We start from the raw sequence: 72,089 nt of genomic DNA on the forward strand, positions 1-72,089 counted from the left end.
AGATGTTGTTTTGGGTTTTTTGTGACCTTATGGATGAGTTCTCCATGTCCTTTTTTGGAGTTATTTCAGTAGGCCAAGATTGAATCAATATTAAAATAAAAATGTAAAATAGCTTCTACAATGTAGAAGCAATTTAACTGTAAAAAACATATTCTACTAGTATTTTGTAGTCCAGTTCACCTTGGTACAAATGTTGTAAAAAATAAGCTTGATCCCTGCCTGGGAAACTGCCCCTTAATGTACCAAAACACAGTTAATATCAATTTATTTTAATGATGGACATTGCACAGATCGAATTAAGCTAGATTTGTCTCTGTGCCTTTAAGACTACATATACTTTTACCATTACCATTGATATTTGGTACATTGGATCCTATTCATAAATAAAAATAGAACACATAAATTAGGAGGAACTTACTGGAGAAATATAAAATAACATGCTGAGTAGATGTTCAGTACATAAAAATATAAAATATATGTAAATACTATTAATAGGTACAGATACCATTTAAAGTGACAGATCCTTGATACAAAACATGAAAATGAAGCTAAAATAGTTATAAAAATTTCAACAAATTCAATTTGATTATATTTAGTATTTTGTATACTTTTGTAAAAAAAAAAAAAATTGATGGCACAGGAAGCAGAACAGCAGCAGCAGGAAGTGGGAGAGATTTTATTGGAATGGAAAACAGGTGTGTGGATGTGGGTTGTGGGCGCGAGAGCATCTGTCTGACTATAGTCTGATTATACAGTAACAACATTTAAGAATCCAGAACTAATTTATCCAGTACTATTAAATTATTTTACATGCATTAAACCATTATACATTTTCCCCCAGTCATTAATCATTAAAACTGACCTGAACTAAAGCAAGTGAGACATGTAGTTTTTTTTATATATATATTGTTCTGGGTTCTTTTGTGACCTCTTAGATGAGTTGTCTATGCCCTTTTGGAGTAATGTTGGTATGCTGGTCACTGTTGGGAAAGTTCACCGCTGTAAAAAGTGATTTTTGTATTTACTCAGGTTATCTTTGTCTGATATTAAAGTTTGTTTGATAATCTGAGAATGCCAGATGTAACGAGACACATACTTACCAAAAAGTTCAAGTTTTTTTTTCACATCAGTCAACAGAATATATTTTGGCAAATGTGAGATGGGCTGGTGTAGGTATACTTAGTAAACTTTCCACATACTGCAGACTAGTGGGTGAATGACATATTTTGAAACTTTAACAATGTTTCCATTTTACATCAACATCTTTAGTTGCAAAAAAAATGAGTTACTTCAGTTTTTTTATTATCTCAGTATATTTAAGTAAATAACTATAAATAAACTGATCACAGATGTTCCATCATCATTGTTATGTGTGATATTAAATGCATGTATTGATACAGATGTGCACGAGTGATCTGCGGCTGTAGGAAATGAAAGTTACCACAGGAAGTGTAAACATCTGCTTCAGTAAAGAAGCTTCTGCTGATAAACATGTTCATCCTCCTGCTAGAACGAGGGGTCAGGTCTACGTTACCAAACCTCACCAAAACCCATGTGGAGTCAGCAGGTGAAGAGCTGTGGTGTAATTCACTTTATCAGAAGCGGTTTCTGGGTTCGAGCAGCTGCACAGGAAGAACAGCGTGAACAGCTGCTGATCTGGACATGAAGTGTTACATCTGCACGGATTCAGAAAGGTTGATCTAAATGTTTAGTTTAAATATGTGGAACATACTTTTAATTAAATTTCATAATGTTTAGTAGTTACATTTTTACAGTACAGTACTTTAAGTGTTTAATTTTTTGTGTATTAACTGTAAGCAAAGCCTCCAAAATTCAGTTCCATGACTAAATCACACTTTCGCGTCACATATTTAGGTAGGAAAGTCAATGTAATGAAATGTATGAAATACACAGTACATATGAAGCTGTCAGGTAAAACAAAAAAAAAAGCAGTAGACATCTAAAGAGATGTAGATTTAATCTAAATCAGGGCATGGCAATAAGAGACCTATGGGCCAGATGTGGCCAGCAAGCATAAAACATCTGGCCCGTGAGGTTGTTTGAACCGTAATGAGGGATAATGGAAAAAATACAATTCTTCTCTGGTGAGCTTTTGTTTATATTCCTCCCCTGAATCTCTCTGTCACGCTCAACATGAATTTAGTTTCTGCCTGTTATCGTTTTTCGACCCGTTCTCCTAATAAGGGCATTTTATCTGGTTGTGTCCCAATTTATCTGGTTGTGTCCCTGATGATACAGGTTCAATCCCGCGTGAGGAGCGGTGTGTTTATTTATTTATTTATTTATTCTTAGGTTTACCTGCTTTCTGTTCAACAACCCTCTGGGCTGGAGAGCTACTAGTCTGTAGCACCCCATCCCATTACACTTCATTTTCACACAGAATTTATTTGCCGCGTAATGACTTGGAAAATATCTGGCCCTCGGCCAAACTAACCTGCCGACCCCTGGTCTAAATGTTTAACTGAAGTACGTTGAAAACACAATATATTAGATGACAATGATTTTTTGTAACAGTTTTAAACTACACTAGCTTTAGTTTTCAGTATTAACTGGTGGAAGTGTGGTGTAAACCCTAAAGCACTACAAAGTCAGTTCCTAGAAAGGCTTTCTATAATAATAATAATAATAATAATAATAATAATAATATTATTACATTTTATTTATATGGCGTTTTTCAAGATTCTCAAAGACGCTTTTACACACATCTATATGAATTAACTGGGCAAGTATAAGTGTTGTGTAATTATTTGCAGTAAAATGAAATTTAATACTCTGATAGTCCAGCAACATTACACTGTAGTGCCACAGATTGAGTAAATAAAAATAATTATTTTGTTTCTAAACTGAAAGCAGAAGCATTTCTGAGTGGAGAAGAGATAAAATATTGTGTTTAATGGTAGCAGTGTGCTGAAACAACCATCCTTGCTAATCCTAATATATTCATTCTAAAAACTGGGGTGTCCGGTTGCTTTTCGCAGGAGTTCTTCCAGCCTCTAAAAGAGTATCTGAATCAGTTTTACTGAATGCAAGCAGCTGGTGGAGCAATGGAGACTTCAGAAGAGGAAACTCAGAGCTCAGTAGATCATTCACTCATAGTAAAACCAAAGTGTGTAGTTGAAGTGAAGTTTCTGAATGAGTGAGCTCTCTCTCTCTCTCTCTCTCTCTCTCTCTCTCTCTCTCTTTCTCTCTGACTGAACATAACCTGGAATCGGATTCATCCGCTCTGAAAGGAGACCGCATCACACCCGCACAGTTTAAAATGATTCTTCCACATGCTCTGTGCAATTACCCATTCTCACCAGAGAAGGCCCTAAATCCTAAAACTTACGGACATCAGCTTTAAGTAAACAAATGCACCCCCACACACACACACTCAAAAAAAAAAAAACGTTCTATTCTATTCAAATGAACAGGATGCAGTGAGGTCATGTTGCAATTGGACATGTACTGTGAAAGTAAAACATCCATCTTAAAATTTTGCTGATGTTGACTGTCGACTGTCTTTAGTTTTTGCTTTTTTATATCATACTTATTTTTTTCATGCAAATGTGAGTTAGGCCTTTATGTTAATTTTGGTCAGTAGTGATTTTTGCCTTGGAACTCTCCCATGGATATAATTTTCTTCCAGTTATTAATCATCAACACTGACCTTAACTGAGGCAAGTGAGACCTGCCGTTCTTTAGATGCTCTTTTGGGTTCTTTTGTGACCTCCTGGATGAGATGTCTATGCCCTTTTAGAGTAATTTAGTAAATAAAGGAATCCCCCAAATGATGCAACAAAAACATCTCTATTTAAATGAACAGGATGCAGTGAGGTCAAGTTGCAATTGGACATGTACTGTGAAAGTGAAACTTTCATCTACAAATTTTGCTGATGTTGACTGTAGATAGGTTGCAAGATAGCAATGAGCATCGTAACACGTCTTGTTCAGAGTGTAAGATCCTGATTGTTGTGTAATTATTTGCATAAGTCTGAGTATTACAAAGACATTTGCTCAAGAAAGTAACTGGGGAAATTTACCCAAGTACATATTAAGCTGTGGGCTAAGATAAAGACAATTAAACATTCACTGAGTGGAATTCCCCACATGATGCATCGAAAATCTCAACAGAATAGAAAATAATGCTGTGAGGTCAAGTTTGCAACTGGATATGTACTGTGAAAATCATTCATCTCCAAATTTCACTGAAACCAGTAAAATACAAATGTTCTCAAACTGTTCTCAATATTTATGGTGGTCTGCATTTTTTTGGACATGACTTGAATTTACACAGTTGTTAAACTGTACAAATTACCACAAATTACAAATATAACTATAAATACATTTTCAGCAGATATCCCAGCATTTAGTCTAATTCTGGGAGTAAATGCAGTGTATAGTGATACAAGCCCTAAAGAAATCAAAAGTTATTTCCAAGTCTGCCCAGATAATAACTGGGCATGTGTGAGTGTTGAGTAATTATTTAAAGCAAATACTCAGACAGTCTTACTGAATTACATCGTAGCTCTATGCATTTAGGTAAGACAGTAAATGGGGGATTTAACCAAGTAATTATCAAACTGTGAGGTAAAAAAGGCAACATTAAGACATTTAAATATAATTTTACATCATGTTATGTTTTTGAAAAAAAAAAAAAAAACAATTTCTTTGGTTGATAAATTTATTTGATTTTACCAAATTAAAACCTCTGGAATATAATTAAAAAGAAAATAGATGATCACAAACCATCAAACCAAACTGAACTGCTTGAATGTTTGCACCAGGAGTAAAGGCATAAAGTTATCCAAAAGCAGTGTGTAAGACTGGTGGAGGAGAACATTCCAAGATGCATGAAAACTCAAAACTGTGATTAAAAATCAGGGCTATTCAACCAAATATTGATTTCTGAACTATTAAATCTTTATGAATATGAACTTGTTTTCTTGTTTTCTATGCATTTTTTGAGGTCTGAAAGCTCTGCATATTTTGTGTTATTTCAGCCATTTCTCATTGTTTGTAAATAAATGCTCTAAATGCCGATATTTTTATTTGAAATTTGGGAGAAATGTTGTCTGTAGTTTATAGAATAAAACAACAATATTAATTTTACTCAAATACATAACTATAAACAACAAAATCAGATAAACTGATTCAGAAACTGAAGTGCTCTCTTTTTTTCCAGAGCTGTATAAGTGGAAACTATTGGTGTCCAAAAACGTTATTATAAAGCCAGTAGAACATAAATGTTTTTAGACTGGCCTTTTTTATTATGCAGTGGAAATCTTTGGACATTATCTGAATTGGCATAGTTGCTGAATTCAATTAAACAAATACTTGTCCCACTTTATAATAAGTGCCCCCTTAGTACTATGTAGTTACATTGTAACAATCCATGTAACTACAGTGTAACTACTGATGAAGTACACATTGTTACAGATTAACTACAGGTGTAAGGGTTATGTAATTACACATGTGTATTAAGGTTATTTTTGTGTAACAACGTGTGTGTACTTACACATGTAATGTGTGTGTGTGTGTGATAAGTTGAGCATAAACTTATCCAACAGCTATTGTCTAGTATGTAATTTGGGCTGACTGAGTACACACACATTGTTACACATGTGTAAGTACACTCCCCCTGGTACACATGTGTAATTACATAACCTATACCTCTGTAGTTAATCTGTAACAGTGGCTGTGACCGAAATGGTTCCTTATTTACTAGTTAGGGCACTATTGAGTATGTCAGCCATTTTTCTTTGAGTGTGCGAATCTTAAGGGGGAATTTGAACATCATTTTGAGGGTACTAAAAACTCCCATAATGCATCATGATTTATAGTAAACTTCGCTGCTTACTAAACGAGCTGAATGTGTCCCAAAATGCTTTGCGGGTTTCGCTACTAAGCGAAACAGACAGCCGAAGAAACGGAGCGGACAGCGAGCCACCAGGGTTGCCAGATTGTTACAGTGGGATTCAGAACAAACCAATTCACAGGGTAAAACGTGTTTCATATCCGCCAAAATACTGAGAAAACCACCCAAACAGCTGATGTTCGTCATATTAGCAATATTACAGAGTTTAACATGACCTTAACTAAAATACCATAAATATCTTAAATATCACTGATTACAAAAAAACGATATTTAAATGAGTTTATCTGCATGTTTGTATTCTGTGTTTTGTGCCTTGTATCATTGGACACACGAACCAAAAAAGTAAAAACAGTACATAAAAACAACCTTGCAAGCAATGAAAGAAAGAAGTAACTTACTCACATATAATAACGAACATAAACACAACTTCAAATGTCCATCAGCAGGACTAAAAGCTCTGTCTCTGCAGGCTTAGATATCTAACTATAACACCGCCGAGTTAAATTTCCAAACTCTTTACATTTGGTAGTTTTTTGTTCACCTGTCAAATCACAGCGTTTTCTCCAGACAATTTCAGACACAACTCGACATTTGGCATGAAACCACCCAATCTGGCAACGGTGCGAGCCGGTGTACGCTGTTATTTTTAAGGTTTTCTTCATGTAGTTCAGTAATGTGAGGATCCTCTTTTAAACAGCGTAAATATAACAAGCAGATAAATAACTTAATGATCAGCTCAGAGCTTCACTAACTTTAATTCAGAGCTCAGTTCAGTGTGTTTATGGAGTTTTAAACACGGCTCAACCCCTTTCTCACCTGTGTGTGTTTATGCGACCGGTGCTGGCGCATGATAATGATGAGTTAGTGTCCGAATTCACTCCCGTTTTACCACTAATTAGTGAACTTATTAGTATCTCCCTACATAGCGCAACACTAATGAGGGAGTAGGGAGCCATTTCGGTCACAGCCATAGTGTACTTTACTAGTAGTTACACTGTAGTTACATGGATTGTAATTACATAGTACTTAGGGACACTTATTATAAAGTGGGACCCAAATACTTTTTTTCCGCAATCACCAATGTATTTAATCTTATATGAAACAACACTTACACTTGCTAAGTTGATACCTAAAATCTGATTAGATTTTCATTGTGTTCTATTCAGGGAAAAGTAGGTCCTGGAGAAAAAATGCTTCTGGGCTTGTACAACAAACCTACCCATTTAATACCACAAACTTTAGGCTACTCTACATTCTGTAACTTAGTATATCAACTAAACATTTAGATCAACCTTTCTGAATCCGTGCAGATGTAACACTTCATGTCCAGATCAGCAGCTGTTCACGCTGTTCTTCCTGTGCAGCTGCTCAAACCCAGAAACCGCTTCTGATAAACAGAATTACACCACAGCTCTTCACCTGCTGACTCCACATGGGTTTTGGTGAGGTTTGGTAACGTAGACCTGACCCCTCGTTCTAGCAGGAGGATGAACATGTTTATCAGCAGAAGCTTCTTTACTGAAGCAGATGTTTACACTTCCTGTGGTAACTTTCATTTCCTACAGCCGCAGATCACTCGTGCACATCTGTATCAATACACACATTTAATATCACACATAACAACGATGATGGAACATCTGTGATCAGTTCAGTTATACACTTATAAACTATAAAACTAGAGAAGTAACCTCATGTTTTTGTAATTAAAGATTTAAATGTAAAACTGAAACATTGTTAAAGTTTCAAAATGTGTCATCCACCCACCAGCCTGTGTGTGGAAACTACACTGCAAAAAAACAGTCTGATTTAAATGTACTGTTTTTGTGGTTATTAGTTTATTTCTTATTCATTATGATATTTTAACTTAGAGTATTTTCTAATGATGTCAGATTTTCACCCACACACACACATATATAAACAGTTGCAAGAAAAAAGTATGTGAACCCTTTGGGATTACTTGGATTTCTGCATAAATTGGTCATTTAATGTGTTCTGATCTTCATCTACGTCACAACAATAGACAAACACAGTCTGCTTAAACTAATACCACACAAATATATATATGTTTGCATGTTTTTATTGAACACTACATTCACCCTGGGGGGAAAAAGTATGTGAATCTTTGGATTTAATAACTGGTTGACCCTCCTTTGGAAGCAAAAACCTCATCAAAACTTTTCCTGTAGTTGCAGATCTGACCTGCTCAACAGTCAGGAGGAATTTTGGAGCATTTCTCGTCACTTAACTGTTTCAGTTCAGCTATAATATTCTTGGGATATCTGGTGTGAATCTCTCTCTTGGGGTCATGATGCCACAGCATATCTATTGGGTTGAGGTCAGGACTCTCCAGAAGGCATATTTTCTTCTGTTGAAGTCGTTCGGTTGTTGATTTACTTCTATGTTTTGGGTCGTTGTCCTGTTCCATCATCCATCTTTTGGTGAGCTTTAGTTGGTAAACAGATGGTCTTAAGTTTCATTTTTCTGTTGATGACGGCAATCCGTCCAGACCCTGAGGCAGCAAAGCAGCCCCAAACCATAATGCTCCCTCAAACGTTAAATGTGCAGCAATGTTATAATTGGACAGCAGTGGTATCCTCCATGGTGTCCTTCCATGAACTCTATTCTTGTTTAATGTTTTCCTTATTGTAGATTTGTCAACAAAAATGTTAACATGTGCCAGAGATTTCTGTAAGTCTTTAGCTGACACTCTAGGATTCTTCCTCACCTCATTGATCATTATGCGCTGTGCTCTTGTAGTCATCTTTACAGGACTTTACCACACCTAGGGAGAGTAGCAACAGTCTGTCTTACCGTGGACACATGAACATCAAGGCTTTTAGACATACTTTTTTAACCCTTTCCAGCTTCATGCGAATAAACAATTCTTGAACATAGGTCTTCTGAAAACTCTTTTGTTTGAGCCATGATTCACATCAAGCAATGCTTCTTAAGAACAGCAAACTCAAACTGGCGTCTGTTTTTTATAGGACAGGGCAGCTTTAATCAACACATCCAATCTCATCACATCCTGGCTCCAATTAGCTCTCAGAAAAATCATTAGCCTGGGGGTTTCACATATGTTTTCCCTCCTCACTGTGAATGTTAACATGTTTTGTATAATAAAATATGTGGTATTAGTTTAAACAGACTGTGTTTGTCTATTGTTGTGATTTATATGAAGATCAGAACACATTTAATGACCAATTTATGCAGAAATCCAAGTAATCCCAAAGGGTTCACATACTTTTTCTTGCAACTGTATAATACTAATAAAATTACGTTAACATTGTTTATGGCAATTATTTTTGGAAAAATAGATTGTCCAATAAAAACAATACTCACTGTGGGAGGCCAATCACTGTGCTTTTATGCGCTTTAATGTTCTTTTTTTGTTTTTTTAGCAGTTTAGTTTCCACATACTGCAAGCTGGTGGGTGAATGAGCGACTCATTTTGAAACTTCAACAATGTTTCCATTTTACATTAAAATATATTTACCTACGAAAAAAGTGAGTTACTTCAGTTTTCCATGATCTGAGCTCTGTAAGTATATGACTGTATTAAACTGAACTGATCACAGATGTTCCATCATCGTTGTTATGTGTGATATTAAATGTGTGTATTGATACAGATGTGCACGAGTGATCTGCGGCTGTAGGAAATGAAAGTTACCACAGGAAGTGTAAACATCTGCTTCAGTAAAGAAGCTTCTGCTGATAAACATGTTCATCCTCCTGCTAGAACGAGGGGTCAGGTCTACGTTACCAAACCTCACCAAAACCCATGTGGAGTCAGCAGGTGAAGAGCTGTGGTGTAATTCTGTTTATCAGAAGCGGTTTCTGGGTTCGAGCAGCTGCACAGGAAGAACAGCATGAACAGCTGCTGATCTGGACATGAAGAGTTACATCTGCATGGATTCTGTATACAGTATTTGGTTGGATATAAACATTTCTTTGAATAAAATAAACAGCAAAAGATCAAGTTTTAAATGAATTCCAAAATAAATTAGTTAATTTCACCTCTTTTGCACTTAGTTACACCTTCATGCACTTCATACTGTGATAGATCTGTGCAAGGTGTGTCAGGATGCTCTTTGCTACCTTAAACCCTGTCAACAGTCTATTTTCACACCTTGAACTAATAATAGCGTTAAAATAGCATCAGAGTTTATGAAACAATCTAAACTGATGGGTGTGGTGGTCTTTAAGTGAGGTGTGTTTAGGTAAATTTCTAGTGTGTTGCTATTTTGGCGGTGAAAACCAAAGGGTGCGCCACTGACTCAAATGAACCTAGACAACAGTCAATCATCAGAGTCCATTTCTATAGATGCTCCCAGCTTGCATACACTCCCACTCAATAAACACACACACACACACACAGACATGCTCACCCCTACTTTTATCTCAACAATAAACAGAATAAAGAATAAAATAACATTGTTGTTCCATTAAATGAGCTGCTGGTGAACCTTCACAGAGCACAGTACCATTACAAGTGCCACGCTATTAGGATACGAACTTGCCAAAGTCAGAGCACACCTGACTCATAAAGGGAATGGCAACTGGCAAACTGATTGGTTTATTTTACGTTGTGCCCAAATTTAACCACACCCATGATCCAAGAGAATTAGATCATGCCTTTTGCGCATTTCAAGCTGCAGAATGCGTATTTTTGGCACCCTCACGATACCAAAGACACACCAACATGGCCTAAATCCAGCCGCATGATCCCTTGCTCTTATGGTGACTTGCTCTTATGGCCTACAACACTGTGGCCAGTCATTGACACATTATATAAAATATATAACTGAATACCTAGAAAATGTAGCCCTATTGGGTAAGACCCATTATGACCCATTATATAAAATATATAACTGAATACCCTAGAAAATGTAGCCCTATTGGGTAAGACGGCACGCAGTGATAGTGAGTGAAAGTTCAAGCCTATAATGCAACTAAATTATACTAAAAGACAGTATAAAACATGTACTATGGTGTAATGTAGTAAAGAAAATCGTAGGTAAACCATACCCTATTTTTTGTGTCTTATATATGTTCAATTAAGGTAATATTTACTTAAAACATATCAAAAATCTACCTAAACAAATTGAGAGCAAGTTATTGCCTAAATTTTTACAAGTAGATTCTTTAAGGTATATTTTATAGGTAAAATTTGGTAAATTTAGTAGAAGTGAAAAATAGAGTAGCTTCTTGTCTTTGGATTTTAATTAAATCTCTGTGAGAGAGTTACAGAGTATATTTGTATATTTGGGTTAACACTGAAATATTCCACTTATTGGGCGTTTTCACACCAGCACTATTTGGTCTGATTAAAATGAACTCTAGTCCATTTTTATCTTTAGTTTGTTTCTATTGAGCAGATGTAAAAACAAGAATATACACTTGGGTGTGGATTAAAAGAACCGGACTGAGAACACCTAGAGGAACTCTGGAGCGGTTCGCTTGTGAAGAGAATGTGATTCGGTCTCGATCCAACCTTGCTATCAAATATACTGCTTTTATTTGAGCAAAACTGTTGATAAGACACAGTTAAATATGATATATAAGCTAGAGAATACTAATTACCACAGCTAAAAACTGTGTTGGAAACATATTGTTTCAGCTTTTAGTGTAAAAGCACAGATATTCACGCTGGAACACAGAATCTTTTCACTATATTTACTTTCTGGTTTGAGCAGTAGAGATTTTCGTTCAAAATAACTGGGCTTTAGACAAAGTAGTAGCTGCTTAGAAGTTGCAAAAGTTTACCATACAGTCCGTTTTGGAAAAAAAGTACAGTTAGGCATGCCATTTCAAATAAATAATGTCACGACAACCTGGAGCTACACGCAAACGCAGCCAACACACTCCATGTCCAACAGGAAGTCCCCACTATGTTTACTCTCTGAGTATATTTATATTTACTCCTTATATTTATATTTACTCCTATGTGAAACCAGACCAAACAGCTGGAGAAACTCTCCAAGTAAACAAACTCCTTAACCCTTGTGTGGTTTCATATTTTTGTTACTCGTTTACTTTGTTACTTGTATTTAATTCAGCAAAATTAATCAATTTTACATTAAAATGCACATGCTTGCTTCAAGCTTGCAAGCAATAAAAACACAGCTTACATGGTTAATATTTGCCCTTTACCTTTCTTATGTTACATTTCTTTAAAAAAGTGCTACTCTTTTTTTATTAGTTTTTTTATAAAATGTAAAAGAAAATGAATTAAACTCAAGATATGATTAGAAAATTTGTTTAGTTTTAAATTAACAATTGAAGCAATCTTTATTAGCCCTTGGCCAAACATACTGTATGTAATATAAATGTGTAGGGAGGGGGGTGGGGGTGTATAGTGTGTGTTTATTGAAAATGTGTTTTGATATATGTTTTTCACAAAAAATGAGCCAATGCGAATGAGTTTGAGTTAGAAAAAATATTTTTTTAGTATCATTTGATGAAAAATGAAAACGGATCCCACAGACCCGAACACCACACAAGGGTTAACTGATTCAGAACAGGGAAACAAACTTGCCCTTAAATGCAATTGTGTTAAAATTACACTTTTAGAGCAAAAACTCTTAATTGTTAAACTCTGAAATTGTATCTTTCCTGTTTTTGCTGTGATTTATATACTAGATTACATAAATGTAATATTTTTTAGGTTTTATTGTGCAATTGCTCAACCTCCAGTCCATGGTCAGTTCCCTGACAATCTTGTTAAAATACACTGACAATAACAACAGGTTTAACTTGGCAAGGATGTGCTGTGTAATTATTTGCAGTACAATAATAATGAACCAAAACTAAATTACACTATTCTGCAATAAATAGGGTAAAAAAGTTCCAAGTTGTGAGGTTTAAATCCCAATTTAAAAACACTAGAGTTTGCGATTTGAACTCGAGAACAACTATAAGTTGTGCACTCCACAAATATGACCTTTATGGAAGAGTGTCAAGAAGAAATCCTTTGTTAAATGAATCATATGAATTGCTGTTTGCAGTTGCAGCAAACATGTGGAAGAAGGAGCTGTGGTCAGATGAGACCAATGTTGAACCTTTTGGCCTAAATACAAAGTGCTTTTTGTGGCTGAAATGTAACACTGCTCATCACCCTGAACACACCATCCCCACTGTGAAACATGGTGGTGGCAGCATCATGCTGCAGAGACGCTTTTCTTTAGCAGGGATTGAGAAGCTGGTCGGAGTTAATGGAAAGATGAATGAAGCTTAATACAGGAAGAAAATCTGTTGAAGGCAACAAAAGACTTGACACTGGGAAGGAGATTCACCTTCCAACAAGACAATGACTCTAAACATACAGCCAGAGCTACAGTGGAATGGTTTAGATCAAAGAATATTCATGTGTTAAAAATGGCCCAGTTTTAAATCGCTTTGAGCTTCTGTGGCAAGACGTGAAAATTGCTGTTCACAGACGCTCTCCATCCAACCTGGCTGAGCTTGATCTGTTTTATTAAGAAGAAAAGGACACAAATCTCTACAGTCTCTAGATGCGCAAAGCTGGTAGAGACATACCCTAAAGCACTTACAGTTGTAATTGCAGCGAATGGTGGCTCTACTTTTTACTTGATAAAATATTTTGATAAAAAAACATATATCATTTTCCTTCCACTTCAAACTTGCACAAAACTTTGTGTTTGTCTATCACTTAAAATATAATTAAAATACATTAAAATGTGTGGTTGTAAGGTGACAAAATGTGGAAAAGTTCAAAGGGTATGAATACTTTTGCAAGCCACTGAAGCTAGTTAGCCAGTTGCTGTTGCTTTGCAGGTAAACATAGCCACTGTAACCTAGTTAATTCCTAAGAGTTACTCATTTTACCAATCATTACTAATACTATCATAGAGGGGACTTTTTTTTTTTGCTTTAGTCACAGCCCACATATTCAGTGCTGAGATATACGTAGCTGCTGGTGTTTATTACGTTTGCAGTCGTCTCTGCAGCTGCATGCAGTTAAAGCGTCTCTAGAGCGTGCACTACAGAAAGTAAAGCCGCAAAGCAGAGTCAGAGTGTGAGAATGTGTGAGCAGAAGAACACTGTGAGATGAGAGTCAGAGATAAAGCAGATTCTGACTGATATCTTACTGCAGGGAAACTGCAAAACACCTCTATTATAGAATATCTACAGTAAATCAGCCTCTACTTCACAGCTCTGATATCAATTTTATCTGATCATCTCCTCTAGAACAAGAAGATGATGTTCTAGGTTGCAGTTAAAAGGGGGCAGAAGTGTCAAGCAACAAAGTACAACAAATAGAGGTGCATCTCAGAAAATTATTTTATATATTGTATAGATGTATTACACACATATCTGTTTTAAAACACAAAAATCAGTGTCTTAGAAAATTAGAATATTATATAAGACCAATTGGTACTTTTGGCAGTGTGGGCAGTGCGCCAAGTCCTGCTGGAAAATGAAATCCTCATCTGCATAAAAGTTGTGGACTTAATATCTGCTGGTCCACTGTCTAATATATACAGTGACGTAAAAAGGATTTGCATCCTACAGATGTCTTTCGTTTTCGCTTTTTTGTCATATTGATATTTTTCTGATTATCAAATAAACTTTAATATCAGACCAAGATAACCTGAGTAAATACAGTCATATGAAAAAGTTTGGGCACCCTATTAATCTTAATCATTTTTAGTTCTAAATGTTTGGGTGTTTGCAACAGCCATTTCAGTTTGATATATCTAATAACTGATGGACGCAGTAATATTTCAGGATTGAAATGAGGTTTATTGTACAACATAGTTGTTCAGGGAAAGGATACAAAAAGTTGTCTCAGAGATTTAACCTGTCAGTTTCCACTGTGAGGAACATAGTAAGGAAATGGAAGACCACAGGGACAGTTCTTGTTAAGCCCAGAAGTGGCAGGCCAAGAAAAATGTCAGAAAGGCAGAGAAGAAGAATGGTGAGAACAGTCAAGGACAATCCACAGACCACCTCCAAAGAGCTGCAGCATCATCTTGCTGCAGATGGTGTCACTGTGCATCGGTCAACAATACAGTGCACTTTGCACACGGAGAAGCTGTATGGGAGAGTGATGCGAAAGAAACCATTTCTGCAAGCACGCCACAAACAGAGTCGCCTGAGGTGTGCTTTTGCTGTTGCATACCTCAGGCGACTCTGTTTGTGGCGTGCTTGCAGAAATGCAGCTTCAGCATACAACATAGCTTGTGCAAAGTGCGCTGTATTGTTAACCGATGCATAGTGACACCATCTGCAGCAAGATGATGCTGCAGCTCTTGATGAGCAACTATGAACAACTATGAACAACTATGTTGAACTATGTTTTTAGATCATTTGAGAGTTGTTTTGATGAGCCCATGATGCCACTCTTCAGAGGAGATTCAAATAGGAGAACAACTTGCAATTGGCCTCCTTAAATACCTTTTCTCATGATTGAATACACCTGGCTATGAAGCTCAAAGCTCAATGAGGTTACCAAAACCAGTTTTGTGCTTCAGTAAGTCAGTAAAAAGTAGTTAGGAATATTCAAATCAATAAAATGATAAGGGTTCCCATACTTTTGGTTTAATGCATATTGCACATTTTCTGTATTTCAATCCTGAAATATTACTGTGTCAAGTCAAGTAGTTTTATTGTCAGTGCTGCATATGTACAGGACATACATAGAATTGAAATTACGTTACTCTCCTTCCCAATTTTACAGCAAGTACAGATAATGGATAATAAAGAAAAATAAAGAAAAAGGGGAGACACTATGTGTCCAATACAGCAGCAGGGACACAGACATACATGAGACGGAACAAGGTGCAGTAGTGGTGGGGGTGAAATAGATATATAAATAGAAATAAAAAGAAATAAATATATAATCTAAATCTAAATGAGTGGGAGACACTATATGTACAATACAACAAAAACACAATAGACATTTGTGAGACAGAAGATAATAGTGCAATATTAATGGTGATTAAGATCAAGTGACAATATAAATAGAACCCGTATAACAGTAGTGCAATGTTGTATCTAGCTTAAGGCTGGTAAAGTTCTTAAAGTTCCCAGTTCTTGGGGAATTAAAGTGTGTATGACAGTGCAGCGTAACAGTAGTGCAGGTATTGGGTGTGTAGTGCAGGTCCTTTTACAAAAGTTACAGTACTGTGTGTGTTCTAGTGCAGAGTTTCAGTACTGTGTTGGTGGGAGGATGTGGGGTCAGGATGATGAGAGTGTGTGTGCTGTGGGCAGGATTGGGATGGGGGGTAGTGCGGGAAGAGAGTTCAGCATCCTCACAGCCTGATGGATGGGGCTGTCTCGCAGTCTGCTGGTCCTAGACCTGAGACTCCGCAGTCTTCTCCCTGATGGCAGCAGGCTGAAGAAGCTGTGTAGTGGGTGGGAGGGATCTCCTGCCAGACGGAGGGCTTTCCGCGTGAGGCGGGAGCTGTACAGGTCCTGAAGGGAGGGGAGAGAGGTGCCAACGATCTTCTCAGCTGCTCTCACGATGCGCTGGAGGGTCCTGCGGCAGGATGCTGTGCAGGCCCCGTACCACACGGTGAAACAGCTGGTCAGGATGCTCTCGATGGCCCCTCTGTAGAAAGTGGTCATGATGGGGGTGGGGGTTCCAGCTCTTCTCAGCTTGCGGAGAAAGTAGAGACGCTGGTTTGCCTTCCTGGCCAGTGATGCTGAGTTGGTGCTCCAGGAGAGGTCCTCTGTGACGTGCACACCCAGGAACTTGGTGCTGCTCACCCTCTCCACAGCAGTTCCGTTGATGGACAGAGGAGTGTGCAGTGTGTGAGTTCTCCTGAAGTCCACAACAATCTCCTTAGTCTTCTCTGTGTTCAGAGAGAGATTGTTGTGTCCATCAGTTATTAGATATATCAAACTGAAATGGCTGTTGCAAACACCCAAATATTTAGAACTAAAAATGATTAAGATTAATTGGGATGCCCAAACTTTTTCATTTGACTGTATAAAAAGCGATTTTTATATGATCATTTTATTTTATTAAAGGAAAAAAAGTATCCAAACCAATCTAGCCCTGTGTTAAACAATTGTTTGCCCCCTAAATTTAATAATAGCTTGTTTGTGCCACCCTTGGCAGCAACAAATGCAATCAAGCTTTACGGATATCTGGCAATGAGTCTTTCACATATTTCATATATTTACAGAATTGTTTTAATTCAACCACACTGAGTTTTCCAGCATGAATTGCAAGGTAAAGATCTTCCAAAGCATCTCAATCAGACTGTAACTAGGATACTCCAAAACCTTAATTTATTGTTTTTAAGCCATTCAGATCTGGACTTGTTTGTTTGCTTTGGATCATTGTCCTGCTGCAGAACCCAAGTATGCTTGAGCTGAGTGTCAGGAGCAGAGTGCCGGACATTCTCCTTCAGGATTGTTTGGTAAACAGCAGAAGTCCTGGTTCTATATATTACAGCAAGTTATCCAGACCCTGAAGCAGCAAATCAGCCCCAGAATTCTCCCATGGAAAAAAATGACTTTAACTGAGGAAAGTGAAACCGAAGTTCTTTAAATGTTGTTCTGGGTTCTTTTGTGACCTCCTGGATGAGTTGTCCATGCCCAGGTGTTCCAGGTTTTCTCCAAAAATAATAAATCTTACTGTGGTTAGCTGGAGTCCCAAAGCTTTAAAGAAAAAGGCTTTGTAAACTTTTCCAAACTGACAGATGTCAATTACATTATGTTTCAGGGTATAATGTGTTGCTTTTTTAGATATTTTAGCCGCTTCATGTTGTCAGACTCATCTTCCCAAAAAATTTGATTGATCACAGTTAAGTTATGAAGATTATCCGTGCAGAGACTCAAGAGAACTCGAGCGAAATGTCCCAACTAAGCTGGCTTGTATTTACTTTGAACCAAAATACATTCATTTACAGTGGGGCATATATGCAGCTGAAACAGGGATCCTAGTGCATGCCGAACTTATGAACACTAACGTTTTAATATAACATTATAGTCATTATGGCTTTTAGAACATCAATTCCAATGAAGTTGCGGCATTGTGTAAAACATAAATAAAAACTAAATGAGCTGCTGGCGTACCTCCTTCACAACATGTTAATAAGTATTCTCTGCTGAGATGCGCAAAAACGACACGCTGTTAAGATATCAACATGCCAAAGTCAGAGCACACCTGGCTCTTAAAGGGGATGACAAATGAAACACTGATTGGTTTACTTCATGTTATATTCAAAACACCCATTATTAACGAAATTATTTAGTTCATGGCTTTTGCATGTTTTGATTGTGCAAGGCATACTTTTTGTGCCCTCACGACACGCCCTAAATCCAGTTGTGCGCTGCACAATTGACACCTTGATGATAGATCGCTAAAATAGGGGACTATCTTGTTTTGTAGTGTACAGTCCAGGTCAAAAGTTTGGACACACCTTGAATGAACACATGTGGAGTTGTATACTTAAAAAAAGAAAAAAAAAAAATATATATATATATACATGTGTTCATTCATCGTTTTGATGCCCTTTAGTGAGACTCTACAATGTAAATAGTCATGAAAATAAAGAAAGGGTGTATCCAAACTGTTTTAATTATGCTTGACACAATGTCCCATATTTATTGTAGAAGTGGGATTGTAGGAAATGTGTTTTTTAAGTAATGGGGAATGAAAATTTGAGTTAGCATAAATTAAAACATCAAGTTTTTACAATTTCTAAAGTAGCCCAGGGGGAATCACTACACACTGATGGTGAGTGTCAGAAACTGTTGGACAGACCCATTATGCAAATAAATTGTGACAGAAGCTGTTAATGGCAACAGACTAAACTCAGTTATTATAAGTTGGTTTAAATCAAAGATCTCAGTTTGAATAGTACAGTATATGTGCCCACAAATGTTCAACTAACTCAAAATAGTTGATTATTGTTTAGAAGTCTCCATTTTTTGTAAAACAGACTTAAATCATTTGAGTTCAAACAACGTATGAGTTTATTAATATTTTTCAAGGCACTATATGTAAATTTGGCTTCAAAACTCCTAATATTATTATTATTTTTTTTTTTTAGAAAGTTCTTATTTTGTAAAAATGCACAAAATCGGCACATAAGCTTATTACTTATGACTTGCTATGTTCTGTTTTTCTTTAAAATTATACTTTAAATAATAAACACTCGTTTATATTTGTATAAATATACATTATACAAACAATTTTCTGTTTCAGCTCATTTAGAGCAGATACACCTGTATACAGGTTACAGGTGTAGGTGATACAAAACCCTTATTTTCCCTCTTTTTTAATATATATATATGGTCTGAAAATTTGAGGGTTTTAAATGTTCTGCAGGACACTTGGAGAAGCTGTCTGTTTTCTCTCTTATTCACTTAATAATTCCAGATCAGTAACAGGAATCAACACAAATTCTGCAGGTTTAAAAATGGACACAAAAACTAGACAAACATAATAAAACTAAAGGTTTGATTTGTATTCAGTAAAATATTGATTTTAAGATGAAGATCAGGAAAAAAGCCCATTTTATGATTTTATCCAATATATTTTGACATTAGCAGATTTACTTAAATATTTTTTTTATATTTTCTATTATAACTACAGTCACACTTTTCAGTTTAATGTTCCTTATCAAACATTAAAGCTTTTTATGTAATGCTTGAATAGAAATCCTCAAGATTTAGTGCTGTAATGTCAGGCAGAAAGGCCTGTTAAGGGGTTAAAGAATGTTTAAAATATTAAAATAGTTTTTTTGTGAACAATTAAAAACAAAAAAGAACAAGCTAAACACAGTTATACATTCTGCTCTTAATTTTTATTAATAATTTGCATTTTTATATTTCAAGACAACACTTGTATATTATAGATACGTTCAAAGAGTACATACTTTTTTTATTCTACAACGTCCTTATTGAACAGAAAAGATACATTCTAATAGGACGCTTACTGTGAAACAATAGCTACATTAATTACAGAATTTGCAGCTTAGAAAAACATTCAAAACAAGAAAAGAGAATAAAAACATTTGAAAATATAACAAGAAATTTTTAAAACAGGTAAAAAACTTAACTATATATTTGAATTACAGGAGAGAGAGAGAGAGAGAGAGAGAGAGAGGGAAATACAAAAAATACAAAATGACCATAGAAAAAAAAGATATTAAAAATTACAATAATAGTATAGCACATAAATGATAAAAATAAAAATAATAGTCTACATAATCATAGCAGTTATAAATGAATTAATTAAGCCAAAGCCTATTGATCTTGAGAATATTTGTGGATATAAATGCAGTATAATACAGCTGAGTATATTATAAGTTGCGTTAACATGCATTAATGATTAACAGCGTTCTTTATCTTCTTTCTCACAGTCGAGGCTGACGGACCGGTTCCAGAACGTGCTGACAGGATCTGGAGTTCTTGTTGTTGTTGATTCTGTCTGAAATTAAAGAAATATATATTTTAGTGATTTCAGCAAAAAAACAAAAATATTACAAGTGAAACATAGTAACAGTTGTTGGTAAAAGTGTAAGAGGGAATTCCAATGATTTTTTAAAAATCTGCATAATTCTGTATAATTGTTTTCCTAAGCAGAATGCGTTCTATTCGGAATGTGTTCCAGTCTAGAGAAACTTACCGAGTCAGATTTCTTTAAAATGCTGAGAGGACCTCGGGATCACGACGTCTCCAACAAAACTTTACCCATTTTACAGTATTTACTACTAGTTTTATAAGAAAATATTGTGTTTTTGTATTTTGATTTGCAATACTGTTTTAATTTTCCAAAACGAAGTATTGATGTATACTTCGAAGTATATCGATGTATATAGTGGTTTATTTTTTGTTGTGTTTAAACTCCGCCCACTAGATAGCAGTGTTGTATTCTGTGGTTAGATCTCAATGTTCTGATTGGATAAAAGCTTTATTCTTTTTTATTTATTCTTTTACACTGAGTACAATATATATGTAAAATATTGTCTTTTTCATATAAAAACATTTTTTTCATATAAAAATGTTTTCCTAAAGTTAGATGTTAAAATATTTTCACTGTATTATTTTGCTCATAGTACAGTAGTGAAATATATCACAATATATTGAATCATATCATATTGGCAAGTTTTTTTTTTTTCCAATACAACACACTAATTACTACCCACATGAGATTTGTATGTGATGGTGATAATGGTAAAACTTGCTGACAGTGTAATTTGCCAACTATTTGACTTTTTATAAACTTTTTTATTTTAAATGTCACTTTGTTCTATTTTTTTTTAATCTATTATGACATCCATAACATTTTATGTAAAAACATATTTTACATTTAAGTATTCTGAAAGGCTTTTGAGAGTCTTCTTATATCAGCATCAGTATCTGTTTCTATGTTTCTCTAGCATTTCTGAGCATTTTACACCACTTTTTTATTAATTATGACATATTAATACAGTAGTTAAATTATGCAGAACATTTTGAAGAATCTCTGGAATTCCCACCTAAAAACCCAAGTTCCAAAAAACATGCATTTCATTGCCAAGAGTCATAGAGTAATTATGTAAAAGTGCAACTCTGTACAATGCCAGATCACCTTCACTATAATTTTCACTACAGGCACTTTGGCTGCGTGTGAACATTTGAGCTGTATGGGATGGATTATCACTGAACTCCATTAGGAACTTCTACAACTCTATGATGAGACTGCGTGCTGGCATGTTTTATCATTACACAAGCGTTTATGTAGCTCAATTTCTCTTCATTTTAACCTGATGTAAAACAAACGTAAGCTATTATTTTTGCGCATGGTGTGTCAACTAATAAATGAACATAATTATTGCAGTAATACACAAATAATCAAAGGTGTACTATGACTTTGGCACATTGGTATCTTAACAGCAATGCGTTTTGCGTGTCTCAGCACAGGATACTGACCTGCGCGTTCACGCTTTGAATTGTGCCAGCAATTCACATCAATGTTATTTTATTTTGTATTCCTTAAAAAAATTGTCTGTTGATGGGGTCTAATATAGAAAAGAGTATTGTGCGACACGCCTTGCACGAGGTGTACTATTGGGCCCAGAATGTGTTAACTTAGTTTCAGAGTATTGGTTGGCTTTTTGGATGATTAAAGTGTATTGAGTGCTCATATTTTTTAGTAAGCAAAGCAAATAATTATTGGAGATTTGGGAAATTATCTTCTTTTGTAAGATAAAGCAGTGTTTCACTAAAATACATTTTTTTGGCCCTATTGGAGTGATCTATAGGCGAGACATTAACCATGCGCCACTGTGCAGCCTGATTTAGGGCGTGTCAGTGTGTCTTTGCTATCGTAACCATGGGAAAAGTACACCTTGCATGTCTTAAAAAGAGCAAAAACATATACTAATTTTCTTAATTAATTATGGGTGTGTTTTGGGTGTAACGTGAAATAAACCAATCAGGGTTCAATTGCCACTCTCTTTATGAGACAGGTGCGCTCTGACTTTGGCGGACTGATATTTTAATGGCGCAGTGCTTCTGCACTTCTCAGCAGAGGAAACTGACCATGTAATTTATGGAAAGGTCAATGTTATTTTATGTAGCATTTTTTTTATTGTCTGTGTAACAAGCGTTGCCAAGTGTTGCCAAGATAGCAAGGAACTTCTGACGAATGACTGTTGTCAGGGTTCAAATCAGTCAGTGGTGCACCTGTGTTTTCCACTGCCAAGATAGCAATATTCCAGAAGTTTATCTGAACACATCTCACTTCCACACCACCATGCCCATTGCCGTAAATATATTCTGAAGCACCATTGCTTTTTAAACTACGCAAACTACACAAGGCCTAAAAATAGACTGTTGGCGAAGTGTAAGATACCAATGAGCATCACCACGCAATAAAATAGAGCCCTTAGTGTCTCAGTAAATTAAAAAATGTGAATTCATGATCAACAAGGACATTTTGAGGATTTCTATTAAACAATATAATTATTAGTGGACTCACCTTAGCCCAACCACACTTTAAAGGTCATCAGGACGTTGAATATGATGGTCTTGAAGAACAGAATCCTCAGCATAAATATGCACAGCGACACAAACTTGGATTTTGCATCTAAGAAATCAGAAGTAAACAAAGAAAAATGATAAATATCACATTTTAACAGCAAGCATAAAATACATAGCAAATAAAAGAAACACTGAGCTACCAGTTCATTAGGTATTACCATTTTCATTAGTTACTGACTTTATTTCACCTGATTCTGCACAGTATACCAGCAATCATTTATCCAATCCAATCATGGGAAATGGCCACTGTATGATCATCACTGCTATTATTTTATTTAGGTGGTGGACTGATAGCCCAGCACATTATTTATTCTTTAGCTATTCATCAGTGCTTAGTTTATGATAATAGAACCAATGGATATTTTGGTTGGTAGGCTTTTCTGAAGTGAGTCGTGATATTATTACTATTGTTCGGGGGAGATCGTTGGTTCGAATCCCATTCATTCAGCTTGCCATTGGCTGCCGGAGCCCTGAGAGAGCATAACCGGCCTTGCTCTTTCTGCAGGATGGCAGAAAGGCTCTTGGGGTGATGTTGCTCAGCACAAGGCATCTGTGAGCTGAAGTATTGCAACCGAGTTGCTGCGCTTTCCTCCAAGCGCATAGTGATGCAACTCGGCAATGCTGCACCAGCAGCAGTTTGAAAAGAGGCGGAGTCTGACTTCACATGTATCAGAGGAGGCATGTGCTAGTCTTCACTCTCCTGGTGTGTTGGGGCATTACTCAGGATAGGGGGAGTCCGAATAAGTAAATTGGGTAATTGGCCTTGGGGATAAATGTAAAAATGGGATTAAATTTTTAAAAATAAATAAAGTTAATAAAATAAAATAAAAAATGAAACATATTATTAAACAAACGTTCTGATAAACTGTGCAGAAACAGATTGGCTACAGTCACTAAATAAAGGTTCTTTAACTCCTTTAAATCTTGAAACCACATGATTTCGTAAGAATTTTGTTTGGTTTTGATTTTGATATTCGTGCAATTTACATCCAAACTGAAAAAGAAGGAAATAAAGGAAAGTTCAGTTACTTACCTTCTCTAAAACCGCCTAAATCCTTTTCACATCCTTCTGGCCCGAAGACTATAAGAAACACAATTAGGTTTGTTTAGTTTTTTTAAGAAACGTATGCAAAATGATTTATAAGTTCACATTTGTCAGAAATGTAAAAGCACTTTCTACGCTTACAAACTTTTTAGCCTCAGCAGTGTAGCATAATTGACGCTGTCATGCAAAAAGCTCATCCTTTTAATTGTTTTATTCCCCCTTTCTGAAATAATGTTAAGTAAAAAAAAGCTTCTTATTTGTGAAGTTAGTGTTTAATAGCTTAGTAAAACACTAGCATTACAATAAACACCAACTTTTTACTGTATTTTTGTTTATTTAGCATCATATGTGGTGCTTTTTCAGGCAAAAACACTTGAAGAATAAATTAATTTGCTACTTTGCTTAGGTGCATAAAACTTTTGTACAGTGCTGTATATCTGGCCAAATTATAACAAATAGACAAATAGAAACATTCCAAAATGACTTAATGGATTAATATTTTTGCACACTAACATTTATATATTTCTATCTCCTGTAACATTGCGATATGACAGTGGTGATGTGTAGTTGTTGTGCTTTCCATTTTTGCATATTTCATATTTATTTATTCATATTTACATATGACTGAAGATAAATTCTTACGTCTAGTGCAATCTGATGAATTGCCAATCCTGCTGTAAAAGTCCTGGCCGGTAAACAGGACTGCTTCTGGACCATCTATCGTTCCATTTGCAGCATTCTTCTGGGTAAAGCCGGTGGCCAGACAGTATTCCTTGTTGTCGCTGTTCTTGTTCTGTTTGACCTTGTAGTATGATGGTTCAGCTTTGCGTCCTGTAAAAAAAAAGCACTTTTCATTAAATATTTGTGATTTTATTAAAAACATTACCGTGCATTGTTCCAATATTTCGACAGTTTACCAAGTTACAAGTGAAGATAAAATGCTTTGTGTTCAGAGAGTCATTTGCTGTTGCATTACAGTCTAATTGTAATGATAATAAACACACCTAAAAACACACCTGGGTTTTACGACCAGGTCTATTTTTTTTATTATTAATCAAAATTATTGTATGACTCAAACAGGAGATGAGTACAATTTCGATTAGAGAAGAACATTAGGTCATCACCTCTAATAAAATGTGGGATAAAATTAGAAGAATTTCTAGCAAAATAGACCTTTATACACTGAAAAAAATGATGAGTAAAATTTACTTTAAAAAGTTTTGCAACTTTCTGCATTTGTTTTTTTTTAAGTAAATTTAATTTCAGTTAAATTTAAGTAACTTAAGTAACAACTTGGTTTTAAGACCTAAATGTTACGTAGAGTAAATAAGTGAACTGAACTTCAGTCAATCCTTTCTTTTAGTAAACTTTACTTCATTTATTTTTACTGAATCAATCCTTTCTTTTAGTAAACTTTACTTCATTTATTTTTACTGAATCAATCCTTTCTTTTAGTAAACTTTACTTCATTTATTTTTACTGAATCGATCCTTTCTTTTAGTAAACTTTACTTCATTTATTTTTACTGAATCAATCCTTTCTTTTAGTAAACTTTTTTTTCAGTGTACGTAGGCATTTATATACTGTATACTGCATTTTTTTCCATTAGTATATTTATACTTAATATTATTTAACTTTTCTCAGTAAGATTTTGTAATTTTTTTCTGTTTTTGTTGTAAATTACCTTAAGAAGTCAGCATGGAAGGGAGCTAGTGCTAGCTGATCATATCTTAGTAGCTTCTTTACATCTCACACAGTGAGATTCTCAAACGCAAGAACTGTCCGCAGTTTTCTAATTGCTAAAATTAGATACTCTTTTAATTACGATACCATTTAAAAATATTTTTTGAGACAAAATAAAAGACATGCTCTGTTATTTTAGTTCAGAAAAATATATTCCATATAACAGCCATACATTTTTAATAATAATTAACGATTAGAAGGTTAGTTGCCAGTTTTCAGTCAATGTATTAAATATTTCTATATTATAATGAAAATAATGCATTTCACACAACATTTTTAAACATGCACATCTGCATGCACTCTATCAGAAATCATATACAAATATACTCCGTACCCGAATACGATCTTTATGATCTTTTGGTTTTCAGACACACACACTGAAAACTAGCTACAAAAAAAAAATGTTGTTTTTACGGAACCTTATTTTTGCCAATATTTTATTTGAAGTATAAAAAATATCATTGCACTCTAAGTATTTTTAAATGTTTTTTTTATTTTTATTTATTTATTTTTTTTACGTTTTTAAAATATATATTTTTTAGTGTTTCAAACTGACCTATTCAATGTATGTGCTAAAAGTAAAAATCTAAAAAAATGTAAAAATCTGAACTTCACTTACTCGACAGCACTGTCAGCTGAGCACCTTTCCCAAATATAATTTTGTTTTGATTTTGAGTCACACAGCTACTGACCTTCTATCAAAAACACTCCACATGATTTTATTTGACTTTACAGTACTTTTATGATATTTTCAAATAATACACATGAATGCATAGATTGTTTAACATTACATATTGCTTTTTAATACGTTCTTTAATTTGTATTTTTTGTATTTAATTAAATTGTATTTAATTTTGTATTAAATTTGAGCGTCTTTAAATGAAAAATATATATATTTTTTCCTCTTGCTATAAAATGTATATTTTATGTAAGATTAACACTTTCGCATTTTACATGTATGTTTTAACAAATATATTAAGTATAGACAATCAGTGGATTTGTTAATTAACTTAAACTCTTTACTTTTTAAATTGCTGATAAGAATTACATTTTATAATTCTATATACAGTGTGTTTCATTGTTAAAGGTTTTTAGAAGAATTTACATTTAACAAAAAAACAGAAGAAAACCTTTTATTAATAAATTACAAAAGTATTGATTTTATTTTTTTTTTTGCTTGTTTGCATATTTATCAGAACAGATCAGAACTTACTTGATATGACTGTTAACAGGGATCCTTTTCCAAATATCAATTTAAACTGACTTTGAGTCACACAGCTACTGACCGTCTCACAAAAACAGCATCATCGTTTCTTCAGTGATTAAAATATGGAGGATCCCAGATAACAATGTTGGGTTATTAGATTGTTTTCTAAACATAAAAGTTAACGTTCAAACTGTCGAGCTTAATGTTCTAAAAAAAAGTTTTCATTTAACATTTTTAAACTTTAAGGCAACGGTGTTGCAGCGTTATTTGAGTCAAAATATTAATTTAACACGTTTTTATTGTTAGTATTTGTCTAGCTGGGAAGGTTATATAAGAAAGAATCTATTTAATATCATTATACATTTGGCTATATTTACAAATTATTATTTTTTTATTTTGTAACAAGAACTTACTTGATAACACTGTCAGTTGGGTTTCCTTCCCAAATATCAATTTGTATTGATTTTGAGTCACACAACTACAGACCTCCTCACACAAACATACATTTTACTTTAATTAGAATATGCAGAATTTCTTCTGGTGGAATTTAGTTGTGGAACACATAGAACACTCATAAACATAGTACATGTAAAGATATACTAATATTATGTATTTACATGTATTTTTATCCCAAATAATCTGCAGTTTTTAGTATAATAGATAGCTACTGTAACTGTACTGCAACACAACAACTGCAATTTGAAAATATTAAATATATTTTTTTATTTTATGTGTTTAACTTGATTTTTATCAAATATACTATAACATTGAACTCTGTGCCAAACTAAATTAAACTTAAACTTTCAGGCAACGTTGTTGCAACGTCATTTGAGTCAAAATATTAATTCTATACGTTTTTATTGTTAGTATTTGTCTAGCTGTGAACGTTATATAAGAAAGAATATATTTAGTCTTGTTATATATTTAGTAATTCTTCATTTTTATTTTTAATTTATCATTTATTTGATAACAAGAACTTACTTGATAACACTGTCAGTTGGGTTCCCTTCCCAAATATCAATTTGTATTGATTTTGATTCACACAACTACAGACCTCCTCACACAAACATACATTTTACTTCAGTTAGAACTCGCAGCATTTCTTCTGTTGGATTTTAATTGTGGAAAACATAGTACAGTCATACACATAGTACATGTCAATATATACTAATATTATGTATTTACCTGTATTTTTATCCCAAGAAACGGAAGCTTTTAGTTTAATAGATAAGTACTGTAACTGTACTGCAACACAACAACAACTGCAATATTTTAAATATTAAATATTTTTGTTATTTTATGTGTGTAACTAGATTTATATCAAATATACTATAACAATGAACCTTGTATCAAAAACTAAATTAGACTGAAACTTGAAAACATATTTTAATTTTTTTGTTTTAAATACTACTGTATATCCTTGATGTCATTTACCGATTTAAAAAATATAAATTTAACTTACTTTGTTCAACCGTCACTCTTATGCCCGGACCAAATTCTATCTTATTGTTCGCATTCACACAGTATAATGACTATAAACAAAAATGCCCCTGAACAGCAGTGTAATATCCGGTTTTAGAAAGATAAAGAGATAAATCCAGCCTGTTCAACATTTGTGTTAACTAGTATTTTTTAGTATTTTTAGTATTAATTTAACTAGTTATATTGTAATATTTAACATGGGGAAAGTGTTTGTATTGAACTCCTTTTTATTTATTCCTTTTAATAAACTACACACTGTTTAAGATTACACTAGCATCTGATATTATAGATATTTTTTCTAATGTTTGTGACTTTTTTCAAAATGACTCTATTTAAAAAAATATATATATATATATATATATAAAAAATATATAACACATATATAGTAATACATAATGTATAGCAATGTATTAGGCATTATAGATTGTAGGGTTTTTTAATGTTTGTGATTTTTAAATGAACGATTTCAATAAACAAACAAATAATTAAATACATAAATAAATATAGTAATATTTAATCTATAGCAATGTATTAGCCCTTATGTTTAGAGAAAAAAAAAATTATCTGCCCATCATTCTTTACTTACTTGGTACCACAAGTAAATTAATTCCAGATCCAAACAGAATTTTGCCGAAGTTGTCATTCACACAGTGATTTAGTGTGGTATAAAATAAGGCACTGAAAATGATGCTGTAATATCTATCACTGGCATTTTTTTTTTTAATAAAGCTGCAGTCGTAAGACAGTTTTAGGACAATTTTGGATTTATTTGTAAAGATGTTTTGGGGACAGTTCACTATATAGTTTCTAATAAAAGAGAATGGCCCATATGCATAGTAGTTTTAAATTACTATGAACTAAAACTAAATATGTTACATTACATTAAATAAAAATACATATTAAAATATATAATTTTTAAGATATTAGAAGTTACTTTCAAACAGAACATAAGTAATGTTGATAAGTGAGATCATTTATAATGTAACATTAGATACAGTATATTACAGCATAACCAACATATTACTCGTAAACAGGAAAAACTCTTCTTACTTGTCTCAACATTGAGTTTTATCCCCGTCCCGAAAATAATCTTATCTCCAACTGTCACACCCCCACTAACCCCATAACAAAAACTCACTGACCTAGAGTAAAATCCTGGTGATACTACTTTCAAATAATACTTCTAATCTCTTTTATGATTCTCTAAATCTGTTTATATTATTTCTTAGATATTTTACTATTTATTTCTATTACAATTCTATTAGCATGCACAATTGAAAAACAACTAAATAACAAAGGAAAGATGCTTGTCTTAGATCAAAATACTACAAATTAAATTATGAAATCCTTCACTACATAGTACCACAAAATTTGCACAAAAGGTTTAGAGTATACAATATAGTACTAGTAACTGGAATGGTACTAGTTAAAATACTATAATAGAACGAAGTAAAAAAAAAAGTGGAACTTTGTAAGTGGATGATTTTTATTTACTTTTATTCAGACTGTATTGGCAAATTGAATTGAAATGTAGAAAAAAAATAAATAACTAAACTAATCAGTATAAATTGTTTAAACTTTTAGCTTTAATTTAGAACATTTTGCTAGACACTGTTCAACATTAAAAACAAAGTAATATATCTTGTTAATAATTGCATGATTAAGTATCATATCTATCAAAATTGTTAAAACTTCTGAACTTACTTGTTTGTACAATAAGTTTTGTTCCACTTCCAAAGAAAATCTTATATCCACTAGTCACACAGTCATTATGAGTGTAACAAAATCCTTTTTGTCTCTGGCCTTTTGACTTCATCAGTTTTTTAATGTTAATTAAGTTAATTACGATAATGTCTTCTACACTCTATAATCTACTATATTTCCAGCCGGCCAATAGAATTTTCTAACTATTGACAAATATCGATTGATATATATTTTGTACTGTATTTTTGTCCCCGAAAAATGTATTTATTGTCCATGCTGCTGCTTTGCTAATGAGTGTATTTTAGGTTAATGTTAATTTAATGCTTAATAATTAAAAAACAATCCTTTATGTATTAAGTTGTTGTTTCAAGAGACAAAAAATAGAGTACACCATTCCTGATATTCAAATAAAAAGTTCAATAGATAAGAAGTGAAAGACAGAGCTCTTCAAAGAGCACTTACTCTCCTAACACCTCTAACTAACTACCTTCTACTACCAGATCAGGAGAATCTCTCACTATCTTTAATAATAAACTCCTGAAGACAGAGCTCTTCAAAGAGCACTAACTCTCCTAACACCTCTAACTAACTACCTTCTACTACCAGATCAGGAGAATCTCTCACTATCTTTAGTAAACTCCTGAAGACAGAGCTCTTCAAAGAGCACTTACTCTCCTAACACCTCTAACTAACTACCTTCTACTACCAGATCAGGAGAATCTCTCCCTATCTTTAATAAACTCCTGAAGACAGAGCTCTTCAAAGAGCACTAACTCTCCTAACACCTCTAACTAACTACCTTCTACTACCAGATCAGGAGAATCTCTCACTATCTTTAATAAACTCCTGAAGACAGAGCTCTTCAAAGAGCACTTACTCTCCTAACACCTCTAACTAACTACCTTCTACTATTATTATTAACTACTATTTCCCTTTGGCCTCCTTTAGGCCCTGTCTAAAAATGTTTTTTGAACTTTTTCTATGTCTTCTATTACTATATATACAGTACATCATTACTGTATTGCCAAATGTAATGTAATGTAAAGTAATTTTACAGCATTTCAATAGTTAATGATGTAATTTCTACAATTTTACACTGTAAAAAGTTAGTTTGATTTACTTTTCTTCAGTTTTCTCATACACTAAACAGTGAAACGCATTAAAAAAACAAGAAATAGAAAATCACTCTGAAATAAACCATTCTGAAAATGTTTTAAACTCACGTGATTCAACTCTGAGTCGAGTCCCTTTACCAAATAATATTCTGTACCCATCAGTCACACACCCACTGAGTTCATCTCAAAAACCTACACACCACAGCTCCTCACATTATTTCAGTTAATACATTAATAAATACAATAATAATTTACCTATTTTAGACCATGTCAATTCATTTTAAATGCTTACGTGCTTTTTAAATCTGTGCTATGTTAACTTATTACACATAAATAAATAGAATAATTAAATATGTAGGAGTTATTCTACTAACATCAAAAATTTAAATTACAGTGACATGTTACAGCTGTCCTAAATTAAATTAAAAATGTGGATGTATGTAATGTAATTTTATAATCTTTTCGCTTGTTGATTTATATTATAAGTGAAAAGAAAGGGTATTGATAATGTTTAATGTTAATTTTTTTATATATTTACGGCTACTGTCTTTTTAAAATTACTTCATGTCCATCTTTCTTTACTTACTTGTTGCCACATATAAATTTATTCCAGATCCAAATACCATTTTGTCGTAGTTGTTAGTCACACAGTGATTTATTGTGGTGTAAAATACGGCACTGGTGCTGATGTGTATAATAAAATGTGTTACATGTGTATTGATTGCAGTAATTGTGGATATAATTGATTGAAATATAGTTTTATGGTTTTATTTTAAACGCAAGATAACTTTATCACCTTTATAACATTAGTTTTTATATGTATGATGCTTGTAACACATGTTGTAGCTTTACGTTAAAATGAAAGCACTAAGACATTTTTAGATTTTAATTTTATACACTATGATTCTGTTATATTAAAGTCTAGTTTCACACAGAGAATAAAACACACTTAACATTAACAGTCACATTTACTACATCTATAAATGAACTCAACTATGAAGTCAAAAAAACATAACGATAAGCAATACAATAGTTTACGGGGCAACACTGCACAGTTTTTGCCAGTTAAATACACACTAATTGACAGGTAAATATTTTCTATTTTTACTGTTGACTTGTTTTAAACCATATTGTTCATTGTTCATTTATCCTAAATGAAGTATCTTCTTATGTTTTATATAAGCATCGAAAAACTTACTTAATTCAACTGTTAATTTCGTCCCAGTTGCAAAGATGATCTTGCCAAAGCCTTCATTCACACCGTACAACACAGTCCTACATTAATACCTGCACTGATCTGTTTTAGATAGTTTGATTTTTAAACTTAAATATTGTTAATTCTCAAACTTCTAAGGGCACTTACACATATATACCACACTGTACCTAATTTTATACTTTTATATACATTTATTTGATTATTTCTTTTTAATATAATGTTCAATACAACGAGATGAATTGAATGGGTACAAGTGGGTAATGAATAACAATATGACGTAGCTAACTATATGTGCTAGAATATGTATAGAATTATATTTGTCTGTTTATTTTCTTACCATATTCTTGTTGTAAACTTATAAAAATAGCTTTTTTTATTTATTTGTTGCCTTTGAGCCTGAAATATCTGATTCCAATTTTAAATTTCTTATTAAAAGTCAAAATAGAAATTTATATTTGATTAATCCACAGGGATTCCTGAGGGAAGGAGAGATTTCCCTCCCAAAAAATATAGGTTATGATATATAGGTTTAACTATTCAACCGTCCTCAGTTACAGTCAAGTTTACATTTTGGCAATTATCCTTAGATAGTTTTTTGAGACTAGAATCAGAAAGATACATCAAGCTTTGATATCGTTTAGAAACCAAAAGTAACTAATACGTTTTTTTTTTTATATTAGATACTGATTATCTTTTTAAAAAATAGCAACTAAAGCTCTATATTTTTAACTTTTACTCTAATTCCATTTTTTAAAGGGGTTAGTTTCTGGATTTACATTTCTGAAAAAAATACTACTAATAAATGGAAATTTCTAAAGAATTTATCATTAAAATTCCTACCAGTGGGAACAATCAGCGCTGTTCCACCTCCAAAGATGAGCTTTTTATTGTCATAATTCACACTCTAATAAACAGCTCAGCAAAAACACTGACACTGGAGTGTCCCAAATATAACTGAATATATTTAAATATTTACAGTTTTATATATTTTTTTTAATTATGTAATTTATGTTAGAGTAATATATATTATGTAATGTACAGTAAATCATAGTATAATGATTTAAAGAACATTATGTTACTATATTTTATGCTGAATGCTATTATATTTTATACACTATCAGTGCTAATGTTAAATGAGTTATTGTTTACTATTTATTGTCTATAATTCCATTAGTTTACTTTAAGAGTAGTCTGTAACATTAGTATGAACCGCACTAATTTAAACAAACAATTATATATATACATATATATATATATATATATATATATATATATATATATATATATATATATATATATATATATATATATATATATATATATATATATATATATATATATATATACATTTTTGTAATATATTTAATATATTAATGCAACAATTAGAGAATTTGTAATGTTTTTCATTCAGATCATTTCTTGTTATAATAAGCAAAATGTTTTTAGGTTTAGTTGTAGATACATGCTTCTTAAAATACAAACAATATATAATATATATATATATATATATATTTTAAAGAATTTCTTTTATTTTTTTAAATAACTTTCTTACCAGTCTGAACAATCAGTGCTGTTCCACTTCCAAATATAAGCTTGTAATTGTTGTTATTCACACACTAATAAACACCAGAGCGAAAACACTGACACTCAGATCAGTGCCAATAAAGCAGAAATAGAACATTTTTGATTTGCTGAAATATTGAATTATTAATGTTTTATTCAGCGTACTTTTGGAAGCAATTTACACTCAAGAATTTGCTGATTTTACAAAATAATATACTCTATCAATTACTCAACAAATAGCATAACAAACAAAAATTGATTGGTTGCTTTTGGGTTACTTTTTGGGGGATTTTAGCTGCTTAAAACGATAATGATAATGATAATGATTTTTTTAAAGTAATTTATATGTTTTTTAAGTTTTAATAACTTTCTTACCAGTTTCAACCATAAGCGCTGTTCCACTTCCAAATATGAGTTTATCATTGTTTCTGTTCACACACTAATAAACAGCTTAGCAAAAACACTGACACTCAGATCAGCATTTTAATCATTCTCAGACCAAATCAGCAAATATAGAATATTTCTTGTAGGAGTTGTAAGAATGTGGAACAGTATATTTAAAAAAAATATATATATACATTTTAGGTATGTTTTTAATAAATTACGTTAGATGGGATCATATAATTTTGTCATTAATGCATATTGTCCTGTTTGATCTAAATCTAAAGGATCTGCTGATTTAACACAATAATATATATATTATTAAATGACTCAATATTTAGCATAACATTCAAAATGTTATGTTTCTCACTTATTTAAGTTTTACATTTTTTGGATTCCACTCCAAAGTAGAACAAATTGCAACCATCAATCAAACTATGTAAATTTACAGCAATATATTTTACTATTTTTAGGATATTTTAGAAATACAAAAAAACTTACGCGATTGAACAACTAGTTGAGTCCCTCGACCGAATATAATCTTTACACCAGCATTCACACAATCCCTACACACTGTACAATAACCTGACCTTAAGTTTAAGCTGATCTTTTTATTTATTGTTGATTTATCTGGAATTAATCCATTCAGCTGGGATAATTAATCGTGAAACATGCTGTTTGAATATTTAAGTTTATTGCTAATCTAAGCTTGTATTTAAAAAAAAGTGTTATTGCTACTTATTATAATGTATTATTTTATTATTTTACAGACAAAACTAACACATGATATAACACAATATGTGCTTTAAATATGTCTAATATATATTTCTAGTAATTGATTACAGTTTTTTTATGAAAGCGTTTAAAGAATATTTAATTTTGCGTGTAAAAAATATTAATCAGCTAGGCACATTGATTAATAAAAAATGTAATAGCATAGACATAAATAGAAATCTTACATGTTCCGCATTTGTGTTTGTTTGCTCTTTAAAAAATATGTCATTGCTACTAATTATTATGTATTACTGTACAGACAAAACTCTCAACACACAATATAGCACAATATGTGCTTTAAATATATCTAATATATACTGTAAACTATACAGTTCACTGCATTTTATATTTGAAAGTGTGTACAAAAGAAAATCAGCTAGGGATTTTAATTAATAAGAAATTTAAACAGCATAGAAATTTTATATTTTGTGCACATGTTGTGTTTGTTTACTCCTTTTTATATTTATATATTTATTTTGGTGCAAGCAAATCTTGTTGTTTTAAGATTACATAACCCTGTATCAAACATGCAATCGACAGATGATCTAATTGATTTAGAACCTAAATTCTTAGCCTTTACACTATAAAACGTGTGACTCACGTGTTTGAACAGTTACTTGGATTCCTTTTCCGAAAATGATCTTGTATCCAGTATTCACACACTCAGTAAATACACAACAAAAACCTGCGTCTGCCTGCATGAGTATGATCAGAAAAGGCTGTTTATTCAAACATTTTACAAAAACTATACTGTTTCAATTAAATATATTATATATTTTACAATATTTTATAGGTCCCTGACTCATTTTAGAAAATCAAACCACGTTTAGATAAAATTGTTTTTTATTTTTGTCATTTTTAGTAAGTTAGTTCACACCTTAATGTTGTAGAGGAAATTATATATGAAGAGAAAACGCAAATATAGAGAGAATAAATATTCAGAATTATAATGTAAATTAGATAGATAGATAGATAGATAGATAGATAGATAGATAGATAGATAGATAGATAGATAGATAGATAGATAGATAGATAGATAGATAGATAGATAGATAGATACTTTATTAATCCACGAGGGGAAATGTATTGTTCCAATAAATTAAACTGACCTTGGATTAAAAAAAGGGGGGTGACATTTTTGCTTTTATCAAATCAAGGTTTTTTTGCATCTTAAAAAAATTACTTTCATTATTTCATGATTGTTATATAAGTTTTTTTTTTAATGCACACAAGTGTACATACTTAATTTCAGCATATTTAAAGCTCATTTGCATGACTGAAATATGAAACAATTAAGAATAACTCACTGGTTTCGACTGACAATTTCATTCCAGTTCCAAATATGAGTTTCCAGTTCCCTGATGTCACACACTGTTACTATCTTCAACAATAATTCAGATTATGCAGTTTATGAAGTATCATATGGTGAGCATAAGCAAACCACTGTTTCAGTACTTCTGTATAAATGATACTTTAGTTAAATGATATTAAAATCATCTAATGCCATGCTAAATGTTTTACTTCTCACTTGGATGTGTTATTGTTTCTATTGTTTGTTTTTTGTTTGTTGTTTTGTGCTTTCTTATAAAAATTATAGTAATGCAAATCATTTTTTTAAATTATTTATATTGTAAGTATTAATAATGTTCATACCAGTGTGAACAATCAGCGCTGTTCCACTTCCAAAGATGAGTTTGCCGTTGTTATTATTCACACTCTAATAAACACCTTAGCGAAAACACTGTAACTCTAATCAGTTTCACACTAATATAACAGATATAGATCATTTTTGATTTGATGAAACATGGATACATTAGTGTAATTTTTTTTCAGTGTACTTTTAGAAGCATAATAGCATAACATACTTAGCAAAACATACAAATATTGTTGGTTTCAGAGTCATTTATTTGTATTAGTTCTTGTTATCTTTGAGAATATTTTTTGTTTTTGAGTTACTTTATTGGTTTTCGCTTCTGAAAAAAATTAATTTATACAAGTTTTAATAAGATTCTTACCAGTGTGAACAATCAGCGCTGTTCCACTTCCAAATATGAGCTTGGCAACGTTATTATTCACACACTAATAAACAGCTTAGCGAAAACTACTGTCACCCAATATATGTATTAATAAGTCTGACAGTAATATAGCAAAAAAAAAGGTTTTTATTTATTGAAAAATGGAATAATTAATGTTTTTTTCATCCTGTCCAGTCATTAAATGAACATTGTTTTGCTTGTTAGATCTGAAGCATTTTCTACTTAATGAAACATTTGAATAATTTGATGATTTTACACAATAATGCACTTTAATAATTATTCAATACCTAGCTTAGCATACTTAATGGAGTGATTTTTATTTCTATCTTATTTGTTAGTATTTGCTTTTGTTATTTTCTTAAAGATTTTAGTTTTTTTGAGGATTTTTTTTGTGTTTCAAAATTTTATATTATATTGAGTTTTTGACAGAATTTCAAAATAGAAGTCCAAAATACATTCTTACCAGTGTGAACAATCAGTGCTGTTCCTCTTCCAAATATGAGCTTATTATTGTCATAATTCACACTCTAATAAACAGCTCAGCAAAAACACTGACACTGGAATCTCCCACCAATATGACTGAATGAATTTAATGTGAAATATAGATATATATTAATTATGTGATTTCTGTTATAGCAAACTATATACTGTATAATATAAATCATTATATAATGATCTAAGGAACCTTATGTTACTATATTTTATGCTGAATGCTATTATATGTTATATATTATCAGTGCTAATGTTTAATAAGTTACTGTTTACTATTTAATCTTCAAACGTCTATAATTTCATTAGTTTACTATAAGATTAGTCTGTAACATTAGTATGAACAGCACTACTTTAAACAGAACAATTTGACATAAAATATATATATTTATTGTCATTTTTGTAATATATTTAATATATAAATTCAACAGTTAGAGAACTTATAATGGTCCTCATTCAAATTATTACTTGTTATAATAAGCAAAATGTTTTTAGGTTTAGTTGTGGATACATGCTTCTTAAAATACGAAGAAAACAAATATATTTTTAAAGAATTGCGATTTTTTTTAAATAACTTTCTTACCAGTTTGAACAATCAGCGCTGTTCCACTTCCAAATATAAGCTTGTTATTGTTGCTATTCACACACTAATAAACACCAGAGCGAAAACACTGTAACTCAGATCAGTGTGTTTTTAAGTCTTACACTAATATAAACACTGTTAAAGAATATTTTTATATTGTGTTTTACTTATGTTTTTAATGTAGTGTAACGTAATAATGTCATTTATGTTATGGTAGGACAATTTGTACGCTGCATGGTAAATAAAATATAATGTTTAATATATAACTTACATATATATATATATATATATATATATATATATATGTTTAAGATGTTTAAAAGATAAATCATATTAAATGACTGTAAATATATACTTACTGGATGAAATGGTCAGCTTTGTTCCTTGACCAAATATAAGCTTGTTAGCATACACACTGTGCATGACTTCATTACGATAACAGCTTAATCTAATAACTTATAGTGAATTTATAGTGAATGCAGTAATATTTAATTCATATTATGATTACATTACATTACATTACGTGATATTATACTCTATCAGTGCTAATGTTTAAATGTTAAAGTTTTATACTATTTAATTATCATTTATCTATAATTACATTAGTTAACTGTAAGATTAAGCTGTATTATAAGTATGAACAGTACAGTAATTTAACATTAAAGAAACAAACAAACTAAATATTATCATTTTTGTATTGTTGTTCGTATATTAATTCAACAGTTCGAGAATTTGCTGATTTCACTCACTTGTTTTTTTTTTTCTTCTTGATATCATAAACAAAATGTTTTTGGTTTTGGTTGTTGATACATGCTTCTTAAAATACAAACAATACATATATATATTTTATATATTTTAAAAGAATTTCTATAACTTCCTTACCAGTCTGAACAATCAGCGCTGTTCCACTTCCAAATATAAGCTTGTCATTGTTGTTATTCACACACTAATAAACACCAGAGCGAAAACACTGTAACTCAGATCAGTGTGTTATTAAGTCTAACACTAATATAAACACTGATAAAGAATATTTTAAAATTGTGTTTTACTTATGTTTTTAATGTACTTTAATAATGTAATGTATTTTTGTTATGGTATTGCAATTTGTATACTTCATGGTAAATAAATAACGTAATGTTTTTTATATGTAAGGTTAAGAAGAAGTTAAATCATAATATAATGACGGGGATATATTATATTATATAAATATAATGTATAATCATATTAAATGACTGTAAATATATACTTACTGGATGAAACAATCAGTTTTGTTCCTTGACCGAATATAAGCTTGTTACCATCCACACTGTGTATGACATCACTACAATAACAGCTTAATCTAATGACCATTATTTTACTATATTTTATGCTGAATTCTATAATATTTAATTCATATTATGATTACATTACATTACATGTTTCAGTACTAATGTTTAAATGTTTAAATTTTATATGATCTAATCTTCAAACGTCTATAATTACATTAGTTTACTATAAGATTAGCCTGTATTATAATTATGAACCGTACAGCAATTTAACATAAAACAACAACAAAAAAAATATTTATTGACATTTTTGAAATATAGTTTAAATATGAATTCAACAGTTAGAGAATTTGCTGATTTCACCCTGTAATATGTTCCGCTAATTACTCAACATGTCATAAAAAATGTTATGGTTCTCATTCAGATTATTTCATGTTATCATAAACAAAAAGTTTTTAGGTTTTATTTGTGGATACATGCTTCTTAAAATACAAATAATACATATATATTTTTAAAGAATTTCTCATTTTTAAAAATAACTCTCTTACCAGTCTGAACAATCAGTGCTGTTCCACTTCCAAATATAAGCTTGTAATTGTTCACACACTAATAAACACCATAGCAAAAACACTGCAACTCAAATCAGTGTGTTATTAAGTCTCACACTAATATAAACACTGACAAAGAATACTTTTAAATTGTAGGAACGTGAAATATTTAGTGTTTTATTTATTTTAGTGTAATGTAAAAAAAAAATGTTTGTTATGGCAAGGCAATGTATATACTGCATGGTAAATAAAATATATTTGTGTATTTTGTATATGTTTTATTTACAGCTCTGGAAAAAAAACTAAGAGACCACTTAAAAAGTATGAGTTTCTTTGATTTTACCAAATTAAAAACCTCTGGAATATAGTCAAGAGGAAGATGGATGATCACAAGCCATCAAATCAAATGGAACTGCATTGTGAATTTTTTGCACCAGGAGTAAAGTTATCCAAAAGCAGTGTGTAAGACTGGTGGAGAACATGCCAAGATGCATGAAAACTGTGATTAAAAACCAGGGTTATTCCACCAAATATTGATTTCTGAACTCTTAAAACTCTTTATTAATATGAACTTGTTTTCTTTTGCATTATTTGAGGTCTGAAAGCTCTGCATCTTTTTTGTTATTTCAGCCATTTCTCATTTTCTGCTCTATCAAGAAATAAATGCTCTAAATGACAATATTTTTATTTGGAATTTGGGAGAAATGTTGTCTGCAGTTTATAGAATAAAACAACAATGTTCATTTTACTCAAACATAAACCTATAAATAGCAAAATCAGATTTGTTCCACAGCTGTATATAAATAAGATATTTTGAAGTTAAACCACATTAAATAACTGTAAATATATACTTACTGGATGAAACGATCAGTTTTGTTCCTTGACCGAATATAAGCTTGTTATTATACACACTGTGTATGACATCACTACGATAACAGCTTAATTTTAGGACCATTATTTTACTATATTTTTTATTCTGAATGCTATAATATTTTGTACATATTATGATTACATATTATTACATGTCCCTAAGTAATATCAGTTTAATGTTTAATCTTCAAACCTCTATAATTAAATCAGTTTACTATAAAATTAGCCTGTAATATAAGTGTGAATTTAACATAAAACTAAGATTTATTGTCATATTTATAATGCAATTCATACATTAACTTAACAATTTCGCGCAATAATATACTTAATCAATCACTCAACATAAAGCACAATATACTAAATTGTTTGGTTCTCATTATTTATATGTGTTCTATTTTTTTTTCGGGGTTACTTTGTACACTTTTGCTGTTTAAACTAATAATAATACACTAAAATATTTAAAGAATTCTTACCAGTCTGAACAATTAGCGCTGTTCCTCTTCCAAATATAAGCTTATTATAATTCACACACTAATACACACCTGAGCAAAAACTCTGTGTATTGTGGATTATCATGTTTCACATCAATATTGGAGATATATTACAGTATATAGATTATTTTTAACTGTATGAATGTGGAATAATTACTGCTTTCAATAATTATGTAGGTATTGTTTGGATGAATAATGTAGCTGAACACATTTTGGATGTAATAATGTAATATCTAAACACAGTGAGGTAATGTTTAGAATGCATTTAAAATAAAATATAATGTTGAAATCATATTAAAATTAACTGTAAATATGTACTTACTGGATAAAACGGTCAGTTTTGTTCCTTGAGCGAATATAAGCTTGTTATCATACACACTGTGCATGACATCACTACGATAACAGCTTAATCTAACGACCATTATGTCACTATATTTTATAATAGCTTATATATGCTTTTATATTTTATCCATATTAAGATCACATATGGTCATATCATATCATACATATGGTATATCATACACTACCAGTGCTATTGTTTAATAACAGTTTTATACTATATTTAATCTTCAATCATCTATAATTTTACCAGTTTACAATAAAATTAGCCTGTAAGCAACTGAACATAAAACAAAGATTTATTATCATTTTTGCAATATCGATTAAAATAATAATTCAACAGTTAGAGAATCCTATCAATCCTAATATTTAACCCGAGTTTTATACTACTTAATGAATGAATTAATGTGCTTACATTACTTTAAACAAAAATAAAAATGTAAATTGTAAAACAGGTTTTTGGCCATAAAGACTTTTCGTAAATATAACTAAATTTGCTGAGTAATTTACTTTACTATTATATATTAATATATTGATATATATATATATATTTAATTGTAACATTAAAATGGAAAAAAAAAATCTTAAAAAACATTTAATCACTTACGAGATTCTACATATACTGATGTTCCTTTTCCAAATATGATTTTCCATGATCCATCATTCACACACTAAAAAACCCTGCAGTAAAAACATCCTGCGCTTTGGATACATTTTTAAGAATAGCTTGATATCTAAAAGCTAGAAAGACCTTAAACAACATAAAACTACTTTTACAAATTAAAAATATATTGCCAAGCTATAATTATTCAAATGTATTGACTTTTGGTAATAGGTAAAGCAGATGTAAACCAAGTTTTACGCTAATAAAAATGCATATATTTTATATATTTTTGTTTTTGTATTTTTTTTTTAAAGAAATGACCTGTAACTGATGATTTTTCTATGAAGTACATTAATCTGTTTGTTATAAAGTTTGTATGAATGCAGATTCATAGTCAGTTCATTGTTTGTTGCTTTGTTTCACTCTATTTAACCTAAACCAAAATATGGTTACTTACTATTTAAACTGTTTAAAAATATGTTTTTTTAAACTCGTATGTTGTTACTTTTATGTTTTATAAAGTTAAAAATATGTTTTTTTAACTTTTATGTTGTTAAAAATATGTTTGTTTTTGTATTTTTTAAAGAAATGACCTGTAACTAATAATGAGTTTCTGTGGAGCTTAGTACAATATATTAAGCTGTTTGTTATGAAGAATGCAGATTCATAGTCAGTTCATTGTTTGTTGCTTTGTTTCACTCTATTTAACCTAAACCAAAATATGGTTACTTACTATTTAAACTGTTTAAAAATATGTTTTTTAAACTCGTATGTTGTTACTTTTATGTTTTATAAAGTTAAAAATATGTTTTTTTTTTTAACTTTTATGTTGTTAAAAATATGTTTGTTTTTGTATTTGTTAAAGAAATGACCTGTAACTAATGATGAGTTTCTGTGAAGCTTAGTACAATATATTAAGCTGTTTGTTATAATATTTATAATAAATTCAGATTCCCAGTCATAGTTTGTTGCTATCTCTTTTTAAGCAAAAGCAAAATATGGTCACTTACTATTTAAACTGGTAAAAACTATTAAAATGTAAACACATTTTTCCAGAATAATCAGCCTTGTTATATAATTTATATAGTTGTTATAAACTTACGTGCCACAACTATCAGTTTAGTTCCTGCTGCAAAGATCATTTTGCCTCCAGTATTCACACACTGTGAGACTGCACAGCAAAAATTGACTCAAAAATTTAGAAATAAACTCGAGTTTTTTTAGAGTTTTCTCTACATTATCGTGTATTCAAACTGAACACACATTGTTCTTTCAGTAATGGAAGAGAAAGCTGTACGATAATTAGCTATGGATTAACTGCAGATGATTTGACAGATTTTTTACATTTCAATTAATTTATTTATTTTCCCTACAATTTTCAATCCATATTCAACAGAAACGTATTTTATTCACTATTTACTTCACTCATCCTCACAAATCATATTAAAAAAAAAGATTGTTTGTTATAAAGTTTGTATGTATGCAGATTCATATTCAGTTCATTGTTTGTTGCTTTGTTTCACTCTATTTAACCTAAACCAAAATATGGTTACTTACTATTTAAACTGTTTAAAAATATGTTTTTTAAACTCGTATGTTGTTACTTTTATGTTTTATAAAGTTAAAAATATGTTTTTTTTTTAACTTTTATGTTGTTAAAAATATGTTTGTTTTTGTATTTGTTAAAGAAATGACCTGTAACTAATAATGAGTTTCTGTGGAGCTTAGTACAATATATTAACTGCAGATGATTTGACAGATTTTTTACATTTCAATTAATTTATTTATTTTCCCTACAATTTTCTATCCATATTCATCAGAAACGTATTTTATTCACTATTTACTTCACTCATCCTCACAAATCATATTAAAAAAAAAAGATTTCTACATTCAAATCTTACAAGTAGTTATGAAAACAATAAATGATAATTAATCTAATTGTAAATGATTAACAATAAAAATACAAAATAAATATTGTACAAAATAATTCAAATCGTCCTACTTGTTTCTATGAAGAGTTTTGTGCCTCTTCCGAAGATGATCTTTCGTGTTGCATCATTCACACACTGATATAAACCTTATCAAAAATGCAAGTTGATATATATATATATTTTTGTTTTTCAATTCATGTTCCTTAATTTTATTTTAAAACTGGTCCTTATTACAGTATATAATACATTTTCTCTGTTTATATATTTTCGCAGTGTAATTATTAGTGTAGCATGTTAGACTGTTTTAATATTTGGTTTAAAAGACAATAGTCTGTGATTAGACTAGAAAATGTCTATTTTGTTTGGATTTTTTACTGGATTCAACATGTAAAGTTATCCCTTCACCCAAAATGCCAGCCATCACAAACTTTTTAAAAACATATATAGAAGTATAATCTAGGATTTTCCAGTGTAATAATAATATTTGTAAAGATATACTTTTACAAAATGACTTTTTACAAAATTACTTTTCACTAAATGTTAATTTCTTACTTGATTCAATATGTAATGATGTCCCTTTTCCAAATATGACTTTCTGAGATCCATACACACACTGAGTAACATCATAACATAAAACATAACATTTTTTTTGAGTACTTCTGAATACTTTATTAAGACTTTATTAAGATGTATCTATGTAACTTGTAGAATGGAAGGAAATTACTTTAAGCCTAATTTTATTACAATGCATCATATTAGCTTTTGAAATATGTAACTTACAAAGTTACAAACGAACACAGTTAGTTTCTTATGTAAAGTATATCTGATAGGACATGTCATTGTTGTGAAAATATAAAAATACATTAAAAATACATTAAAATATATGCACTTACTGTCATTTACAGTGACCTTGGTGCCCTGACCGAATATAAGTTTGTTCCCAAGTGTCACACTATGGTATGTTCCCTAGCAGTAAGTATCATCAAGGCTTATCAAGAGTTATTGCTGTTATTCTTTTGATAATTGATAGAAAATTGAAGAGATTCAGCAGAAGCTAATATATAAATAGATACAATGGAAAGATTTGGCATTCATATTACAATTAGCAGTAGGACAAGATCACCTTGTTAGTGTGTTTGATTTAATTGTCAGGTCAATAGAAATATATACTATTCAGATTTTTTTTGACTATTTGAATTTCGTTCTTTCTAATTCAGTCAACTGACGAAACCTCAAAAGCATTATTAGCATAGTTATTAAAAAATCTAATAACAATGCTAATAATGCTTTTGAGGTTCCGTCACATGACAGAATTAGAAAGAACGAAATTCAAATAGTAAAATATTCTGAATTAAAATTTATTAAACAACACATTTTTTATAACAATCTACAAGAAAACGTAAAAGAATCTGAATCTAAAATCTGAATGGAAAAGTAGAATTTGAAAATGCTTTTCTCACCTGAGTTAATTAAAAGGTTTATAGCTTTTCCAAAAATGATCTTGTTTTGGGCGTTATTCACACAGCACTAAACAACAGGACACAAACCTCCACCCAGATTTAGCATTTCATTTCTATCGCAAATCTGTGTTTGAAGTGAGTTAATTCAGTGTAATATTATTTTTGGAACAATTAGAGAAATACAGATTTTTTTTTACAGTTTTTCTACAGTTTTTTTTTATCAATAATCAGTATATAACACCATTAGTGTGTTCAATGAACACGTCATAATCCATAACAATAACATATGCTACTTAATATGTATGCATCTATCACTGGAATACGTGGAATGACTGACTGAACAGTAATGTATTCAATTATTAAATTATCAAAGTATTACATATGACCAATATTGTTATTTTTGACTTTTGTTGTATTGAATTTTTACTATGTTTTACATTCATCGTAAATAATTATTACACCAATTTTATAAAAACTTCAACAATAAAAACAGGGGGAAAAAAGTGTTCTTACGTGTCTCTACTGTTAATTTTGTTCCTTTTCCAAAAATTACTCTGCCAGTTGCTCCAGTATTCACACTATAAAAGACCACTGAGCAAAAACTGCTAGATACAAAAACTAAATTTAACTATATAGTATGTTCTTTAAAGATATTAGTACAGTTACCCTACATTACATTTTCTTAATCAGTTTCCAATGATTGCTACAAACAGATTTTTTACATTTATTTGATTTTTTTTATATATATATCACTGATTTTTATATAACTGACTTACTTAAGCTATTCTTTTGCACTAACCTACACAATATTTTTTTTAATCTATTTATATATAAATATTTTGCATTTACAAGCTAATCAACTGAAGAAAGTTTGCAAACGTGAAGTTTAGAGCTACTTTTGACAAGATATATTTCTTTATATATTTTATATTTAAAAAGGTGAGATTTAATATATGCTGATTGTACCTGATGTTACTGTGAGCTTCACTCCTTTTCCAAAAATCAGTTTCCATCCTGCACCACTAGTCACACATCAATATAGCACCACACAAAAATACTAATGCTAACAGCTAATGCTAACACTGTGAAAATTACTAACACTGTTCCTCTGAAAGTGACTGATACATTTATTTTACTGTTATTTTATTTTTTTGTATTGTTTTTGTTGTTGTTGTTTCTCTTGATTTTAATTTTTTATAGATTTTTTTTTTTTTACAAAATTGGAATTTCACAGGATTTAGGGTGAATTTACTTAATATCAACATTCCATACAATAACCATTATTTAAAAAAATATTAGTTGATAGTGTTAGCAGTTGTTAGGTCAATATTATCTTTATTTATTTTCTGTCATTTTGAAGAACTTTAATCACTTTAGAATCATGTGCTAATAAATCATTTTAATGTTTTTATTTGGAATTATTGACTGAATATTTTTTATTTTTATTTTAAATAACATGCTCATTAACAAGTTTTTTTAGATGTATATTATTTTCCTTAATAAACTAGCTTTCCTACTGAGTAACAGCTACTTATTATTATTACTTAATATTTATATTTAGTATTATATGTTTTCTACTAAAGTTATAATTTCTTACTTGACTCTATAAGGAGTTTAGTCCCCTTTCCAAAGATGATCTTTCTTCCACCATCAGTAACACAATATAAAACACTGCAGCAAATATACTACTCATATAACGACCTGTAAACTGAACAACAATTACATTTACATCTAAAAAATCTAATATTAATATGTTAAATAGAGTTTTAACACATTTTTGGAACCTATAATTTTTGCCAATCTTTAGCTCAGGTTATTTTATTTGTGTTTTCACATGATTTATTTAAAAGACAGATTAATCTGTGTGGAAGAAAGTGAAAATAAGTGAAAACAAGTCCAAGTGTTTTCAACAATTAATAAAAAAATACATTTTGTTTATAGTTAGACTTAAGTATTTGAAAAGAACAGAATATAACATACAGTTTAGCGTAAAAAATGTGTATTAAAATTTTAATTTTACCTTGCTAAGGCATATAAAATTTCAAACCTGATATGCTTACATTAACATAACTTTCAGATTACTTAATTTACATTTTATTAAATTGTTATTTTCACTATATAAATATGTAACAGAGGAAATTAACTTATGTGTTTCAACTATCAACCTTTTCCTTTTTCCAAAGATCATTTTATCATTTTATCTTATTAAGTCGCACATTTGTATAAAAATTAGTATTTTAAAAGTATATTATAGAAACATCTCATTTTTTTATTATCTACTGTGATATTAAATAATCTTTACACAAACTCACGTGTTTCTACCGTCAACCTTGTTCCTTTTCCAAATATCAATTTTTCATATCCTGAAGTCACACATTACGAGATTACACAACAAAAACTAGACTTAATTTTTTAAAAATAGATGCATGTATACGTGTGATTATTTTCTCTAAAGTACATTTTCTCTTAAATTTTAGCCTAAATATTGCCTTGCAGAGCATTAAAATACAAACAAATATCTGATTATAAATAGCTTTTGTATAAAAGTTAGTATTTTAAAGGTAACATGCACTAAAAACATCTCATTTTTTAGGAATATCTACAGTGATATTAAATAATCTGTACAGAAACTCACGTGTTTCTACCGTCAATCTTGTTCCTTTTCCAAAGATAATTTTATAATTTCCTGAAGTCACACATTATGAAAGTACACAACAAAAACTAGACTTAGTTTTAGACCTAGTTAAGCTCATGAACACAGAGGACAAGTCTGTAGCAAATAAAACCTAAATGCAAAAAGCAATTTTATAACTTAAAACCAATAGAAAGATACTTGTGTGATTATTTAAGTTTGTATTTTAAAGGTAACATGCACTAAAAACATTTAATTTACTAGGATTATCTACTGCGATAATAAATAATAATCTTTACAGAAACTCACGTGTTTCTACCGTCAATCTTGTTCCTTTTCCAAAGATAATATTATTATATCCTGAAGTCACACATTACGAAAGTACACAACAAAAACTAGACTTAGTCATAGACTTAGTTAAGCTCATGAACACAGAGGACAAGTCTGTAGAAAATAAAATCTAAATGCAAAAAGCAATTTTATAACTTAAAGCCAATAGAAAGATATTGTCTCTAGATCATTTTTAGCCTAAATATAGCCTTGCATATATTTCAAATGCAAACAAATATCTGATTAACAATTGCCTTTGTATAAAAGTTAGTATTTTTAAGGCAACATACACTAAAAACATCCCATTTTTTAGAAATATCTGCAGTGATATTAAATAATCTTTACACAAAAACTCACGTGTTTCTACTGTCAACCTTGTTCCTTTTCCAAAGATAATTTTTTCATATCCTGAAGTCACACATTACGAGATTACACATCAAAAACTAGACTTAGTCTTAGACTTAGTTAAGCTCATAAACACAGAGGACACTTTTGTGACAAATAAAATCTAAATGCAAAAAGCAATTTTATAACTTAAAGCCAATAGAAAGCTATAGTCTCTAGATAATTTTTTGCCTAAATATAGCCTTGCATATATTTCAAATGCAACCAAATATCTGATTAACCAGTGCCTTTGTATAAAAGTTAGTATTTTTAAGGCAACATACACTAAAAACATCCCATTTTTTAGAAATATCTGCAGTGATATTAAATAATCTTTACACAAAAACTCACGTGTTTTTACTGTCAACCTTGTTCCTTTTCCAAAGATAATATTATTATATCCTGAAGTCACACATTACGAGATTACACAACAAAAACTAGACTTAGTCTTAGACTTAGTTAAGCTCATAAATACAGAGGACATGTCTGTAGCAAATAAAACCTAAATGCAAAAAGCAATTTATAAACTAAAGCCAATAGAAAGATCATTTTTAGAAATGGAATGCATGTGATGTGTGATTATTTTCTCTAAAGTACATTTTATCTTAAATATTAGCCTAAATATAGCCTTGCATAGCATTACAATACAAACAAATATCTGATTAACAAATGCAAAAAGCTATTTTATAGCTTGAAGACAATAGAAAGATAACGAAATGTGAAGCACAAAGTACATTTTCTCTTAAATTTTAGCCTAAATATGGCCTTGGAAATAAATGAAAAATATATATCTGAATAACAATTGCTTTTTTATACATTTTAGTATATTAAATGTAACATGCACTAGAAACATCTCATTACATACTACAATTATTTAATAGCATACTGTATTATTATTGAAATATTTTTTACCTAAACTTACGTGTTTCTACTGTCAGCTTTGTAGCAGTTCCAAAGATCAGCTTATTCGTGGATTGAGTCACACAATATAAAATAACATGATAAAAACCTCAGGTCTCAATCTTAACTTACTTTTAAGGATGATCACTCCCAACTCTCTCAATAATTTGTTCCTAACATTTGATAAAACTACATAAAAAATAAAGCAATAATCTCAAAATAAACTTTGCTCATGATGAATGTGAATTTTGAAACTCTAAATGTAGCTATGGAAATCTGTATTTTCCAATATAACTCAATAGAGTTAAATGCACAGTACTAAAACATAAACCTGCTATTAAATTTTTAAACTTTTAACATGAATTTACTCTTTTACTTCCTTTTAAACGAATGGATTTGTTTGTTTGTTTTTCGATACATTGGAATCATAATAAGGTTTGCTTTGTTTTTACAAGGATTAGAATCTCAGTAACAGATGGATTGCAAAAAATACAAAAGTACAAAGAAATGTGTATATATATATATATATATATATATATATAGAGGTGTGAATTTTTGATTTTTTAAATTTGAAACAAACTTACTTGTGTGAACAATCAGCGTTATGCCTTGACCAAATATGATCTTTTCAGAATACGTCACACAGTGTTCGCAGCTTAGTCAGTTACCTTCGTGTTAATGCTAAGACTCTTATTATTTTAACGTTAATTTTTGATTATGATATTGATTTTTCTCACTGTTTATATTACATCATTCAAACTATATTACATACTTTTTATGAAACAAGATTTTATGTCAAATTTAGCGCAAATATTTCAAATCAACTTTCCTTTTTATTTTTTTTTCAAGCTGTTAGTTTTTATATTGTCGCTGTCCAATGAAAAACAAGCATCTCCAAAACAGCAATTTTACAGGAGAGAGAAAAAACTGAAGTTTCAATGGAAGTCAATATAAAAATAGTTTATTTCAGGTCATTTTGAAGAGTTTCTATTGGTCCGTTTATCAAGACTTTTTTACAAAGTGTAAGGGACAGTTTGTCTGTTCAAATTATGTAGTAATCTAAATAGACAAAATCGACAAAAAATGGAGATACTTGTTTTTCATCGGACAGCAACCATATACAGGTTTTGCTATTCATGTTGTGTTTTTGTGATATATATATATATATTTATATATATTGTGTCTTTCTATTTTGTAAAGTTTACTATATTTTATATATATATATATCTGACATCACTGTGAGTTTTGTTGCATACTCTTGAGTGGACATATTTACGTGACTACAGAATAAAACACTTTAACATAGAGAAATGAAACACTACCTGACATCACTGTGAGTTTGACTCCATTCCCAAATATTAGATTCTGTCCTCCCGTATAAGTCACACAGTATTACACCCATGCACAAAAATGTGCAGACTGCTACTATACAGACTTGCAACATTATTGGATGTACATATATATATACACACACATATGCTGTCCAATGAAAACCATGTATCTACATTTTTGTCTGTTTTTAATTTTCCTGATAATTTGAACCCTATAGCTACTCTATATAGTGTGTACAGCAATTATATTATATACAAGTTTAACAATATATAAAATGATATACTTTTGTAAGAATGGCACTTTTGAAATAAGTACACCTAGAGTTTCATTGGACAGCAACTACATACAGGTTTTGCTATTCATGTTATGCTATGTTATGTTATGTTATGTTATGTTATGTTAAATATATTGGGTCAATACAAAAATAAATATATACCTGACATCACTGTGAGTTTTGTTCCTTTCCCAAATATTAACTTCCGTCCTCCCGAATCAGTCACACACAATTACACCCCCACACAAAAACATACACACTGCTAATACACACATACTGACTACTATAATAAGAGTTTTACCATGTAATCACTACTAATTTAATAGATCTCTAATGAAATTTAAACTATAAACTATGACTGTGACAGATGGATGTCCATCTAAATGATCAACTTTCTTCCTCTCGAATCAGAAAAAGAAAAATAACAAGCAAATAGCATGCTAACACACACACACACACATATATTTATATATATATATATATATACGTATATACGTATATATAAATATATATGTATAGATATATTAACCATGTATATATATATATATACATATACATACATACATATTTTATGTGTAAAATATTACTCAACTGTCCAAACCTGTAATGGCTGTTAACTAGTCATTTTAGTCATTGCAAGCTAAAACTTTACCTAAGCTTATTTTTTTATACTTTAGACATATATATTTTAGCTGAAGGAATATTGCTATATATTGCTATATATATTTATTATGTAAATTACTTAACTTTTAAAATTTATAACATAATGATTTTGCTTGCCAATCAAATCACAGTCCATTAAAGCAGACAAACATAAATCTATAACATTTGCAGATATAAAGTATATATAGTTTTCTAACACTTTATTTTCGATTACTGATGCAAATTAAACTTACTTTTCTCAATGATTAACTTTGTTCCTTTGCCAAAGATGAGTTTATATCCACCACCAGTAGTCACACAGTATTAAACTACGTAGCAAAAACTACTAAATCTAGAACCAGACATAACTGACTCTCATTACTTTATTCAATATATATTTTACATATATTTTAACCCTGTAATCACTAAAAAATAAGTATCCATACCTTATAAAATCAATAATAAATTTATAAACGATGCTTTTTCTATGATGCTTATTTAAGCCTGTTATTTTGTTTCTAAAACAAATTCTGTCATTTTACAATACAAGTTTTTGCATATATATTTTAGCTGAATGTATACTGATTTATATTAAATTTGTATTGAAAAATATAAACTAGCAATTTGTTTTATATATTATATTTAGTTTTAAATTAATATTAGATAATGATATAGTACTGTTATTGTATCGTTTTGTGTGTTTGGTATGTGTGTTTTTTTATATGGTAAAATAAAAAAATATATATATATATATATATATATGCTCAAGCTCTGGTAGACAGGTAGAACACTTACCTGCTTCAACAGTTAATTTGGTTCCAGAACCAAAATAAAGTGCCCAGGCTCCAGAACCAGAGCCAGACACACACTGTACTGAGCCTCAGCAATAACTACTGTATGTTTACGTCAATATTCTGGACTATCTTGCATTGGGAATGATGATATAATAAAATATTGTAGAAAAAAGTTCAAAGCAAGATTACTTAAAAATAAGTTTTCAAAAAAATATGCATTTAAAAAGCTACTTTCTAGTAAACTGTGGAATATTAGAATTTTACATTACATTAACATTTAACAATGACTTTGAACTTCATAAAAAATATATATATATATTTTATATGTATTTTAGAATTTACACTTTAGTTAAGTTAAAGTTCTAAGTTAGAATTCTGAGCCTAAACTCAATCTAATTAGTTCATTAAATTATTGAATCATAGCCATTTTTATATCATTATATTGTGTTTGATTGTTTTTTTTTTTGGCTTAGTAGTTTTGAACTTAACAATGCCTTAACAAACCTTTACAAAAAGAGAATTCATACATATATTTTTAACACTTTTTAAAAACACTTACTCGCTTCAATGATAAGTTTTGTTCCAGAGCTGAAATACATTTTTCCAGTTGCTGTGTTAGTCACACACTGTTTCTTCCTTAAGCAATAGAGTGCCTTAATTGTAAGGAATAGTCCACATATATTTTACTAATCAAATTATTGTGACTTATTATTATGACTTGTTATAGTGCTGTTTGGACAGCAGTAAAATTTAAGAGTGATTCCATTAGTGTTATTCTAGTTTTAATTAGATTTAGCAGCAATTTTAAATGATTGATTTACTAATATTATCATTTAATACTATGTGTTACTATTTCTGTTCTCTAAATTTGAATGATTAAATGTATCAAATTAATTAAAAAAACTTGCATCATAGTGAACTGCTTAACTATATATATATTTTTTTATAAAGATTAAATAAATTTACTTGTACTTACGTTTGTTGACAATGACTTTTATTCCTTTACCAAATATGATCTTATTGGCGTTCGTCACACAGTGTTAAAAGCTTTAGCATTAATCTCATCAGAACACCAGTACATGCCAGTAAACACCATATATATATATATATATATATATATATATATATATATATATATATATATATATATATATATATATATATATATATATATATATATATATATATATAATGACTAATACATTTCATGAATAACATAAAATAATCTTGTCTAGTATAAAATGTATTGTGGATATATTCAATTTCAACTTTTCTTAATGGTAAGTTTATGTTATAAGTGCTTTACTGTATATAAAGACTTTTAAATGACTAATTTTACATGATAAATGTTCTACAGATGTTTTACACTAATTATTTTAAGTTATACATTTTTGACTAAAAGAAGATCTGAAAATAATCTACTTACTTGCACTGACTATGAGTTTTGTTCCTTTACCAAATATGATCTTGTTTGTAGTAGTCACACTGTGTTAAATACTATAACAATTATCATCTGAACTGTTTAGAAAATGTGCAGTTCAGGAATGCTGTGAATTATTCAGTTACTCACACAAATTAAGGCTAATGCTAACTTAATTTATAATAAATAAACATCTGATTTATATTAAGTAAAATAAATATGATTATATAAAAGTTACTTAACATTGGTTTACATACATAAAATTATAAAGCCTTTAACAATTTCTGGACTATCTTTAGAAATTATTTTTTTCTTTTTAGCTGCTAATACTTATATTTTTGTTTGTTTGCAAATCTTTTCCATGTTATAAGACGTGTTTATGTTTGAAGTTCTCAAAATCTTGATCTTTAACGTTTTAAAACATAAAGCATATGTTAATAAATATGTTTAGTAAAAATGTAACACTACCTGACTCAATGGTTAGTTTGGTTCCTTTTCCAAATATTATTTTTTGTCCTCCATAATCAGTCACACATCGTTTTACAGCCAATCAAAAACATACTGTATATATTGCTATCAGGAACTTACTTTCTTGAGAATAGGAATTCTATATCCATAACGACAGTAAAGTAATTAACACAGCATTATGAACATGACAATTATATTTGACATCTTTTTTATATTGACAATTTTCTAAACATTAAGTCCAACAATATGAAAAGCACAATTTTAGAAGTTTTTATTCTGATTTCGTGCATAAAATCTATTAATTTTAAACTATTTTGCTACGAATTTCTAACTCAGTTTGAGTTTCTTTAACTCTAAAATTTAAAACTTAAATGCATTCACATGGTCCTCACATAGTGCTGAAAAGTTCTATTGTCCAATAAATATATTAGGTATGAAAAAAAAAAAACATTGTAGTTTACTTACTTGACTCAACTATTAACTTCGTGCCTGAACCGAAAATGATCTTATTAACTCCACCAGTCACACAATCAAACACAACACAACAAAAATCTACTACTTTTTCACTTTCTCAGTTCAATGATCACAAGCATTCCTTCTATATAAAGTCTATTTTTTATGTTGATGGAATAACCCTGGTTTTTAATCACAGTTTTTTTTATGCATCTTGGCATTATGTTCTCCTCCACCAGTCTTACATGCTGATTTTGTACAACTTTGGATAAAAATACAAGTAGTTCAGTTTGGTTTGATGGCTTGTGATCATCCATCTTTCTCTTGATTATATTCCAGAGGTTTTTAATTTGGTAAAATCAAAGAAACTCATTATTTTTAACTGGTCTTTTATATTTTTCCAGAGCTGTATATGCTAAAAAAACATATTAAGGTATATAAAAAAATTATGTTAAACTTACTTGACTCAACTATTAACTTCGTGCCTGAACCGAAGATGATCTTATTAAATCCACCAGTCACACAATCAAACACAACACAACAAAAATCTACTACTTTCATGAGATACTTTCTCAGTCGAATTATCACAAGCATTTCTTCTATATAAACTGTATTTTTTATGTGTGTTCATGATTATTTACTCATTTTATTATCTTAATAAGCACAATTATTAAGAATAAGTATTTAATTATTACTTTTAGCCAAAAATCCAAGGTATATTATAGCTGGTATTAAAGTAAGTACAACATAAATTCAAAAGAACAATGAAATAATGATAATAATAATAATAATAATAATAATAATAATAATAATAATAATAATAATAATAATAATAATAATAATAATAATAATATAAACATACTTGATTCGACAGTCAGTTTAGTTCCAGAGCCAAAATAGATTTTGAAGTTTCCACCAGCAGTCACACACTGTACTGATCCATAGCAATAATGTTTAAATATAAACTGTAACATACAACTCTATAAAAATTAAGAGACCACTTTATTTTCTGAATCAATTTCTCTGATTTTGCTATTTATAGATTTATGTTTGAGTAAAATTAACATTGTTGTTTTATTCTATAAACTACAGAATATTTCTCCTAAATTCCACATAAAAACATTGTCATTTAGAGCATTTATTTATTTGCAGAAAATTATGCAAAGAAAACAAACAAGTTCATATTGATAAAGTTTTTTTTAGTTCAGAAATCAATATTTGGTGGATTAACCCTGTTTTTTTTTATCACAGCTTTTATGTTTTCCATCTTGGCATGTTCTCCTCCACCAGTCTTACACACTGCTTTTCGATAACTTTATGCTGCTTTACTCCTGGTGCAAAAATTCAAGCAGTTCAGTTTGGTTTGATGGCTTGTGATCATCCATCTTCCTCTTGATTATATTCCAGAGGTTTCCAATTTGATAAAATTAGAGAAACTCATCATTTTTAAGTGATCTCTTATTTTTTTTCCAGAGCTGTGTATGCTAACATGCTAATATGCAGATTTTTAGAAAATCTTATTTTAAATCATTGGGAAGCTGATTTTTTTTACAAAAAATAAAGGAATAAAGGTTTAAAATCTAAGAATAAAACACTACCTGATTTTACTGTCAGTGCTGTTCCTTTTCCGAATAATATTTTTTGGCCTCCACTTCCAGTCACACATAGTTTTACAGCCATACCAAAACATTTCCAACAGTGTGGCGAGAATATACAGTTGCAAGAAAAAGTATGTGGATTCTTTGGGCTTATACTTGGATTTCTGCATAAATTGGTCATTAAATGTGTTCTGATCTTCATCTTAGTCACAACAATAGACAAACACAGTCTGCTCAAACAATTTATGCAGAAATCCAAGTATAATCCCAAAGATTTCACATACATTTTCTTGCAACTGTACTTATTAAAATTACAATAAATTACAATAATGCTACATTAGTATTAGAGACTCCATAGTCTGCTAAAGGCTCGAACTGTGTATACGAATGATTTCCATTTATTCTGTTTTTTTAATAACATCAGCTTGAGAGTTTTGCAATGACAGTATCTCTATTAATATCTTCTCATTTTTGCATTAATCTTTTTGACAGATACATGAGATTCTACAATAGAAATTTTAAGTTTAAGTTTTCCCTAAACCCAAGAACTGTGAGATTAGTGGCTGTTTGTTAAATATATTTTTGCTCTTTCAGAGAATGTGTTTTTTGTTGAATTATTATTAGTTTTACATTGTGAAATGTTCAAAACAAAAAGAAAAGAAATACATTTATACACCAATAAAAACAAGTGAAATCAGTTTACTTTACTCACCTGAGTTCACAACAAGTTTCGTCCCTTTACCAAATATGATTCTGTTAGCATTATTATTCACACAGTGATAAATGCTTCAGCAATTATCCACTAAAGTTAATGAGCAGTGTGAATACAAAATATATAAACCACTTGCTTCTCAATATGAAAAAAAAAATGCATTTATAAAGCCTATTTAGTTATTTTATTATGCATTAGCACTTTATAACATCAGCATATAGAAATGACTGTAACTTCAGGTCATTAATTTTGAATATTATATAATATTATATATATTGAATATTATATGTTATGCACAATTTTTAGCTACAAAAATCATTTACATGCACCTAAAAATAGGTAATTGGCCCTTTTAAAAAAAAAAATATATATATATATATATATTTCTATATTATCTGACACAAATTTATCAGTACAATAGCTATTTTAATGTTATCTAATGTTAAAGACATATAATTGATCTATTTACCCTTAACAGTTTGTTTAGAGATATTTTTTCTGTAGCCATATTTAATGTTTAATAGCTATGTTTACTGTATTAAAGGCAATGAAACACATAAATATATAAGTATAATATCTATGTTTAATATTTTCTAATGTTAAAGACATATAATTGATCTGTTTATTGCATTAAAGACAATAAAACATGTTCGGTAGCAAAATATAAATAACTTACTTGTTTCAACTTTTAAAGTTGTGGCTTTACCAAACAACAGCTTGTTCACTCCACCCCCAAAATTCACACAGTGATAATCTACATAACACTAATCTACTATAACAAGAAATAATGTGAATATTTCTCTTTTTTTTTTTTTTTACCAAAGATTTACTTTATACATTTACTGGTATTTCTAGTGAGAGTGTTTAAAATCAAGATTATATTGAGACATTATGAATATAGTAGATACATTCCTAGATTTAGTAAAAAATGAAAAATCTATTTGAATGATATACTTATAAACTATATTGTATTGATTGTCAATTTAATGTAGAAAACTTACTTGATGATAATTAACATAACAATAATCTGCTGTACCAACAATCAAATACCAACTTATATATTTACTACTATTTTTGGCGAGAATGTTCAAACTCGAGATTATATAAAGATGCATTAACTACTTAATTAGTATATTTCAGTCAATTTAGTTCAGTTTACAAGCTAAAAACAACTTGAACTATTTATGTGTTTGTTTGTTTGTTTGTTTGTTTGTTTATAAATCATAGTGTTTTGCTATTGATTATAGAAAACTTACGTGATTCGATGGTCAGTTTTATTCCGGAGCCAAAATATATTCTCTGATTATTCACACAGTGTTTTTCCCCACAGCAATAAGTTCAATACTATTATTGAAACTTTTAATTTTTGAATGTAAAGGATTTGCTATTTTGACATAGTTAAAAGTTTATTTAGAGATATTTTTGTCTATTAAAATGCCTGCTTCAGTATTTTAATATTATATATCACAAAATTAGGTCCATTTAAATCACTCTAAAATATGATTTAAGTACAATAAAAACATAGGGTTTTTTTTTCTGTAGCTATGTTTAATGTTCTCTGAAGTTAAAGAGACATTATTAATCTGTTTACTGTATTAAAGACAAGAAAATACATTCGATAACAAAATATTATTAACTTACTTGTTGTATTATCTGACGCAGATATATCAGTACAATATTTTTGTCTAATATTTTCTCATGTTAAAGACATATAATTGATTTGTTTATTGTTTTAAAGACAATGAAACATGTTAGGTAGCAAAATAATGAACTATTAATAAACTTACTTGTTTCGACTATTAAAGTCGTGGCTTTCCCAAACAAGAGCTTGTTTCCTCCACCCAGAAAATTCACACAGTGATAATGTACATAACAATAATCTATAATACCAACAAACAATGTGAATATTTCTCTTATTTTACCAAATATATACTTCATATATTTACTGGTATTTCTAGTGAGATTGTTTAAACTCAAGATTATATTGAGAAATGATGAGTAAGATACATTCTTATATTTCAGTCATTTTAGTTAGTAAAAAAGAAAAAATCTATTTAGGTGATTTACTTATTGATGTGCTTGTTTTTATATTGAAGAACACTTACTTGATTCGATGGTCAGTTTTATTCCAGAGCCGAAATATATTCTCTGATTATTCACACAGTGTTTTTCCTCTCAGCAATAAGTTCAATACTATTTTTGAAACTTTTACATTTTTGAATGTAAAGGAAAAATTCAGATTTGCTATTTTGACGTAGTTAACAGTTTGTTTAGAGATATTTTAGTCTATTTAAATGTCTGCTTTAAGTACTTTAATATTATATATCACACAATGTCACTATTTAAGTCCATTTAAATCACACTGAAAGTTGTTTGTTAAGTTCTTCAGCAGAAAACTGTTTTACGCCATTTAAAAACATATTAATATAAAATATTATTTTTAAAAAACTTCCTTGTCTCAACTATTAACTTTGTTCCTGTGCCAAAGATGATCTTATTAGCTCCACTAAAAGCATCCACACAACTGTACAACAATAATCTCTACACACACTCATTACTGATCATTATTATTTAGTTGGAAACTTAAAGAAACATCTACAAATTTATTAAGATTTTTTTTCAGATGTTCTCTTTTTATGTGTAGTATTGGCATCTTATATGCATATACATGAATTAATTAATATTCTGTAGCTATGTTTAATGTTATCTAAAGTTCAAGATACGTCATTAATCTGTTAACTGTATTAAAGGCAATAAAACACAGTAGATAACAAAATATAAATAACTTACATGTTTCGACTATTAAAGTTGTGGCTTTACCAAAGAAAAGCTTGTTCGCTCCACCCCCAAAAATCACACAATGATTTTCTACATAACAATAATCTACTGTACCAACAATCTAATACCAACTTATATATTTACTACTATTTTTGGCGAGAATGTTCAAAATCGAGATTATATAAAGATGCATTAACTAATTAATTAGTATATTTCAGTCAATTTAGTTCAGTTTACAAGCTAAAAACAACTTGAACTATTTATGTGTTTGTTTGTTTGTTTGTTTGTTTGTTTGTTTGTTTGTTTATAAATCATAGTGTTTTGCTATTGATTATAGAAAACTTACGTGATTCGATGGTCAGATTTATTCCGGAGCCAAAATATATTCTCTGAATATTCACACAGTGTTTTTCCCCTCAGCAATAAGTTCAATACTATTAACACATTTTCTAACATAAATCAGAAAAATCTGATTTGCTGTTCTGACATCTTTAAAAGTTTAATTGAAGACATTTTAGGTCTTTAAAATGGCTGCTTTAAGTACTTTACTATTTTACTAATAGTTTACTGTTGACTTTATACTCTTATTGACAGCTCTGGACAGCTCAGTTTCTCTGATTTTGCTATTTATAGGTTCATATTTGAGTACAATAAACATTGTTGTTTTATTCTATAAACTACAGACAACATTTCTCCCAAATTCCAAATAAAAATATTGTCATTTAGAGCATTTATTTGCAGAAAATGAGAAATGACTGAAAAAAACAAAAAAATATGCAGAGCTTTCAGACCTCAAATAATGCAAAGAAATATTCATAAAGTTTTAAAAGTTCAGAAATCAATATTTGGTGGAATCACCCTGGTTTTTATCACAGTTTTCATGCATCTTGGCATCATGTTCTCCTCCACCAGTCTTACACACTGCTTTTGGATAATTTTATGTCTTTACTCCTGGTGCAAAAATTTAAGCAGTTCAGTTTGGTTTGATGGCTTGTGATCATCCATCTTCCTCTTGATTATATTCCAGAGGTTTTCAATTTGGTAAAATCAAAGAAATTCATTATTTTTATTGGTCTCTTATTTTTATCCAGAGCTGTATATACATTCAAAACACTGTACAAAAAATTATACAATATAAAACATTGATAAACTCACTTACTTGTCTCAACTGTTAACTTCGTGCCCGTGCCAAAGATGATCTTATTAACATTCACACAATGTGACGCTATGCAACAAAAAGCTTAACACTCATTCTTGATCATGGTTTTTGGAAGTTATGTAAATGTTATTAAATAACTTCTAAAATTATCTGTATTTTTTCTCAGATATTTCCTTTTTATACCTCATTGATATAATGATATAATAATATATTGTCCAATATACTGTTGTTATTTTTTATTTTTTTTTATCATAATATCCCACTGATATAATTATCTAATAATAGCAGAAAAATGTATTCACTCAATTTTTAGGAGCATTAATTTAATATTATATAAAACGTCTCTGATGGATAAAATTATCCGTATTTTTTCTCAGATATTTCCTTTTTATACCTCATTGATATAATGATATAATAATATATTGTCCAATACACTGTTGTTATTATTATTTTTTAAATTAAAATATCCCACTGATATAATTATCAAATAATTGCAGAAATAATGCATTTACTCAATTTTTAGGAGCATTAATTTAATATTATATAAAAAGTATGTGATGCATAATTATGTATCATAACATTTTATACTATATAACAGTTTGTATAAGGTTTCTACTGGATACAGGGCTGTAATATAAGATATTGTAAGAATTTAAAAAATTAAAAAAATGTAATCTTACTTGTTTCAACAGTTAGTTTTGTCCCAGAGCCAAAATAAATATTCTGGCCTCCGATATTAGTCACACACTGTTTAACCCCTCAGCAATAATCCTTTAGTTTTATAGAGAAGTGATGACTGATTTCATTTCTATTAAAGAATTATATATAAAATGTTCTGTTAAAAAATAGATACTGTTATAAAATGTATGTGTTTGGTTTTGTGAATAGAAAATAATATATTTCATTAATAGCTTTTTTTGATGATTATTGTTTGATGGATGAGATAAAATAACATTTTTAGAAACATGCATTTCTTCATCAGTAAAGTTAAAAGCAGTATTTTTTTTTCAGATATGAGCTTGTATGTTATATTGTTGTTGTTTTTTTTTATCTTTTATCGCAATGATCTTATTAGTTAAGCAACATGTTCAACCCATGCATACATACAAAACTTTTTTTATTGAATTTAACCATTTAAATTATTTTTAGAACACTTTTTATAGAACACTTACTTGACTTTATGATAAGTTTTGTTCCAAAGCCAAAATAGATCTTTCCAGTTCCTGTTTTAGCCACACAGTGTTTTATGCCTTAGCAATAATGTTTAAGTGCTGTGGAGTAACACAGGGTTATATCTAATCTAATAAAACTTTGATTAGATCTAGATCTAATACTGTAACTATACCCCTGTATCAATCTGTATCAGATATCCAAAAGCAGTGTGTAAGACTGGTGGAGGAGAACATGATGCCAAGATGCATGAAAACTGTGATTAAAAAACAGGGTTATTCCACCAAATATTGATTTCTGAACTCTTAAAAACTTTATAAATATGAACTTGTTTTCTTTGTATTATTTGAGATCTGAAAGCTCTGCATCATTTTGTTATTTCATTTTCTGTAAATAAATGCTATAAATGACAATATTTTTATTGTCTAAAAGTGTTAAATTTAGCTTTTTTTTTTATAAATAATCATGGAGTATAAAACATAAGCTAAATATTACGATTACTGAAAATGTGCGAAATATTGTTTGTTGCAACAAAACCCATACTTGCGTTAACAAGCAATAAAAGCAATACATATTAATAATAAATAAATAAAGTTACTTATTTTGTAATCAATATAATTTGATTAACTTACTGGATTCAACCATTAATTTTGAGCCTTTTCCAAAGATCATCTTAATTCCACCTCCAGCATCCACACAGTGAAATACAATACAACAAAAATATACACTCTAAAAAGTAGACGTATACATTATTTTATTGAATTGATGCATAAATGAGCTTTATTGCATTGCATTTATTGCATTACTTTTAAATGTGTTGGTATTTTTTTAAATCTCAGATGTCCGATACTGAATTGTGTGATGTAAATTAGTTTCTCTTTTAAATGTTATATATTTTATTTTTGTACATTATACAATATAAATCTATTAAAACTCTCATTGTCAGAATATTATAACAATTAAAAATTCTTACTGGTTTCAATGGTCAGTTTGGTTCCAGAGCCAAAATATATTCGCTGGTTTCCACTAGCAGTCACACACTCTATCATCCCTGACATATAACTCTGACATATAAATACTGCGTGTCTAAACTTTCTAAACTGTAATCAAACTATTTAAGCTATTATTTTAGATTTCTAGGTATTTTTTATCCAAATTTTATTACCAATGTGTGTCAGATATTTGCCTCTAGTAGTTCAGAAAAAACGATACTGATCTATAACAAATCCTTGTCAACTTATATAGATATATGTGGGATACATTCCGAAAAATACCATTTTTATATATGAGTCAAAAATCTTCTAGTATTTATTCTAGAATCCATATATGTTGCATGTCATATTCACACTGTGAACCAGTGGTAAAAGTGCTAATTGTAGCTTTTTAATAAATCATTTTATTTAAATTTCATAAAAAAGATGAAAATTAAATCAAAATTTACTTCATAGAATCATAGAGTAATTTCAATTGTATTGATCTGATATTGTATTTCAAAAATAAATAAAAAATAATAATAATAATCTTACTTGTTTCGACAGTCAGTTTAGTACCAGAGCCAAAATAGAGTTTCCGGTTTCCACCAGAAGTCACACACTGTTCTAACCTGGAGCAATAACTACAGTTTTATTAATAGTTTTAATGTAATTTGGGTAGTTAATTTAGTTATTTATTGATGATTTGGTATTTGTATTAGCATTGACAGTATTGATAGTAGCAGTGTACTAGTGCTAAAATAAATGTTTATATTTAGCTTTTCAACAAATAATGCAATAAACATAATAAACATAAGCTAAATATTATGATTAGCTTTTATTTAAATCTCACTGAAAATGTGTGAAATATTGTTTGTTGCAACAAAACCCATATTTAATTTAACAAGCAATACAAGCAATACATATTACTAATAAATAAATAATGTAACATGTTTCGTATGCAATATAATTAGATTTTTGAACTTACTGGATTCAATTATTAGTTTTGTGCCTTTTCCAAAGATCAACTTAGTTCCACTTCCAGCATTCACACAGTGAAATACAATACAACAAAAATATACACTCTAAAAAGCAGCACATCATATATTGCAAATTACACATTGAATTTTACATCTTAGTTTTTGTTTTTTAGTAGTTAGCTTATTTTTGTTGTAGACGTTTCACTTGTTTCAATAATCAGTTTTGTTCTATATATTTACTCATATATAGTGTTCTACTTGGCAAAACTCTCTAATAATTCTTATAATTATGTAATATAACTTTTTATACTATATATGAGCATTTTTTTAAGTTTCTACTAGATAAAGGGTTGAATTATGATATACTGTGAGAACTTTAAAATTAAGAAATAAAAGTTCTTACTTGTTTCAACAGTTAGTTTTGTTCCAGAGCCAAAATAAAGTTTCTGGACTCCAGTATTAGTCACACACTGTTTAACCCCTCAGCAATAAAACTTTAGTTTTATAGTATATTTCAGAGTGATGATTACTGTTATAGAAATGTGACAATAAAACTATATATTTAACCAATTTCACCAGCATTTTGTTTGATATATTTTTAGATTTTGATATATATACTAGAATGTATTTTAGTATTCTAATATTTATTCTAGTTCCATATATGTTGCAAGTAACATTTAAACTGTGTACTAGTGGGGAAAGTGCTTAATTTAGCTATCTTTATTTTTATTTATTATAAATCTCGCTAAAAATATGAAATTATATAAAAATGTACTTCACATAATTGTATATAGTAGTAGATAATTTCGAATTTATTATCCTTATATGTTGATATTCTATTTCAAAAATGGTAAAAAAAAAATAAAAATAAAATAAATAAATAATATAAAATACATTCTTACTTGTTTCAACAGTTAGTATTGTTCCAGAGCCAAAATAAAGTCTCTGGCCTCCAGTATTAGCCACACACTGATTTACCCCTCAGCAATAAACCTTTAGTTTCATAACAAAATCATAAATTCATAAAAAAATAGAGCGATGATTACTGTTATAAAAATGTTCATCACTAACATTTTAATAGAAATCTGGTTTTGAAACATAACTGTCTTCATTACTTAAATTATTCTAGAATAAAGATTTTATATGTGATGTGAATTTGTATGTTGTAGTGTTTAATTGTCATATATACCACACAATATATCACAAAGAAACATGTTTAACTAACTTGTTTCAACAAACAACTGTAATTCCATACCAAAGACTCTTAACTCCACTTCCAGTAGACATATCTTCTATAATGCAACTCTATGCAACAGAAATCTACACTCTCAATGGAAACTCTAATATACAGCTCTGGAAAAAAAATAGAAACCATTTCAGTTTATGAATCAGTTTCTCTGATTTTGCTATTTATAAGTACATATTTGAGTAAAATGAACATTTTTGTTTTATTCTATAAACTACAGACAACATTTCTCCCAAATTCCAAATAAAAATATTGTCATTTAGAGCATTTATTTACAGAAAATGAGAAAACATGTAGAGCTTTGCACAGAGCTTTGCACAGAAAACAAGTTCATATTCCTAAAGTTTTAAGAGTTCAGAAATCAATATTTGGTGGAATAACTCTGGTTTTTAATCACAGTTTTCATGCATCTTGGCATCATGTTCTCCTCCACCAGTCTTACACACTGCTTTTGGATAACTTTATGCCTTAAAAATCAAAGAAACTTATCATTTTAAGTAGTCTCTTATTTTTTTCCAGAGCTGTATTTGCTTGAATGTTGTTTTGCCACACAAAATTAGTAACTTCTAAGAATTAGAAACACTAAATCACCTCGAGATTACAGAGATCAAAGACATTCACATGTCATATAGTATGTTTCAATTATATTATCTAACTGATGTTAGGGTTTTATTGTCGTTTAATTTTAATACTTTAATAAGTTTGTTATATTATGCTGTAGTATTGTTATACTGTGACAGAATATTATCAGATGTTTCTTTTCCTAACAATATAACTTCTTCTCAGAAATATATATCATAGCATTGCGCACAAATATCACTCCAATCTTAATAAAAAAAAAATAAAATAAATCAGTGTACTTTTACTTACTTGTGTTTACAAGGAGTTTTATCCCTTCACCGAATGTGATCTTCTGTGTGTTAGTCACACAGTGTTAAACACTAGAGCAATTACACTCCACTGCATATTACAGCATATTGGAACTGTATATATATATATATATTTGCATTACACAATATATTTAGTATTGAATTATGCAACTATACACTTTTTTAAAATACTAGAATATTACCTGATAATTTGTTGCATGTTAAGCGATTTGCAGATTTGAATATTTGTTGTTTATTGATATATGTTTAGCTGTGACACAGAAACCTTTAAAGAATGTACTCAAAGTCATTTTAATCTTATATGTTTGTGTATATTTTTGTGTAACAATATGGAAACATTTTTTACACAGAATTACATAGCAAACTATACGATTCAAAACTAAAACATAATTGTGTTTGTTTGTTTGTCTGTTTGTTTTGTTTTCTGTTATATGACTTTGTGTGTTGTTTGTCAGAATATTTAAAAAATGTGAAATATATAAAAACTGTAACACTACCTGACTCTATGGTGAGTTTTGTTCCTTTTCCAAAAATTAACTTCAGTCCTCCTCCTGAATCAGTCACACAGTAATTTACACCCACACAAAAATGTGAGTCGTGTGAACTAACTTCATAATTCTAATTCTTTTATAAGGGTTTTTTATATAATTTAAAGATTGTAGGTTTATTTTTTATTTTGTCTCACTGTTCAAGGTTATATCAATATGAATATTCTAGACAATTTAGCTAATGATGAGGAATCAGAATCGATTTTCACATTTCCTGACAATTTTACATTTATATATATTACTGTCATTTTAAGTAATATTTCAACTTAACTTGACAGCTATGTGCCTGTGCCAAAGCTGTTAACTGCAGTTTTATGTAATCACATGAGATAATGCTCTGCAACAAAAAATAGTTATTATAGTACATATAGTACTCTAGCATAACATTTTGGGTGTTTTGACAGAAGACTACACTTTCAAATAGATTTTGTAAAATATTTTTCCATTAGCCTTTGTGCAGCGTAGAGGTAATGTGACTTTTTATTATTTATATTGTATATATTGTACAGTTATTGTTATCTTATCTTATCTTATCTTGTCTTGTCTTGTCTTGTCTTGTCTTGTCTTATCTTTGTAGTTTTTATTAAATCCTTTCATTTAAATCAATCTGTTTTTTTTCTCATTTTTTAGTTGTTGCTTTGTTGTGTGAAAGTAGTACTTTTAACAAGCAAATAAAATATTTACTTTACTCTGAAATCATTACGTAAAAAAAAAAAAAAAACTAAAATCTTACTTGTTTCGACAGTCAGTGTAGTTCCAGATCCAAAAATTAATTTCCAATTTCCAGTGCCAGTCACACACTGAACTGACCCTGAGCAATAACTCAGCAATACATATAGTGAAATATATAAAACTGCACAAATTTGTGTTTTTTAACAAATTTTCTGAAACACTTTACTGGTTCATTGGTCCAACTGAGTGTCCATTAAATGTAACTGAACTCCATGGTAAAATTAAATGACTATGTTGAATTTAACCCTACATACTCTAATCTAAAACGGCAATCTACACATTTTAAAGTTAGCTTTAGGGTTTGATTTAAGGTTTAGGTTAAAATTGGTTTAGGGTAAAGTTTAGGGATTGATTAATGGTTTAGTTTAGGCTTAAAGTTAGGGTTAGGTTTAGGTTTAGGGTTAGATTTAAGGTTTAGGTTAAGACTGGCTTAGGGTTAGTTTTTAGGATTAATTAATGGTTGAGTTTAGGCTTAAGGCTAGGGTTATGGTTAGGTTTAGGGGTAGATTTATGGTTTAGGTTAGGATTGGGTTATGGTGAGGTTTGAGGTTTGATTAATGGTTGAGTTTGATCTTAAGTTTGGATTTAGGTGTAGGTTTAGTTTCTATAGAGAATAATTAAACTTCAATTTAGAGTTACATTGTTTGTCATAGAAAGTCAGTTCAATGTAATGTAGTTGAATGTTAATTGAACATCTATATAGATTAAACATCTAATGCGGTTCATAGTAAATTGTATTGCTGTGTACATATTACTAAAAATATAAGTAATACACAGAAAATCAGAAAAGACTTTTAACTTGTAAATCATTATATCTTATAATATAAAGTATTTTATATTTGAACTATTTCAACCTGTAACTTTTACTTATTTTAACTTAAGCTCAAGTAGAGTCTGTGAATAAAGGGAATTATATAATAAATATAACTGAAAAAATCTACCTGATTTCACTGTCAGCATTGTTCCTTTCCCAAATATTACTTTTTTAACTCCACCAGTCGCACTCTGTTTTACATCCAGACCAAAACTTACTGACAGATCAACAAACTTAAAACTTCAAATATATGAAATATAATTTACAGTAAGTTTAACTGATTTGCTGTCTAACTCCAGCTATCTATTTGATAAATAATGTTTAGCTCAGTGTTGTTTATTAATCAATTCTAATCAACATATCTTCAAGATAAATATTCAGATAAGTAAATTTGATAGTTCTAACATATTATCTTCAATAGAACTGTGAATTTAAATTTCGCATATCACAAATTAAAACATGTTTATATGTATATATGTATGTATATGCAAATATGTTACACAGTATAAATATCATCACTTACGTGTCTCAACTATCAACTTTGTTCCTGCACCGATAATTAGCTTTCCGAATGCACTCACATCATTCACACATTCAGAAATCATGCAACTAAAACCTCACTGTCATTTTAACATGATTTTTACAAATAATTAAAAAATATATATATATATTATATTACTGGTGAAATTAAACACTGTTTGCGTAAACTTTTTTAAAAGTTATTTCTAATACAGAAGTTATTTAGCTTGTAGCTGTTTAGCTATTTAGTTTATATGCCATGATTGATTATTAGATTACTATGTACATTAATTAGAACTATAAAGGATCAATTATTAATAAATGAATGTTTTCAGTTCCAGTCAAAACCTTGAGTCAGTGAAATACATTTTTGAAATTATATATTTAGATTAGTAAATCGAGCTGTTTGAACATATTCTCTTCCATAGAATTGTAAATTTAAATGTCCCATTTTTTTGCAAATATATTTTTCTTACAATATATAAATATTACTTACTTGTTTCAACTATCAACTTGGTTCCAGCCCCAAATATAAGCTTGCCCACTCCACCCGCAGCATTCACACATTCAGAAAGCATGCAACAAAATCTTACTTGACTGCCATGATGATTTTGATTAATTAATTAAAATATATATTATTTTTAATGTATTAGAATTTCTATTAACTAGTAGTTTCAATACAATATACACTATATTGTGTGTCATTTTTTCTTTAGTTTATTTCTAATACAGAATTAAACAAGCTATTTATATATATAGATATAGATATTATTGATTGATTATTGCTTTTACTCTGAGCAAGAAGTCTTAAGTCTGAAGAGTTATACACATTATGACAGCAAATTACTTTTAATAACTACTTTTTTTTACATTTTTATTACTAACGGAAGCTTTCAATGATCACCTTTTTATAATCAGTTTGAAAAATAAAAAATAAAATAAAAATGTCAGCATTTACTGAGATTAAAATGTGATGTCTGCTTATTGTTTTTCATATTAGTAGTTAAAATTAATTTATACTACAGATAAATCTTTTTTTTTGTAAAATTTTAGAAATTCTTACTTACTTGAACTAATGAGAACTTCTGTTCCTTTACCAAATATGATCTTCTGTGCAGTATTCACACAGTGCTCTACACTTATACAAATACAAATATACTCTAAAGCAAGTTTTATTCACATGATCAACTAACACTATTACTATTAAACATTAAACTTTAAAGATTATAATAATTAGATAATAAGACTTAACCTTCTATGGCTTGGTTTTGCTTTCAGGCTACAAAGTTTTACTTTTTTAATTATTGAATTTTATTTTTTATTTATTGTTTTTTAATTGTTTGCCTCAAGACAACATTATGCAGTTGAATAACAAGGCAATTATGGAAAGCAGTGGTTGTTATTTTTTGATAGATATATAAACAGGGATCCCCAAACTCTCAAAAATATATAAATAATATAAATATTTAATAGCTACAATATTTAATATATAAATATTTTTTTTAATTAATTTGAATTTCACAAACTTGCAAATCACATTGTACTTAGAAATGTTTAATTTTACAACATATATTACAGTAATCATATCAGAAATATATGAGAAATATATATTATGATTAACTTACGTGATTCAACTATCAACTTTGTGCCCAAACCAAAGAAGATCTTATTAACTCCAACTCCAGTATTCACACACTGTAACACTATCCAACAAAAATCTACTGCCTTAAGATATAATTTTAGTATAAGAGACTTTTAATTTGTAATTTTGTCAAGTAGAATTTAGAAGCACTGCATGATTTTAATTTTTGAAATATTAAATAGATACCAATATTCAGTATCGGTACTTTGATTATCGCATAGAAACATTATGACATCTATTTGCATATTACTACATAATGTAATGGTAAAAAGACATATATCATTCTGTTATTTTTTGTTATTAGTAATATTTTGCATTTTGTTAATGAGTAAAAAGACAGTATTATTAGCATTAATAATATTATTACAAGTATAATTTTACACTAAAGCCACAGCACAGGGTCAAGATTGTTGGAATTTCGATATTAAACAAGACCAACAATAATATGGAAACATATCACACTGTATGATGATGCAATATATAGTTTTGTGAGACCTTAATCAGACAAGTTTATATTTATTCATTAAGCGTAAACTAATTTGGCTTGTTCTTATAGTATATTGTAAAAGTAGTTATTTGCTTATTTTCTGAAACAAGAACAGAATATATAACTACAAGAACTAAAGCAGTTCATATAAATCTTAATAAACATATCAAATAATTAAAATATTTCTACTTACTTGTGTTGACAACAACGTTTATTCCTTTACCGAATATGAGCTTATCAGTGTTAGTCACACAGTGCTAAAGACTTCAACAATTATCCTCCTGAACATTAGCAGTATATTAGCACAGTGAATTATACACTTTTATTTTTTAATATGTTAAATTAAAGCAATAAGGCTGAGACTGAAATGTTAAAAATACAGGTTTAAACCTGATTTTTTTTTCTCTTTTCTTGTGAAACACAAATATTGCATGTTGAATTTTTATTTTAATGGGGACAAACCAGTCTTTTGATAATGTA

At 29.7% G+C, this 72,089-nt stretch overlaps 1 long non-coding RNA gene across 1 annotated transcript; it reads right to left on the reverse strand.

Annotated features, from left to right (window-relative positions):
* Positions 1-19,998: 19,998 nt before the first annotated feature.
* On the reverse strand, positions 19,999-23,971 carry LOC125803880 (uncharacterized). The gene is made up of 3 exons (XR_007440232.1): positions 23,922-23,971; positions 22,827-22,934; positions 19,999-20,291 (listed from the first exon to the last, which is right to left on the reverse strand). It is a non-coding gene; the product is annotated as an uncharacterized LOC125803880 (long non-coding RNA).
* Positions 23,972-72,089: the final 48,118 nt, after the last annotated feature.

This window comes from Astyanax mexicanus, chromosome 8 (genome assembly GCF_023375975.1).
Source record: "Astyanax mexicanus isolate ESR-SI-001 chromosome 8, AstMex3_surface, whole genome shotgun sequence".
In the NCBI taxonomy this organism is placed as follows: Eukaryota; Metazoa; Chordata; class Actinopteri; order Characiformes; family Acestrorhamphidae; genus Astyanax; species Astyanax mexicanus.